Source organism: Macrosteles quadrilineatus, unplaced genomic scaffold (genome assembly GCF_028750875.1).
Source record: "Macrosteles quadrilineatus isolate MER2022 unplaced genomic scaffold, UCM_ALF_1.0 Scaffold_2__2_contigs__length_208266976, whole genome shotgun sequence".
Classification (NCBI taxonomy): domain Eukaryota; kingdom Metazoa; phylum Arthropoda; class Insecta; order Hemiptera; family Cicadellidae; genus Macrosteles; species Macrosteles quadrilineatus.
The window spans coordinates 15392078-15464166 of record NW_026542595.1 but is presented as its reverse complement, the minus strand read 5'-3'; the positions used below and the strand labels follow the sequence as shown (position 1 = coordinate 15464166).

General features: G+C 35.7%; 1 protein-coding gene and 1 long non-coding RNA gene across 2 annotated transcripts; one reads left to right on the top strand and one right to left on the bottom strand.

Annotated features, from left to right (window-relative positions):
* The first annotated feature begins 1224 nt into the window (after positions 1-1224).
* LOC128987164 (uncharacterized) lies at positions 1225-5095 on the top strand. The gene is made up of 3 exons (XR_008490198.1): positions 1225-1612; positions 3200-3337; positions 4626-5095. It is a non-coding gene; the product is annotated as an uncharacterized LOC128987164 (long non-coding RNA).
* Positions 5096-44353: 39258 nt separating this feature from the next.
* On the bottom strand, positions 44354-71473 carry LOC128985717 (kelch-like protein 38). The gene is made up of 4 exons (XM_054405526.1): positions 70911-71473; positions 68719-68840; positions 55523-55729; positions 44354-44767 (listed from the first exon to the last, which is right to left on the bottom strand). The coding sequence occupies exons 1-4, from the start codon at positions 70976-70978 to the stop codon at positions 44490-44492; spliced, it is 675 nt and encodes a 224-aa protein (XP_054261501.1). The 5' UTR covers positions 70979-71473; the 3' UTR covers positions 44354-44489.
* Positions 71474-72089: the final 616 nt, after the last annotated feature.

The following is a 72089-nucleotide window of genomic DNA, read 5'->3' as shown; positions in this document are numbered from 1 at the left end:
TCTCCACATTCCATCTTCGAGCGTCGGGCCATATATTTTCCTGAGAACCTTGTTTTCAAATGTTATAATTTTCTTTTCAATTTTTTTGCTCATTGCCCATGTTTCTGAGCCATACAGTAAAACCGGTCTTATTATTGTTTTATAAATACGTAATTTGGTGTTGTGGGATAATAATTTTGAGCTTAACAATCTATTGCATGCATGGAGGGACCTGTTAGCCGAATTTAACCTGTTTATTACTTCCAATTCTTCATTATTGTTGTCTGATAATAGGACTCCTAGATACTGAAAACTATTTACTTTCTGAAAAGAGTGGATCTCTATCTGTAAGATATCATCATCATCTTCATTATTTTCTTCTCTACCATCCCATCTTCCGCACTTCATGAATTTTGTTTTACTATCATTAATTTGTAAGCCAAATTTCCCTGTTTCTTCTACTAATATTCTAATTAATTCTCTGAGATCATCCTTCTTGTGTGCCATTATGGCTACATCATCTGCAAAAGCTAGTATATTAAATGTTTTTCCAATTTTTATGCCTATGTCTGAGGATAAAACTTTTTGTAATGCTTCTTCTAAGGCGATGTTAAACAGCATTGGTGACATCCCATCTCCTTGCCTTACGCCGGTATTGACACTAAAGTCCTTTGATAACTGTCCTTCTACTTTAACTTTACATTTTGAATCCTTTACACTTAATCTTGCGAGTCTGATTAGCTTTATTGGGTATTCCCTGTTTCTCCATTATCTCCCATAATCTATTCCTGTCAAGGCTGTCATAGGCTTTAGTGAAATCTATGAAGATGCAATAGAAAGACTGCTTGTATTCATGATATTTGGCTATTGATTCTTTTAATATGTAAATTTGATCTGTTGTTGACTTTCCCTTTGTGAAACCAGCTTGGTGTTCGCCAATTATAGTAGATGTGTATTCTTCTAATCTTGTTTGTATTATCTTCGATAGGATTTTATAAGTTGTGTTTAAAAGGGAGATGCCTCTGTAATTGGTGCAGTCGTTTTTGCTCCCCTTTTTGTGGATTGGCACCACAATGGCTTCTTTCCACTCACTTGGAGTATCTTCTTCTTCCCATACCCTATTTATTAACTTGTGAACTTGTTGCGCTATAATTTGTCCCCCCGCTTTTAACACTTCTGCTTTAATGCCATCCTCTCTAACATTTCCATTCATACTTGGCTTAAAATACGGTACCTACTTTGTATGGTCGCCAAGTAATAAGTAAGAAAGTATTAAAGAAATATATTCATTGGAATGAGTGTAGGACGTAAAATTATGTGCTGTCAAATATTCTAGAGCTGTTTGTATTTGGTGTAAGACTAGACTTGGATTATATAATTCATTGCTGATGACATCAATGTTAATTTTATAGATGATCCTGGAGCAAAGGCTGTAATTTGACCTGAACCCAAATTGGTCTCTTTTTTAAATATTGTCTTGAACCAATAAGTTAAGAGGACTAACCTTTCTGGACGACATTGCCATCGACATCACTGCAGATGAGAGAGAAAGAGAGACCAGAGTTGTGGACCCTGGAGGCAATTACCATACTGCCGTGATAATGTTACTTGGTCTAACCATAACTTAAGTGAGGTGAGTCAACATTCTTTCCCCTTTGTGATAGATTCTAGGCTATGTTTGTTAACTAAGTTATTCAATGTTCAAATCGGTACTTTGGTAAGTATTATCCGGAGGCTACAGATAGGCTATACAGCGCTTTGCGGCGGTTATGTTAGGTTATGTTATCATAAATGGAAAGAACATTTTTATGTCCTAGGCCTACTGTCCATATTTGGGTGGATTCCATATTATCGACAACCATAGAAACTGATCCAAACTGAATCATTTGCATTTAGTGTTGAACAGAGTTTGAACAACTAATTATTTATATGTTTTATGGTAACATTAGGGAAAATATAATGTGTAACACAAGTGCAAACTGCCTTTGCTGCACTCGAGAAACTTTCCACACTCGCCTACGGCTCGTGCGTAAACATTTCTCTTATGTGTAGCAAAGTGCCACTTCGCCCACTAGTTACCTACACAAATAAACTATTATTAATAGTTTTTGTGGAACATAAGGATAATTAATTATAATCTTTATGCAAATTTATAGTTTTTTTATAAAAATTTAAAACTAGGCCCCTACTTAAAATGTATTTGGATACATCTCGAAACATGTTGTTTGGAAATGTCTTAATTAGGCTAGAGCTTGCATTTTTGCAAATTGGGAAATAACAAATAATTAATGTTTAACACGTTCGCTACCAAGCGACGCACATATGCGTTGGTCCGGTCACTCCTACAGACCAAAAGGAATGATCATGACGTTGCTTACAGACCAAGTGATATAGGAATAACATTGCCAACAGACCAAAAGAGAAATATCGTTTAAATGGACGAATTGACTTCATATTAACCTTAAGTGAATTAGTAAGCAATAAATATTGTTTTTATTTATCGTTTGGAGCAACTTTTAAAACGCTGCATATATGCGTCGGTCAGTTTATTTAATGAAATCTAGATAAAAAGATTACCTACATTTTCCAATAGACCAGGCGACACACGTTTAAGCGTCGTTGTAAATTTGGTTGTTTCAAGCTTTTACACAAACAAATAAAGAAACTCCACCACTCGCCAAAACTGCAAAGGTTTACGCAAAGGATAACGTTTACATCTGTTCTTAGATGTCGCGGAATGCACAATGTAAACAACAATGTTGCCAACTGTTGTGTGTCGTAACCAATTGTCATATCCACAGACCAAGCGACGCACATTTGCGGCAGATATCCCTCTAGACCGATACGATAAAATCAGGGCTTTAAAATAGACCGTTGCTAAGAAATACGCTGATTAATAACATTGAACACCGACGCAAGTGTGCGTCGTTAGTCTATTTCAATGTGATCAGCTGACGCAAATATGCGTCGGTGGTCTATGCGAACGTAAATTCCATATAATTGTGGTAGCGAACAAGTTAAACCAATTTATTTTGTCTAAACCAAATTATTGTTACAAATTCTAATATTTGTACTAACTTGACCCAGATTTGCTCAAACATTTTCCTATTAGCTGTACCTATTTGAATATCGCAAATATAGAAAGGAGTGTACACACTTGTATTATTTGTTGGACTAAAATTATTTGTAAAACACTATTTTTTGCAATATTTCTGTACAGAACTGAAGCCTACCAGTAAAATGGGGGCATTGTATTAATATCCTCCGACATTGGAGAATACAGGGGAGAGGTGTCAGAGGAAGAGGAGATCGAGGATGGGGCGAAGTAAAGACTAAGATTGAAGAGAACTAACTAATGGTAAGTTTTGCCATTTACTTAAATTTAATACTTATAAATCCAGGGCCGTGTCCATTGCCCCCAAGCCTATGTCGCATAACCCTCCTGAACTACTAGTATTTAACCAGCATTTTAACTCGAGAGGTGCCCAAAAATTTGCTTTTGTTTTTTAGGAAATGTAGGCTATATTTTTTGACACCATAATTACAATTTTTCTGAATATGTCATAGTTTTTACATTTGGTAAGTACTGAAACAACAATAATTTTAAGACAAATGGAAAAGCCCCTGTCAACAGAAGCAGTTGAAACAAAAAATTCTCATACATCAATAAGGTATTTATTTATTACAAGCGTAGTTCAATAAGACCTTAGAAGAATATAGAATAACACAATTTGTTGTGATAAATTTGATTTATTTTGCTATAATCTCCTTTTATTCAGCTCTATACACTTATCATAAAGTTTCTCCAACCTCGTTCAAATTATGTCCAAATAAATAATACCCTACAAACTTGAAAAGCCTTCAAAATACTCTTCTGTTTCAGTGATGACCAGCTCCATGGCAACTAAAAATGTCCGCACGTAGGCCTTGAAGCGCCCCTATCCCCACCACCTTCCGCCAGTCACTCGCCCGACAGGGCAGCAAAGAAAACTGTCAGATAATTTTGCCACACTCTGTACATTATATTTTGTCCTATACAAAATGGGTTATATGGGTCGGCACTTATGTATTGATCCAAACGATTACTGCAATTGTGGCAAAATTAAACGATATTGTCCTCGGTAATGACCAAATCGTGATTGCAGGGTCATCATCTTCATCTCCCAAGGTCGCCAGTGGTTAAAATTGTGGGCATCCTCGGAGCAATCGTGAACATCTTTCGCGGTTGCGAGGCCTGATTATCGTCACCCGCGATCGCTGGTAGTCGTAAATTTCGATCACGCAATCTTTGCAGACGCTTTTGGCTATCATGAGAATACAAGACAAACTTGGATTATTGTACCCCCTAATTCTAACAGATTGTGGGAAAATTAATTTTCCAAGAGAAAAAGCATTCTTTTGAGGCCCCAAGTGAGTCCCCTTCCCAGGCCGAAGCCATTGGCAATCGCAGTGTCCACTGTTAGGGGAATACGGCCCTGATTTGGAGGCCTATTTTGGTGTGGGGCCTGGTGCAAACCATCCCCCCCCCCCTCAGTACGCCACTGAGTAGCCTACATTAAATAATGATAGAAGTATGCATAAAAAGACTCTTTGTTCAGAATACTGTTTTTAATATTAATTTTTGTTCTGTTATATCCACTATCCAGGCCTGATGACAGGGTGGATGGCGATGGAGGCATGGAGGTTGGGGGAGAGGAGGCTGAAGAAGTTGAGACAAATCAGTTTGGATCCATTATGTTGATTAGTTTAACATTTATTTTGAACATCAGTATTTACATTTTTTCTTCATTTAGATTATTAAGATAATTTTATTGTTTTTATGAAGATGTTTTCTTACATTTTTAATATTTGTTTGTACTTCTGCCTGGTAAAAAAAATACTGTTTATTATGTTTGTTAAAATGATTACTTTCACTAACTTACCTTGTCTTGGGTAACAAGAGATATCTTGATATTTAACTAGCAGGGTGCCTGTTCTATGGGCGGGGATTGTATAAGTCAGTAGAAACCTTCTTATATTTCGATACTTGGTAAATTAATCATTTCCAACTTTATATAGTATAGATCGCTATTCCTGTATTGATGTACTGAAATGAATAAAATTATATGAAATGAAATGTTGTTTTTTATATATTTTGATGACACACTATTAAAAAGGCATAACAATATTCTAGAGTTTATAACAGCTAATGTTTGTGTTTTTATTAATGATTTATTGTGACTTTTGAGTGATTGAAGGATTTGTGATTTGGTTTTAAGGAGATTGATGTACCTAATTTTTTTAAATCTATAGGTACTTATTAAATACGCAAGCAGGTTTTTTGTGACAATTACTTCTCCGAAATTACTGAACCGATTGACATGTTTTTGGTGTCATTGGAAAGAGCATAACGTGAAGTTGTGCAAGAAACTTTCTTTTTAGGGAAATAATTAGAGAGTGAGGACCTGGGGCCCTTTAAAGTTTTGTATTTCTCCATAAGATTAACATGGGAAACAAACATTGTTATGAAACCCCAGCTGTTGTCAGAAATTTAAAGTGAGAAGAAGAACATATGTTAATTGTAAAATTGTGACAGAGAGGTTATGCAGAAAATCAGGTAGTTAATGGTTATTTGGTGCTATTAAAATAAAGACTGAAATTTGTAATGTACTGGCGACAATGGGTGATACCACGCAAACTATATTATCATTGACAAAGACCAAAATGGAGAACCTATTGCGACTATAAGTGGGAAACATTTCTACAACACACTAAAAGCCCATGGTGGAAGGAAAAAACATAGGTGTGCTATTCCCGTCCTTGTATTGCAACAAAAGATCACCTGATTGTAACTGTCAAATTAGTATGTATTTGTTTTGATTTGATTGTTAATGTTTTTTTTTTATAAAAACACACATTATAAAAACAATAACAACCAAATCAAAACAAATACATATACTAATTTGACAGTTATAATCAGGTGATCTTTTGTTTGCAATCCAAGTGACGTCAGAATATGACGGGAATAGCACACCTATGTTTTTTCCTTCCACCATGCTAAAAGCCAGATCAGCTTTTGAAACATGATAAAATATTTACAAGAAATGTTGATTATGTTGAACTGGTAAGTACACTGTGAGTATTATTATTAGTTACGTAATCTTTGGGTTGACTCTTTTAAACTCATCGGAATTTATAACTTATATTTGTTCTTAAACAAGTTATTTGTTTTTAAATAACTCCTTTATGTACTTCTTTGGGATTGCTCGATTTCGAGCAACATATACCTAGTTCAATTTATGGGTCAACTTTTAGCGAATTTCCCTATAGGGAAGTAGCTATTACCGTAGGTGGCACGGTAAGACCTAGACCCTGGACCGATTTACTTTTTCATTTTGATGTCCCCAGAGGCCAAAAACACCATTCGTTCAAATTTTTATATATGTATATATATATATATATATAGACTTATATATATATATATATATATATATATATACGTCCGTGAACGCGATAACTTGAGTAATTTTTGTCCGATTTTGATGAAATTTGGTTTAAAGGTGTAAAGCGGGATAAACTTGAATGAGTTCGCGAACCAGCACGATCGGACCATGGGAATGGGGCTTTTTGGGGGGTTTTATGGGGTAAAAATTGGTTTTTCTCACTTTTGACCCTCAAAACACAAAATTTCCCGATTTCTCTTTAGACCTTTTTAAAGAGCTTAAAAAAACAAATAATTTAGTATATAAAAGTATTTTTGTTCGATTATTAGTAACGGAGAAAATTAAAAAAATTGTAAATTTAAAATTCCCATGTTATTCTTATGGAGAATATTGTCAAATGTTGTAGTTTGCTTGTTTATGGATATATTTTGATCAAACTTGGCAAATTTATTTATTTTGTACTAAGCTATCAATATTTTACTCAAAAACACACTTTATTAGTTTCCTTGTAGCAGCAAACCTAGGTACTCGTTAAACCTAATGTTATTAAAATATATCTAACAATTCAGACAAATGGAAATTCGCTTAGTCGGCAGGTTTGCTGCGGCGGGGGTATTTTTTATAAGAACCGGGTTTTGTTATTCATGTTACTATTGGAACACTTTTTATTATAGTATCCATAATACGAGTAAAAAAATTAAACATAACTAGAAAACACCACGTAGGATTCGAATCAGCTGCTTGATATTGACATTTTGTGGACATTGTGTGACTATTTTTATATATTTCAATCTACTGATGAGGGAATTAAATTAAAAACAATTTATTTAGTATAAAAAGTATAGTTGACTTCCAATTAAAAGGTTTATTATAATAAAATAACTGGATTTGTAATAAAACAACTATTATTATAATAAAAAGCTAGTGACGTCATTTTTTATGTTTATGAACCATACCGTTTCTGTTCTAATATCGGTGATAACAGTTACAGTAATTCCTTTTACCTACGACCTTTTTTAAAGTAGCCGTTTCAGTTGAGTCCTTTAATACGTCAACAGCTGATCTTGTGTCTTTGTTTTTGTGTCAAATACTGCGTCCATAAAGATTACATACAAAATTTTAGAGCCAGTGGGGGGGATTCCTTAGAGAGTTTTTTTAACGCCATATAGTTGTTAGCACTCACCGATATATGGTCTTTATCACCATGCAAAATTTGAAAATGATTACCGGTACTTCAGCCGTCTTGGAGGAGATTGCGTATTACGAAATGCATAAGAGTCGACGTATAAGAGCTTCGCTCAATGAGTTATACGATTTTAGATTTTTTTAACATAGAGTAGGTAAGGTGTTTACATATTTCCAGCACAAGGAACCATTTTGAACAATATTTTTGAAGATTTTCAGTGTTTGTTCTTGTGTCTGATTAACTTGGATATGGATGTCACTGAAATAGCCACCCTGGAAAATATACCACACAAACTGACCTTGTGAAAATAGGGTCAGGAAAGTAAAAAACTGTCATTGTTAGTGTCAGCCCGGTTTTCTGGCTTAGTCAAACAACTGAATAAGTTACACACACTTACCATGGTTGGAATATGCAGGCAACCTTGTGTTTGCATTGAACAGTATGACAGAACAAAAACCAATAACTTTGTGGTAATGCAAACATCATCTATACAGTAATGAGAATTGAGAATCAAAGATTCATAATTATAATTAATAATTCAGTAATAGAGTAAACAAACAAACAATAAATCTTCATAAATAAAATTACAGTTTTGTCTGCAAATTGCTCAGAATTATATATTAAAACGTTTTTTATTAGCTCGCTTATTTCTTGTCTGGTACAAATTTTGCAATCAATTTTATACTAAGTTCCCGATGAGCTAGAGACTTCAAACTTGAAACATAGCTCACAAATGGATGACAATGCAATATTATATCATTTAATTTTCATATTTCCCTTGTGCTACGCCCCATGGGCTTGTTTTTATTAGCTCGCTAGTCGCTTTCCTACAAATTTTGATATCAATTTTAAACAAAGTTCCCGATGAGCTAGAGACTTGAAACTTGAAACATAGCTCCCAAATGGATGACAATGCAATATTATATCATTTAATTTTCACATTTCCCTTGGCTACGCCCCATGGCCTTCCAAATTTTCCATGTTTACATTTTGAAAGAATGTAAATAGGTATATCAATTAATTTAAGTCATCTGTAATTTTTTTTTTAATACTAAATAATATAATTCACAATTTTGATATGGAAAAATAATAAAACATTTGCTATTTAAATTAATAAATAACTGGTACTCCAGCCCCATCTTCAAACTCTCTAAGAGTCCTCCACTTCTTCCTTGTCCTCCTTAGACACATGCTGCTGGCCCTTAACGTCGCACAAAAAGGTTTCTTCGATTTTTCTGTTAGGCGTTCTGCCATTGCTCTTAAGGGCACAAGACGCTCTCAAAGGTCGCATTTCCCCCATAAGAATTACATTGAAAACAAATTTTAAAACAAAAACAGCTAGCTGTACATAAAAATAAACTCACCAGCTTTTTTGGAGTAAGTATTTATGTTTGTAATATGTATGAGGTTATAAACAAATCCAAACAGTTAATTAGTTTTGTTGGAAGAACAGAAAATGTCTTGAATTTAAAGGAGAAATATTGAAGACAGGAGGAGGAGACAATTAATAGGAAATCTTATACTTATGAGAAGAGTAGAGGAGAGGCCTGGTCTCACAGTAAGGAATCCAGGTACGCAATCACTTGGGGAGATGTTGAATCATTTTTGCCAGTTATGCTAAGCAACTTGTTTTGGAAGTAAATAAAAAAACCATGAAGAATATACACATCGTGTTGTCACAGTGGTAAAGTAAACCTACCTAAAGTCAGATCAAAGAAATACATGCAAGAAATGTTTACTGGTATCAGCTTTAAGTCGGGAAACATTTGTAAAAAACACTAAAAAATAAGGCCGGGTCCTAAAAATGCTAAAATATTTTTACAAGAAACGTTTATTTATAATTTCAAAGCAGTATTAAATAGCGTGAGTCTTTCAATTAGTTACCTTAGCATTTAGTCGGGTCTTTTAAACTCATCGAAAATTATGACTGTTATTACTGTAGTTTTAAAATAACTCCTGCATAATACCGGTACTTGACAATTGCTCGATTTCGAGCAACAGGTACACTAGTTCCTGTTGAAATTACTGTTCAAAAGTTAATGAAACTTTTGAGATTTTACCTATTAAATAGGCCTACCACTATCATCGCTTACCTATGATAAAGGTTGTTGACAAGCTAATGGGAGAAAGTATGTGTCAGATTGCTGATACCGCATTTATGAAAACAGCTAATTTGAACTAAAGCAGCAAAAAAAAAACTGTGATACGCAATGAGAAATGTCAAAGTAGGATTGTGTTATCTTTACGTTTCTAATTTCATGAATAATTTGTGATATTTTGTGAATTTTTATAATTTTTTTCTCTATTGTTTAGGTGAAGTGGTAGAACATAATGGCTATGTTTATGTAAACTGTAAATTTAAAGAAGCAAATTTTATCAAACTGTGTCCTTCCCCATTGCATACACAAAGCTTGAGTATAACTCTTGAGTGTATATGTCTATACTCCTTTTATCCATGGTATAACTACAATAAGCATTTTATACTTATATGCCAACCCCATAAGAAGGACGGGTACTCTGCTAGTAGATTGGTATATTTATAGTTAGTAGGTAGGCCATACATTCAATCTAATACATAATTATATGAAAAGAAACTCAAATAAACCTTAGATTTCCTACATGCCTCTGTCTTAATCTGATATAGACGCTTGAAATAGATTTAACATCCAAACACATTAAAAACTGGAAAATAAATTATAAATATGTGGAGAGTATAAATAATTCTTAAGATTTAAAACGAAAAACGTTGGGTGCATATAATTGATAATAATACATTAGTTCAATAGGAGAAGGTAATTGAAAATTTGTGTATTTTTACATTTCATACAGAAGCCGAAACATATACCATACCATTTACATATACCAGAAGCCGAAACAACTCAAACAAGTCTTATCTCAATTGCTGTCTATCTCTCCAGCAGTATACAATGCCCGAGCGGAAATGCCATTGATATCATGAAGGCTCCTCCAACGATGTGAGCCTCCCAACGGCTACAGTTGCGGTCAACCTAGTACTGTACTTTTATGATTCAAATTGTCTAGGTAGGTCAATGCGGAACTTTGGCACGTTATTAAAATAATACTTGTACTGTAATAATCATTTCAAATATGTATAAATAACAAATCAAAAATTATTTGATAGTTTACTTTACTTCAAACAGAGGCATATATTAATAACGTAATTAATTATTGGTTTTCAACCGAAATATTAATTTAGGCCTAAACAACCTTAGGACGTTGACCCCCCCCCCATTTCCAGGGTGCGTTTTAACTGCGAGGCGCAGTTCGTATGATAAGGACCGTTTCCCGACTGTACCACAGAAAACATATACTAACTGGGGCCCATTTGATAATGAAGTACATAATATTATTAGTAAATCAGCTGATCGAAAATGCAAATCTAATGTCGGGACCACGTAAGTTTGCAGTTGGTGGCAGCCAATCACAAGACATGGCTAGTGCAACGTTGCCACACCGCACTAATAAAATATAATAAGCAATATTTTCAAATCAGCTGGTATTATTACATTTGGCAACACCGCACGGTTCTCATTGGTTCATTCAAACCCATATGGTAAATAGGCTCCTCCCTCAACTGCAAACTTAAGTGGTCCCGACAATAATGGAAATTTCAAGTTGTTGTAACTTGTAATTTGTAGTTTAATATGAAATGGGCTACGCAGGATTAAATCCTGTACGCAGGATATGAGCATGTATTGTATATGAGTGAGATTAAAAACTACATCCAAGTCCAAGTCTATATATGACTGTTATTCGCTAAATCAATAAAACAAGCCGTTAACGTAATCTTTATTGCTTTCATTGACAAAGTGTACTATTCCTCCTGTAGTTGCCCGATTGCACCTATGGCCAGGGATTAGGTCCACCCTACGATTGCACCGACAGCCCTTTATACAGTACTGTGACATTGCCTAACCACACAGGTTATAGGGGTACCCGTTAGTACTAATGTTTGCATACTTTTAATCTTTCAGTAGAGTATTAAAATGTTCTAACGCGGTAAAACTGATTTGTTTATTAAGTAACAAACATTGTATCAGGTTGATTATACATTGCACGAAATAATACGTAAAACATAAATTGCTTATCGCCGAATACACAAAGTCCATTAACAAGTCTGGAAAATCTGCGTTAGTGAACTATAGGTAGCCATAGATGAACGAATATTAAAATTAGTAGTTTTTACTATGGCTACCCGAAAATTGTCCTCATAATGGTCACTAGTACTTTTGGTTGAATAAGGCCTTCAAGAAATTTTGGATAAGTCACAGACTCCAAATTAGAGGTGTGCGTACACAGAGAGCTTCTTTCTAATTTTTATTCTGGTCCAAAAACTGTAAGTTGAATGGCCTTTGTGAAAAACGCGTAATACATTAATAAAATTTGAGTAAAACTAAAGTGTTAAATAGTCGATGGGGTTACGTTAATTCAACTTTACAAGTATCTACCATTTATTATGTATACCATATACGAGAGAGGTCATCCAGTGGCCAAAAACTCGACCAAAATAATCTGCTATAAGGTACAGAGTTCTCTATTTCCACCCCGCACTGTAAATAAAACATTATTGGAATTTCTTCCATTTGTTTTGATTTTCTGTTTATGTTTCGTTGTCATTTCGTCACCAGCATGGCAACCAAGGCCCCACTAGAAAAAACAGGCCATGCTGCAGGATCCATGACGTCACAGTAGTGGATAGATTTTCATTGATAAATTCATTGCCATCACCATTCCCATATGTTTTAGGTAAATAAAAAAGCTGGATGTTTGTAAGATTTAAATGGTAAGAGTTTAGTACAACTATCCACCACTGTGACGTATTGTTGCGCTGCCTGCGCTGCAGCATGGCCTGTTTTTCAAGTGGGGCCTTGATGGCAACCCATATATGGCCCATATGCAAATTTGTTTAAACTAGTAAACACGTTGCTCGAAATCGAGCAATTGCAAAGAAGTAAAGTAGTTATTTAAAAACAAATAAAAGTCATCATAATTTCCCATGAGTTTAAAAGACTCAACTCATAGATTACGTACCTAACAGTTCCATATAAACAACATTTCTTGTAAATATTTTATCATTTTTCAAAAGCTGATCTGGTTTTTTTATGTTTCCCACTATAGCCGTAATAGGTTGTCCGTGTTGATCATCGTCAATGATAATGTATGGCTGCATGGTACCACCCATTGTCGCCAGTACGTTTACAAATTTCAGTCAATTCTTTATAGCGATAATATTTTGTTTACATGGCTAAGAACTACCCTACTACCTGATTTTCTGCTTAACCTCTCTGTCGCAATTTTATTTGCATGAATTGGCATTCATTTGGCTAGTTACTGTTATATCGTAAATTATATTTACCTGAAAAAAATGCAGAATGAAAAAAAATGAAAGTAAAGAGCTGTTAAGTGAAACTTTTCAATTCTAAGAACTGAACTGAAATGGCTACTTTAAAAAACTGTCGTATTTAAAACAAAAACGGTAGTAGGTAAAAACATTTTGGTGAAAGTTCCATAGAGGTAATACGCTATTACTATTAGCAAAAAAATCTCTCATGGCAAAAATAATACGATCCTGATGAAATTTGTACAAACGTGTCGTGTAAACCTACGACGAATGAGTCCGCGAACCAACACAATTGGAATACGCGAAAATGAGTTTATGAGGGTAATAAGAATAAGGTAAAGATTTGTACATGGACATAATGAGTGAATTTCCAAACAAAATTTAAAATTTTAACCAATTGTAAATAGCTTATGTATAGCATGCAGAAGGAATTTTGTATATATTTTATGTATTTCTGTAATTGACGTAACCAATGCATAACTTATGTAAATCTGGTTAAATAAATCACTTATGACTTTAGAGTAAAATACCCCCGCCGCAGCAAACCTGCATACTAAGCGAATTTCCATTTGCCTAACTGGATTTACACTAAAATGTCTCCTTTAAAATATCACGTAAACTATCGTACGTAACTCGTCCAAAATGTGTGTACCGGACTCGTATGGTAATCCCGTACTCGACTTCGTCTCGCACGGGAACGACCACACTCGTCCGGTAAACACACTTATTTTCAGGACTAGTAACTTAATATAGGCTACTATTACCGTGTACTTAGTCAGCTGTTGAAATAAACAGCTAATTTAAGCGGCCTATTTTATAAAAAAAAAATCTAATTTATGTTCTGTCCTAAATAAATTGTGTCGCACGAAAATCCCGTACTCGGCTACGCCTTCGATAAAACACCTTACCGCTTACCGGGCTAGTAACGTAATACAGTAGGCATATACTATTATTTTCTTTATACCTACTGCATTTAGATAAGGTGTTTAAGTTTCTTAAGCAGCCATTACAGTTTACAGGTGGTTCTGATGTGTGTTTCTAAATACTGCAACAACTCTATGATTTATTTTAAATACCCCCCGCAGCAAACCTGCAGACTAAACGAATTTCCATTTGCTTGATTGGATTTACACTATCTCCTTAAAATATCACAAAATTATTCCCTATTTCAATATTGCATTAGTTTAACAAGTACTTAGGTATGTTGTAACAGGGAGGGTTTTAAAGTTGTTTTTTTTTTAATATTATTACATGTAGGTAGTTTAGTATGAAATAAATGCATTTTCAAATTTTGATCAAAATATGTTCAGAAACAAGCTAACTACAACAGTTTACTTATTCTCCATAAGAATAACATAGGGATTTTAAATTTAAAACTGTTTGAGTTTTCTCCGTAACCATTAGGCAACTGTTTGCGCATAATAATGCTTCAATATACTAAATAATTTGTTTTTAAGCTCTACAAAATAGTTTGGAAAGAAATTATTGCAAAATTTTATGTTGTCATTGCTTTTAATGGATCGCCATATTGGCAATGGAAAGGTTAACAAAAGAATCAAAGCATCTGCAGAGGCAAATTAACGCAGTTTTTTCATTACCTCATTTCCGGTGTAAGTTGCTGATACAAATGTACTACAACTCATTTAATATTTCAAAGTGTAACAATGAACAACGTAAAATTGTTATTTGGGTTAATCTGTTTTAACACTAAGCTAGCAAGTTAAATGAAAAAACTATCAAGTTAAATTAAAAAACTATGTAATATATAATTATAATTTCAAATAAATGTATGATTGAAAAAACTTGGATGGATACCATAATCATCCTCTATCAAAGTTTGGCCTAGGTAGCACGTTTTAACTAGCCTACCTTCTTACACGAAAAAAACAGTCAATAAATCATAATACAAGTGCGACAAATGTCAAATTATTTTAAGCCTTCAAACGGCAGAACACATATTATATACACAAGATAGTTGAGATAGCATTGACAAATTTGAAGGAGACTGCAAGCGCCGTGAATAGAAGTCGTTCGGAGTTTAAAAAAGAACGACTCTCATTATACTCAACCGATCTGTTCAGCAAGAGCTGTTCACCTTCAATTTGAATCTCCCGCTCTTTGTCGATCTGTTTTGCTTGTCGACATTCTGCGTGTCGATAAAGTGGGAAAATTTACACAACCGTCCCACATAACAGACATCCCACATAACCGACATCCCACTTTACAGACATCCCATATTACCGACACTGTCGACATTTTGAGTTGTCGACATTATGGGACTATTTCAGTGTCGATCTTTTGGGATGTCGATAAACTGGGACCCCACGTGTACGACAACCCGCCACCTCGGAAAATTGTATGGTGGTGGGTTGTCATGGTGGCCTGTTGTCGAGGTGGCGGGTTGACCTATACATACACGTCAACCCGCCACCTCGGTTTTTTTGTGGTGGCGGGTTGACGCCTCTGACCAAAACACCGAGGTGGCGGTTTGACGTGGTGGCGCATTGACAGCGACCCTTGTCGGAGCATTGAGATGTCGGAGTGGAACGTTGACTCTAGCGTGTACGACAACCCGCCACCTCGGAAAAGTGTGGTGGTGGGTTGTCGTGGTGGCACGTTGTCCTGGGGGCAGCACTGTACTTCAACGTATGAATCAGGCCGTAACTTGAAATAAACGCTTAGGCCAGTTACATTTTTACCATCCATCCAAATGTAATATTATTTCGCCAAACATTGTTGATCAATTATTAAACGGAGGAAAATGGTACCAATGGTCATTATCTTGCGAAAAAAACAAATTTTTTATCAAAACAAGAATCAGGTTAACAAAAATAAAGGACTTTGGATTTGACCTTTTTCAGGTTATAATCCTATGTCAAATTTGTATCTAATCGTATTATATAATGAAACTGCTTGATGCGTAATTAAGGTTCAAATTAATCAGTAATATTATTTTAACCTATGTAGATAAGATATACTGCACATTGTGAAAATTGTTTAGTCGAGGATACATTTACCTACCTACACATAATCATCATCATCATTATTTAAATATTTAATTTTTCAAACCAAATGTTGTGATTATTGTTTTGAAACTGCTACACATCCGATCATCAAGTTTAAGGTGTCGTTGGATGGAATGGGCACACGGGAGGGACTAAGGCTAAAGGTGTAGTGACGTCATATCTCTAGTGGCTAATGTCTTCTCTTGAGGCGACACGGGAACGCGCCACGGGCTCCCGACGACGCAGACTCCCGACGACACAGACTTCCGAACTGTGACGTCACGGCCGACCACCCCTCTCTCTATCTGAGTGGAGTGGGAGAGAGTCGCTGTGGCAACTCCCCCCGGTGCAGCCAAGGCTTACCCTCAAACGTAATTCTCTGTAGCAACCCCCCCGGTCCAGCCGACGGCTTAACCTCCACACGTAATTCCCTGCGGCAACGCCCCCGGTCCAGCCGATGGCACGTAATTACCACTGAATTAGCAATATATTTTTAATCAGTTTTGACGCATACCATGCCTTACACATATATTTCCGCTTAAAAAGATTGGAATAAATTATTAGAATTATTAAAATAGTCGCCCAAAATCTTTATGTTGTTCATTGCCAAAACTCGATTATATTGGCCATGTGATATTCAATTTAAATATGTCTTATTCCATAGGGAGCTAGTTTATACAAAAACGACGTTATTCAAATCCGTAAAATACTGTACCCATTCAATACGTGGTCGTTTCCAAATTGTGATTTTAATGTCAACTTAAGACTTTCTCTGTATTATTTGATCAGTAATCATCATTTGCATTTTTTCCTTTTGTACTGTGTTTAGGTCGTGGCTTGATTTTAACATGCTATGATTGTTATTGAATTTGGAAGATAGATAATGTTAAACGCGACAACGACCCATCGCATGCACTACTGGATATTAGAAGATAACACAGTTTTTGTGCGATATTGGACTAATTCCTTCACAGATTTTCCATAATAACTTCTTACCATGCTCACGTATTGGTACAAATTGCACAACATTCTGTTCACTACCCTGATTTGGAGGCTACTTAAAATAAATTCGAACTGCTTAACATGTGTTGGATTAACTTAACATAACTTGCACGTCACATTGTTTTTTTATATGTATATTAAGGTTGTATATTTAGTTACTGTGTTTTGCTAAACCTATGCTTAAATTAAACTAAAGAATATCATCAATCACTAAGTTGTACGTCGTTGATTTTTGTGTTCTAAAATCTGCTAATTCTAAAATGAGCTATTGATTAGATCGGACGTACCTGAAGCACGATGCAGAATCAACAATAATTCATTATAATCGTTTTAGGACTTATCTGAAATCAATGATACGTAATTCATTTTTATTTCATTAATTTGTTTGGCTTGGTCTTAAAATACTCCTGGAATTAAAGGCTTTTAAAAGGGAATTGCCAAGGGCTTTTATGTGCAAAGGAGGGGGTTTCACACAGTTTTAAGAATCTATATGCTGTAATCTCTAATGCGATGATTTATTTGCGATTTATTGTATTTTTTCAACACTGTGTTTCAACATGATAGATTTAGCAAAATTTTACAACAACAGGATATGCTTAAACTATATTATTATTCATTACAGTACATCAAATTTAGTAGGTAACGAAATAATCAACATGAAAAAACAAAATATAATATGATAATGAATGTTAATATTTTGTATTGATAACTTACTTTTTGCTATTGGGTAGTTGTTTTTGTTGAGCGCAGTCAAGCGAAATTAATTAGGGACGGCCAGGCGGACCACCCCACAATAGCAGAGGTAGGTAGGTAGCCTTTTCCTTGTTCAGATATGCCCTGTCCACGACTTAGTGACTTCCATGCATCCCGTTACCCACCACACGCCGTTCTACTTCCCGATCACTCTCCTTTAAACATTTCAACAACTAAACCTTTAAGTGGCTTTAGGGTAATGTGGGTTGTGCTTATATTGAAAAACTATCTGATTCGTTCTAAAGTAGGAGGAGGGGTGAAAATAAGTACTGTATGCGTCACTCAAATTCCAAAACATTTCGGTTCCCCGGATAGATGTTTGACCCGAGAGCATCGGATTGAATAAGGAGGGATTGAATTATTGGAAACCCCATAAACTAAATATGGAAGTTACCAATTAATTTGAGTATTATTGATAAGAGATTGCAAAATAATATAATGTTTTTTATTTAGTAATTATATATTTCGGTGGTCATGTATGGTCATCCGGAGAATAATAAAAATACACCCCGTAATAGTTCAGGTTTATTTTCAAGCAATATTAAAATTGAGGTTAAAATAATTGAGGCGTCAGAAAAAAATACTAGTCCACTAAAATTAGTTATGGGAAAATCTTAGTATCGAATCAAAATATAAACAATGCAGCTTCTTGCTGTGAAACACTGCCATATACTACTGATTTCTCGTTGCTAAATAGACACATATAGACATTTAATTGAATATTATTTGCAGAACAAATCTTTTCTTTAATCAGTTCATTTGAAAACTTTCCATATCTGTTGTATCCAAAGGTAAGGCTTTTAACACTTAATCGTTCTCATTTCCCCCTAATTTGGACACTCCGAATCTAATAAAATTATTTGTAATTTAGAAAAATGCCCCAAAAGGGCCTAATTTGGGGGGTAGGGATGCTTTTTGAGAAATTTTCAAATGTAAACATGGGTTGTGTTATACATCAATTTAAAGGTATATATACCCTGATCATTTTGGTGCAAAAAAATTAATTATCTTTAACCGTATTTACAGAGTGGGTCAAAACGTTTAAAAAAAGGACTTTGAAGATAAGTACCGTATTACCTTAACAACTGAACGGAATAGCGCCAATTCTTTTTCCTAGCTTATTCTTGAGCTACTCTTTAAAATAATTTATTAAGGACATTTTCCGTAATATTTTCCAATTTAAAAATCTCAAATTTGAAGAATAAAAGAAAGCTGAAAACTCAAAAATTTTAAATAGCAAGGTATAACAATTTCATATCACGTGGAAGGTCCTTTTCAAACAAACATTTTACGTATTTCAGTTTTCTTTATATCTCTTACAGTTTAAAAATTACAGTAGAAAAACATTATTTTCTATGGTAAAATTATAACTAGTTTTCTAATAAAACACGTTGCACTTTTGAATCTACTATGTAGTAGTTCTAAGAGAGGTTATGTTTTAGCTTATAAACTAAACACTCACTCATTGCCAAATACAGTATATAATCAGCTGGTTGGTGTCATACTGTCATACTGTAAAACTCATTACAGTAGAGTGTTCGTAATGAAACCCCATTTGATTGAGCTGACGGCAAAGAGCTGTTTTCTGGACTAAATCCTTGCGTGGGAAGTTCGTCAAAACAGTGTAGTGTGACGTAATAGTATATTACGTTATTAGTCCTGAAAATAGGTGTTTACCGGACGAGTGTGTGGTCGTTCCCGTGCGACACGAAGTCGTATGGGATTACCATACGAGTCCGGTAAACACATTTTGGACGAGTGACTTAAGATATTTTACACCATACAACTCTAAGCTAACTTAACAATAAAAAATCCTTATATATATCCACCAACTAAAGGACTAACAATCACTACTCATAACCTCTAAGAGAGGTAATGATTTTGTTTATAACCACTCATTGCCTAATGTAATCATCCAGCTGGTTGTTGTCCGGTAAAAACTCATTACAATACATTAGTACGTAATGAAACCACATTTGACTAAAGCTGGCGGCAAACAGCTGTTTTCTGGACTAGGCCTAAATCCTTGCGTGGGAAGTTCGTTAAAACATTGTAGTGTGGCGTAATAATAATTTATTAAACATAAATATCTTGAATAATACAACATTGGTCTGTTTTACCTACCATTATAGAATCCCCATGTCCTACAGTAAATAACACAGTATTATAATTTAATAAACCCACCAATTAGTTCAAACCACCCATGTAGCACAGATGGTTGGGCCAACGTTGGCCAACTGTGGGACAGTTGGTCGATGGTTGGTTGGAGCCTCCACAACCAACCAACCGTTGTCCAACTGTATATCTCGTAGTTGGGCCAACCAATATTTACAACTGTGGACCAACATTGGTTCATTGTTAATGAAATACATTAATATGCATTGCTGGATATCATACATCAAGCCAACCGTTGTCCAACCGTTTTTCACTCCGTTGGACCAACAAAAGATACTTTTGTTGGACCAACGATGGTCCATAGTTGAGTTTACACGACTTTCATTCTCTGGGTCTAGCTTTCACAACATAATTATAATAAAATATCTAGTTTTACAATACCTTTATCAGTTCCAAAAGTTTTTGGAACTGATAAAGGTATTGTAAAACCAGATATTTTATATATTACAGTTCCGGGGCTACAACAATGAATTTTAATAATTATAATAATGCAAATATTTTTTAAATTAATATTCTTTAACTTATTTGCAACAATTTAAGGGGAAAGAGTAATTAATCATATAACAGGCAATTATAATAGCATTAATAATCGAACGGTAATTAATTAATCTATATTCAAATACCAGTATCCTCTCTAACTAAAAAAAAAAAAAAAAAACGACTTTTGATGCCTTAACAGATTAACAGAATCATATTATACTGTGTAGTATCAAAAATGTTTGAAGTATTGCGACCATTGCAACTGTCGGCTACTCTTTCACCACTTGAAAACTCTCTATATCAACAATCACAGATAGCTCAGTGGTAAAGTAAGAGGCTCATAAGTCTAAGGACCCGGGTTCGAGACCCGGTCTGGGCCAAAAAATTTTGTTCTAGCTTTTTTTCAAAATTTGTTTTTATGAACTATTTAATCAATTTACTCAACTAATAATTATGCTTTTCGTACTAAATCTTTATTATTTTGTGTGAAATAAAACGGTTGGACAATGGTTGGCTGGAAAACAGTTTAAAGAGGTGACATTTCTACCGTTGGCCAACTGTGTGGCTCCACAATTTACCAACGTTGGCCCAACCATCTGTGCTACATGGGCATCGATCTCTAAGTAATAGAGATCGATGGTTTAAACAAACGAAACAATTATTCTGAATTCAATTATTGGTTTAAATCAGCTGTGTGACGTTGTATATCCCAATGTGCTGTTGAAACTTCTACAGGTTTACATTAAAAGTCAGAGTAAATTCAGCACATTGTCTTCTTATTGCTTTCATGAATACAATATACAATAATTACATTCAAAAGCCAACATTCACTTTAATCAGTTTAGTGATTTATGTGGATGTCATACTAACTCACAAACCTCAACACTTTTCCAATAATGTCCAAATTGCGTTAACAATTATGTTCAAATTTGATGAAATATATTACGAATTTAGTGGGAATGAACAATATCAAAAAAATATGTCTATGCCATGCTTTACAAATCTGATTTAAAACAATTATATCGTTAATTTAGTGGAAATCAACAACATCAAAATCGCGGACGAAAACTCACATTTCCCCACTTTACCCGGAGAGAGGGATAGACGCCGTGACGTCATAGTGTTGTAGGGGTTTTCGTGTGGAGGACAAGCCATCGGCTGGATCGGGGGCGCTGCCGCAACGACTCTCTCCCACTCCACTCAGATAGAGAGAGGGGTGGTCGGCCGTGACGTCACATTTCGGAAGTCTGTGTCGTCGGGAGTCTGCGTCGTCGGGAGCCCCTGGTATCGCACCGGCGACACGATTACCGTAACGAAACGCCGTAATTTCAGCGGCGTTCGTGGCATAGTTGGTAGCGTTTCAGATTGGTGTTCAGGAGGTCCCGGGTTCGAATCCTGCTGAATGCACTAACTTTTTGTCATCAAATTTTTCATATCAGCAAGTTTGGTTGGTTAGGTTAGGTTATGACAGTTTATTTAAATTTTAAAATTAATTTTATAATTAATTAAAAATTAGAAGTAATCATTAATTAGATTGTTATCTTATATTGTTCTTATATTATCAGCAAGTCTGGTTGGTTAGGTTATGTTATGACGGTTTAATTTTAAAAATTAAACATTTATTTTATAATTTTCAAACAATATTTTATAATTAAAAAGTTAATTTTATAACTAAAAATAATAAAAAAATTAATTTATATTTTTTTTAACATAACAGTTCTAGCGGCGAACGCTGACACTACAAGATATGTTAGCCTTAGTCCCTCCCGTGTGCCCCACCGGTCGTTGGATAGGCCGTAACATGTAAATTTGCCATAAAACAAAACATATTTGAAATTCCACCAGGGCTCTGCCCCAGTGGCCTTCAGCCAATTGAAAGCGTCAATATACGTCGTGATTCAATTTTTTTCATATCACGGATGATTACTTAATATCACACATTAGAAATGACAAACATACTTTATCAAGGGAAAGCGGTGATAGTATATAGTTAAAAATCACAAAAGCTGCAATAACTTTTGGACCATAATTATTACAGCAATGGGGTGTTGTACTATTTTTTAAACATCATTTGTTTATGTTTATATTCCATACCAGGTCTTTTCTAGTATTTGTGGTCTAATCACAGAATACCGATCATTTCACCCGAATTACCTATGGAATTCAAGTGAATACAATTTTCTTTCCATCTTGCTTTCGCAATCACCATTATATGGCACAAGACTATCCCTGGCTATTGCTGGTTTAAATTTATAAATTGCATGCTTTTCACACGTATTTTGCGTGCGCACGTGGTGGTATAGATGCGCATAAAAACTTATATATATATATTTACACGCCTAATGAAAAAAAATGGTTTATTTACTGGCAATTACTGTAAGTAAAATAAATATTCTATTTTTGTTTTTGGTATACATTATCATCTCTCATATTAATACGTGAGGGCTGTTTTTTGTTAACACTATTCCTCCCTTATTTGCATTAAGGTTTTACAATTTAATACTTCCTACCCTTAAGGGCATGAGACCCTTTCAAATATCGGGTTTTCGCCATGTTAATAATTGTATTACCTATCAATCTTTCTGCCGAAAATAAACTAAAATTTCCAGAAATGCTATTCAAGAGTTTCGTTAACTTTCTCTAAATTAACTGAACCAACGTACAATATATTTAATGCTACAGAATATAAATCCAACCGATTTACGACAAGAGTGCATGGTGGCGGGTTGTCGAGGTGGCACGTTGTCGCCTATGAGCGAGGTGGCGCGTTGACGGCACCGAACACTGAGCGTACACGTCAACCCGCCACCTCGGTTTTTTGGTGTTGGCGGGTTGACGCCTCTGACCAAAACTCCGAGGTGGCGGTTTGACGTGGGCGCATTGACAGCGACCCTTCAGGATTAAGGAGACCCACAAATAGACTCGTTCATCAACACTTCTCTGTCATATCTACTTGGACTCGTCTGGTAGACCTTTGCACGTTTTAGACATTCATAAGCATTTTTATTTATTCTAGTTTTTTTGTATCCAGAAATAATCATTACTAATAACAGTGCCGTAATTAAAGTATTTGCGGCCCTAGGTACTGGAATTCATTTGATGAGTTTTTCAGTTCCACGACTTGTGAACGTCCCGTTAGGTATTCAACCATTCTAGCGCTGTTTCTTATACCCAGTCTTTTGAGTTTCTTGCATATCAGGTCGTGGCCCAGGAAGTCAAAATCCTTACTGCAGTCAAGGAAGATGGTGGAAATGTATCGTTAGTTTTCTATCTGGTGTAGGACGAACTCAATTAGTGATATTATAGCTGAGGATGTAGATTTATTCTTCCGAAAGCCATGTTGGTTGTCAGATAAGAGTTTGTTATGATAAAGATGTGCCATTGATCTAGCCAAAACTATATTTTCTATGATTTTAGAGAAACTGGAGATGGGGCTGTAGTTTTGAGCATTTTCAGTTGGTCCTTTTTTGTGTTTGGGATATTTTTCACTGACTTTTATGGCGGATGGGAATTTGTCTTCTTTAAATGATTTATTTATAAGATTAACCAGAGGAGATGAGTTCTTGAGAGCAGTGTTTTATCATCTTATAGGACAACTCATCTATTCCACTTGATGTTTTGGCTTTAAGGGAGTTTTATCGTTTAAACATCTTTATAGGATGTCCGGCATGTCGTCCACTATACAGGGTGGCTGGTCATCAGTGTGACAAAATTTTTTTGGCGTAAGTACAAAGGAATTGCAGTGTAATGATGCATATAAAAGGTTCCAAGTCCAAAAATTAGCTTCCCAAAGAATTATTTTGTTTTTAAAAAATAACTGTTTTCAAACTTCAAATACAGCTATTTCTCAATTAGCTGTAAATTGATTTGAGTAGACAATGTCATTTTCGTTTTCTACATTAAATTTTGAATAAGAATAATAGAAAATGACGGAGGATCAGTTGTAAAAACTCCATTGTAAATAGATTCAAAGATAAAAATGAAGATGTTTGATAAAAATTAAAAAAAAAATATTGGTCTATTGTATTTGTTCACACCCTGTATACATGAAAGTGTCCGAATATGTTAAAACAAGAGGTTCTACCCGCGAATTCACGGGTGTACAAAAGCCACCATTAAATTAATTTAATCAACTTTGACTTTATATTTCATTTAAAGGGCCCAAGTTCGAGAAATTGACATCTGAAAGGATGTTAAAAGCAGTGGAACATTTATACCTTACGTCCTAGGTGGCCGAGGTGGGAACGGTTGTACCTGAACTCGTCGCTCTCTTCCACGGCTTCTTTAATGCTTTACTTTAATACTTTTCAATGAAATGGTGACCTGTTGAAGATCGGTGACAACCTCTTGGAACGAACAATATACATGGTTTGTTAATCTCATATTCATCGTGTTTCGAACACCTTTTATCACTCACTTGTATCAAACAGCTAGAAATAGCTTCACTGTCCATCACCGCACATCTTTTAAAAACATAAAAGTAAATAGTAAAATAAGTAAACAAAAATGTAAACAAACAAACTATATTGTCAATTGCATTGGCCAGCTGTTGTTCACTAAATTAATCGAATAACGTTAACTTCCAAAACATGCAAGGCGTAGCCCTTTGGAAATCAGCCTGTGGGGCATAGCCCTTAGGGAGTTCGTCCATATCAATACTTTTCGGCAAATCTACACACTCTACGCTTCATTTTGATATGCCATATGCCTATATTTTTATTTGGTAAATGGCCTTAACCGTTTACATAAAATTTGATTGTATCACTTTAATAATATAATAGATCTGCGCCATTTTATTAGCTTTCCAACCATATGCTACACTATTGAGGTTTAGATATTCTGTTGTTTGTTTTAGTGGTTTGAATACCAGAAAACAGGGTGTTTTTAACATTTAAAACATAGAAAGCCGGCATGTATTAAGCAAGTTGTATTTTTGTTTCAGCTTGAACAGTAAAAAATATCCCTGTTTTCTGGTATACAAACCACTAAAATACCCCCACCACAGCAAACCTGCCGTCTAAGCGAATTTCCATTTGTCTGAATTGATTTTCAAATGATCTATTTAAAATAACACATTAGGTTTAACGAGTAGCCTACCTAGGTTTGCTGCTACTAGGGAACTAATAAAGTGTGTGTTTTAAGTAAAAATAGTTGTTACCCACGGGCTTCACCCCGTTTGACTTCATAAGTATTAATAAAACTATTGTTGGTTAGGTTAAGCTGAAATAAACAAAACAGAATACAGTAATACAAACAAATAATCTCACCTGATTTTAATAAGGTAATAAATTGAAAGAATAACATACAAATTAATACAGCTGAGGTATTTTTAACATTAGTCATATGGAAAGTTCCATTTGGAAAGCAATTACGACCTTATAGGGCAATTTAAGAAATAATGGATAGTTTTGCGCAAGGTTTCTCGTAATGACGAACATTTTAAGTATATATGGTTTATGGGGGGTGTGACTTGTAGTTTTCTCAAAAGTTCATGGGTACTTTTGGCTTTATATATAGATAATTATTGCTTAGTATAAAATGAATATATTTGCCAAGTTTGATCAAAAGATATCCATAAACAAGCAAACTACAACATTGTACAATATTCTCCATAAGAATAACAAGGGAATTTTAAATTTACCATTTTTTTTAGTTTTCTCCGTAACCAATAACCGTACAAAAACACTTTGATATACTGAATTGTTTGTTTTTTTAAGCTCTTTAAGAAGGTTTAGAGAAAAATTGGGAAATTTTGTGTTTTGAGGGTCAAGAGTGAGAAAAACTTATTTTTACCCCATAAAACCCTGTTCCCATGGTCCGATCATGCTGGATCGCGAACTCATTCAAGTTTATCACGCCTTACACCTTCAAACCAAATTTCATCAAAATCGGATAAAAATTACTCAAGTTATCGTGTTCACGGACACACACATATATATATATATATATATATATATATATATATATATATAAATATTAATAAATGAAATAAATAATTAAACATTTAGTACTTTTTTTTATGTTATTAATTTATTGAATAAACTTACATGTTTTGGCTCTTAGGCCATGATCACAGTTATGAACAAATAGTAAATAAATAGAAATGTAAATAATAAATAAGTAAATTATCATTATGATTTTGGAATTTTGTCTAGTATATAGGTTGGCTTAGATGTTGTTTTCTTTTAATTTATTATAAAAGATTTTTTCATATATTATGTTTTCTTTTTGAATTTGCATTGTATTAAGTATGTTTTCAGGATCTTTTTTATGGTTTCTATATATGTGGAATTCTTCTTTAATGAATAATTTCACTTTGTTTGGTTCAAATTCAATTATGGATAAATTATTTTCTATATTTTGATATTTATGATTATAGCCCAGTCAATGAATGCAAAAAAACACCCTTTTTCGCAACTAAATGGTGGAAAGCTGGATTTTGTATATGTGATAGAACCACATGAGAGGTGTATTTTCCCAAAAGTCCCCACTTCTACCCCTTGAGCTTTCCCCCCCACCCCCCTCCAAACACAGAAATTGCAGTGTTTTACTTAATTGATCATAACTCGAATGCTATGTAAGCTATCGAGCTGCAATTTGTTTTGTTTTATTTCCGGTTAGTTTTCCTACAACTTTTGTATTTACAACATTTTTCTAAAACCAATACTTAGGGAGATATAAAATTTAAACTTCGTTAATAGCTTTGTTTCAGAGTGCAAAATTTTGTTTTTCTCTATGTATACTTTTAAATAGAAATAATACGCAAATATGGTTCAAACAAAAGTTTTAGTACGTTTTTCAAGGTTTACAAATATATTATTGGTTAGTCATCTAGGTGACCGGGTGAAGAGCTGGGCGTCGGCAAAGAGAGCGCGTGCGGGCTAGTTGAACACCTCTGCGCTGCGTCATCGCATCTAGCCCAGCCAATAAACGCACAAACTGCCTTTTTTCGTAGCTAAATAGTGGAAAGCTGAGTTTGTTATATGTGATGGAACCACTTAAGACGTGTATTTTCAAAAAGTTCCCGATTCTCCCCCTTGAGCTTTCACCCCCAACCCCTTCCAAACCTGGAAATTACAGTCGTTCATTTTACTGTATATAATTCAAGTTCTATGCATGCCATCGTAGTGAAATTTGATTTGTATTATTTATAATTAGTTTATCTACAACTTTTGTACTAAAGGTTTTCGTATAAAACTATGTCCAAAGCGATATAACATTTTAACTTTTTTTGATAATGTTTATGTTTTTGAGTACACAATTTTGTTTTACCCTCTATATATTTTTCCAAATAAAATACGCAAAATGTGACAATACAAAATTTTAGTATGTTCTTTAAGGTTTATAAATATATATTTGGTTAGTCATCTGAAAAAAAAACTAATGTAGTGTGGCCGTCGGCAAAGACAGCGCATGCAGGCTTCTAAAGCATCTGCGCAGCCCTGCCCGTCGATGCATAATAACAAGGACCGGCACCGCTAAGTTCTCGCCTTTTTTATACAAATCCTAAGACTTCCTCACTTGTAGCCTACTTTACTACCAAAACAATCTGTTTCCAAGCCAAACCGTGACTAACTGAAGCACCTCGCGTTCAGTAAAAAGTTTTCGTCGACCCACCAATCCTTGATACAAACTGCGTCCTATCATTGATATGTCCCTCTCTTCACGCTTCCCGCTAGCAAGGGTTAGCTTTCTGCTCTGCCATGAGTTGTAAGCCTGTGTTAAAATATTATCACGAACAACGTAGAAAACTGTCGGTAATATTTATAAGCCATTTTTAATCATCGTAAGGAATACAAATTAAAACCAGTCAATGTCAACTATTTTTTTATTAAGTCTAAATAGAGGAGATTTTAAAACACTTAATAAGCGCCTTCATCTTTATTAGCGATGTTAAACGTTTGCATAATGTCTACCACAAACCAATAAAGAACTATTAAGCTGACTCATTTTTGAGATAACATGAAAACAATCAAATATTAGAGAACTGAACGTCACCAAGATTCACAGTATAGAGTCTCTAAAAATGATTGATATCGACTACATATTAGTGCCGTAAAGCAGATTCGTAATACATTGCTGCCAATTTTTACGAAAAAAACACAATTTGATTGACACATCTACACAATATGTTAAGAAAGGAAATTTGAGTAATCTGCCTGTATGTATCCCGTAAATAGTCTTGCCTGCATGTATGGGGACACAAATAGAGTTTTTGACTTACTTATTTATAACTTTTGGATATATGCCTTATTACATTAATTAATTGGAAAGTAAATAAAATAAAATACGTCTAATAGCCTAACACTTAAAACATTAATTTACACTTACTTACAATACTGTAAATATACATAAAAGATGGTAAGTGGTGGTAGATTTCGATTCGACACTCCAATCATCCTCAGACCCATAGGCGAATTGGGTCATCTCATCATTGGGTTCAGTATGTTTCTTACCTAGCTTTATGTAATGTAATATATGTATCCATGTATATTTTTGTCAATAGGTATAGCCGTTGACAGAAATAATTAAATTAATTATTAATTCAAATGAGAAACGATTTAAAACTATCAATAAATTTAAGAAATGTATAAATGATTAGGTTTCATCTAATAAGTATTTTTTGCAGTTTACTGTTTAGATCTTTACTGACTGCGAGGCGCAGTGCAGTTAGTATAAATCTTGTAGAACAAAGCGAGTCCCATTAGTGGTAGATAACAGAAAGCACATTTTTACGTAAGGAAGAGCAAAGAGTATGTTTATAGTAAATTGTAAAGTGTTTATAAGGCCTAGTGTTCTATACCTCAATCTATCAAACTTCCATTGGTCAAAGATGAAGGAATCAAGTCTTACAAGTATTTCAAGTATAACAAGTAAGTAGGTAGAGATTAATTTACCTGAACCAAAACTAGTTATAAAAAATTAAATGATTGGGTTCCATCTAAATAATAATTGTTTTTGCAGTTCACGGTTAAGCTTGGATACAGATTGTTTTTTGTAGTAAAGTACAAAGTACAAAGCCTTAGCATTTAAATACAACCTTTGAGAACTTAGCGATGTCGGTGCCAACGACGCGACGCATCGACGGGCGGGGCTGCGCAGATGCTTTAGAAGCCTGCATGCTCTGTCTTTGCCGACGCCCACACTACATTAGTTTTTTTTCAGATGACTAACCAAATATATATTTATAAACCTTGAAAAACGTACTAAAATTTTGTATTGTCACATTTTGCGTATTTTATTTGGAAAAATATATAGAGGGTAAAACAAAATTGTGTACTCAAAAACATAAACATTATCAAAAAAAGTTAAAATGTTATATCGCTTTGGACATAGTTTTATAAGAAAACCTTTAGTACAAAAGTTGTAGATAAACTAATTATAAATAATACAAATCAAATTTCACTACGATGGCATGCATAGAACTTGAATTATATCCAGTAAAGTGAACGACTGTAATTTCCAGGTTTGGAAGGGGTTGGGGGTGAAAGCTCAAGGGGGAGAATCGGGAACTTTTTGAAAATACACGTCTTAAGTGGTTCCATCACATATAACAAACTCAGCTTTCCACTATTTAGCTACGAAAAAAGGCAGTTTGTGCGTTTATTGGCTGGGCTAGATGCGATGACGCAGCGCAGAGGTGTTCAACTAGCCCGCACACGCTCTCTTTGCCGACGACCAGCTCTTCACCCGGTCACCTAGATGACTAACCAATAATATATTTGTAAACCTTGAAAAACGTACTAAGACTTTTGTTTGAACCATATTTGCGTATTATTTCTATTTAAAAGTATACATAGAGAAAAACAAAATTTTGCACTCTGAAACAAAGCTATTAACGAAGTTTAAATTTTATATCTCCCTAAGTATTGGTTTTAGAAAAATGTTGTTAATACAAAAGTTGTAGGAAAACTAACCGGAAATAAAACAAAACAAATTGCAGCTCTATAGCTTACATAGCATTCGAGTTATGATCAATTAAGTAAAACACTGCAATGTCTGTGTTTGGAGGGGGTGGGGGGGAAAGCTCAAGGGGTAGAAGTGGGGACTTTTGGGAAAATACACCTCTCATGTGGTTCTATCACATATACAAAATCCAGCTTTCCACCATTTAGTTGCGGTAAAAAACATTTATTGACTGGGCTATTAGTTTTTATTAGGTTTTCTGAGTAGTTTGATTTCATACTTGTTGAATTTTTAGATTTAAATGCCTGTATATGTTCTTGGAATCTACATTTGAAGCTTCTACTAGTTTGGCCAATATAATACTTGTTACAGTCTGTACAGGAAATTTTGTAAATACCGCTTTTGTTAAATTTTGATGATTCTTCAGTTATTTGTTGATGTTTGGACACTTTTGAATTTATAATCTTAAAGACGTTGTTTTTTGTTCTATATCTTTGTAATTTGTTTTGGATAAGGTTTTCCTTATTGCTTTATTTAATTTAGAGTTATGAGGAAGACATATGTATTCTTTTTTCAATTTCTCTTCTTTTTTCTTTTGTTTCTTAATTTTGTTTTTTATCATATTATTATCAATAAGATTGTCCTTATATCCATTTTCGGCTGCAATATATTTTATTATCTTCTTTTCTTTTCAAAATTTGTTTTGTTTAGGGGCAATGTTATTAGTCTGTAAATCACGGAGTGAAATGCTGCCATTTTTTGCTGCCAAGGATGGTTTGATGATTTAGGTATTATTAATTTAGAAGTGGTTGTTTTTCTAAAAATATCAAATGAGTGTTTTTTGTCAATTTTTGAGATTGTTAAGTCCAGATAATTGATTTTTTCTTTTTGAGCATCTTTGGTAAACTTGATATTCTTAGATATAGAATTTATGTACCTATGTTAGAAGTGTGTCACTCTCAGTTTCGGATCCTTAAAATAAGCAAATAACATCGTCAACGTACCTGAACCAATATATTACCTTATTTTTCATGGGGTTTGAATTGTTTATAATTTTGTTTGTTTCTAAATAATTCATATATAAATCTGCTAATAAGCCAGAAAGAGGGCTACCCATTGCAAGACCATCATTTTGTTTGTAATATTTGTTATTGTATTCAAAATAATTTTGTTCCAAAGTAACTTTTTTGAGATTGATGATGTCTTTTATTTCATTTTGTTTTAGAGATTTGTTTCTTAGTAACTCTTCTTGTATGATATTAATGGTTTCTTTGATTGGGATATTTGAATACATGTTTACAATATCAAAGGAAATAAATGTTGAATTTTGTGCAATTTGTATGTTTTTTATGTTGTTTACCAATTCATATGAGTTTTTGATTCCATAGTTATGTTTTAAATTTAAGGTATTTTTTATTTTATCATTAAGAAATTTACATTGTATGTTGGTGCCTTTCTGAAGTGGACAACTGGTCTTATAGGAATGTTTGTTTTGTGGGTTTTCGGTCGACCTTGGAGTGTAGGATATATATATATACATATATAAAAATTTGAACGAATGGTGTTTTTGGCATCTGGGGACATCAAAATGAAAAAGTAAATCGGTCTCGGGCCTAAGTCTTACCATGAGACCTATAGGGAAATTCGCTAACAAACATCAGAATATCTAAACCTCAATAGTGTAGCATATGGTTAGAAAGCTTATAAAATGGCGCAGTTTTTAACATATTCGGATACTTTCTTGCATACAGGGTGTGAACAAATAAAATAGACCAATGTTTTTTTAATTTTTTTCAAGTATCTTAATTTTTATCTTTGAATCTATTTACAATGGGGTTTTTACAACTGATCCTCTGTCATTTTGTATATTATTCTTATTCAAAATTTAATGTAGAACACGAAAATGACATTTTCTACTCAAATCCATTTACAGGTAATTGAGAAATAGCTATATTAAGTTTGAAAACATAGTTACTTTTGAAAAACAAAATAATTCTTTGGGAAGCTAATTTTTGGACTTGGAATCTTTTATATGCATCATTACACTGCATTTACTTTGTACTTACGCCAAAAAAAATTTGTCACACTGATGACCAGCCACCCTGTATATAAAAATATAGTGCGTTGTTTAGTGGTTAATGTAAGGTGTATAGGTATATTGGACAGACTGGTTCCTTTCCATTCAGCACTGTTTCAGGATCTGCTCTGTTTTGGTCAAGGGTATTTTCTTTTCTGCTATATTTGAGAAGAATGTGTTGGAAGTGTTCGTCCATTTCTTTTGTGTCATTTGTGAGTTTGCAATTTATTTCTAATTCTTTAAGAGTTTTCTCTTCACATTTTCCTTTCTTTCCTTGTTTATTACTTGCCATAGTGCTTTTGGTTTGTTGTCAGCTTGTTTTATGAAGCTAGCTGTTTAGGACATTTTTAGGTTTCTTTGTTTCATGTCATATATCCTTCTTCTATTAATCATTTCTACTTTCTCTTCATTTCTGTTTGTTAACTCAAACTTTTGCAGAGCTTTCAAAAAGATTTCTTTGAGGTATTTTGCTTCAGGGTCGTAGTACTTCATATGTTTTTTGTTTGTACTAATTTTAGTTTTCTTTAATGGGCATGTATAATCCAGTGTTGTTTGGAGAATATTATGTAATTTGTTGTAGGAGGTTTCAAGATTGGGTGAAGAGTAAACATGTTCTCAATTTTGTAGATGGAGGTGAGCCTTCAGTTTGTTTAGGTTTGTGTTGTTTAGGCTTCTTTTCATTACAAATCTTTGGGAAGTGTCTTCTTGGTGTGTTTTCAGCAGGCCCAGCTGCGCAGTGTGGTCAAATAGACCAGTATGCACAACTTGTCCAGTAATATACGAATATGGTATGTTTAAGCAAATACAGTCTATGGAAGTGACTGTGTTATGGGTTGTTCTGGAGGCCTCTAGAGGAAATCTCCAGATGTTTTGGGTGGTTAACTCTTGTTCCAGCATGATGTTTTTGGAATCTTGGGTGAGCCTATGTCGATACGATGAGTATGAGGTTTTTCTTGTGTACTTCTTGTAGTTCTAGCGTGTCTGATAGGAGATCAAGGGCAATTCTTGCATTTTCGCTTGGTGGTCTATAGATTCCCAAAATGTAGATATCCTTTTTCTTGGTTGACTGCATGCGAATCATTGCTGCCTCGAAAATTAGCTCCTGGCATGTGTTTGATATGTCAATAGCTGATACTGTATCAGCAAGAGTTTCCTTGGAATATATTGCTACACCTCCAAGTTTATGTTCTTCTCTACTAAAGTGGGTAATTAAAGAGTAGCCGGAAATTTTTGTAGCAAAAGCTTCAAAAATTCAACAACCCCCCCCCCCCCTACTACTACCACCAACCCACTACCTCATCCTTAACCAATGAACTTGAGGTACAACTTTATAAGCTTGAGGTACAATTGGAGGGAACATTAGCACAGAACATGCGATTGTTTTACTGAAGCTAGTGGGAGCACAGGTGTTAGAGCCAGTGGTACCACACGCGCAATGAAATAATGACGAAATAATAATGAAATAATAATAATAAATGCGAATGAATAATCGCATCCACAGGATGCGTCACCGTGTGAAAGAATCATTGCCACTGCCATGCCTATTCATGTATTTAACGTGCGCTGCGATTGTGGTACCACAGATAGAAAATAGTCGCTCCCACATACGACATGCGATTGTGGTCCGTGTGAAACCGCCCTAATACCTATATGTTAACGAGATAACGGACATGTTCAAAACACGAGGGAAAGTGGGTCTATAAATGTTTTTGACCATTTTAAGTGCTCAATAAATCTCGCACTTCAAACATGGTCTCAAATATGTAATGACTCACTTTCCACTCTTGTTATGAAATATACTATTGTAAACAAATCAGAAAAGGTGTAGTGATAACAATCACATTTTGCTAGTGTCAGAGGTTTCCTTGTCTATTGTCAAACTTTGTGTGAAATGTGAACAAACAACCTGTCTTGTGTTGGGGCTGACCTGCTTTCTGCTCCAAAGGTCAGCTCTTACACGTTCAGTGTTTCCACACGACCAACAAAATAATCCCGCTTACTGGGTCGAGAAATCCCGTTTTATCCCGCTTTTAAATTGGTGAAAAATCCCGTTTTATCCCGCATGATTTTTTTTTTTGTACAATTCCTTGTATTAAACTTTACGTTTCATTTTTATAAGTTGTTTAAACATCACTATTATATTTTGCTACAGTATTTGAACAATTTGAGTTAGTTTTTCTCTAAAATTGAGTAGAATAAATTATAAATAGTCATCACAGCCAAAAATCCCGTTTCATCCCGCATCCCGTTTTAATCCCGCTCAAGGTCTAAAAATCCCGTTTTCGGGATAATAATCCCGCGAATGGAAACACTGTAGTGCACAGCCACTAGCTGCTGTCTTATCTCTGGCCAAATCTTATCTCTAATATTCGCTGAAACTTGAATTTATTAGTAAAATTCTTTTATATTTTACAACCGGTTTATTAGAACAAATAAACCAGTTTCCAAATTTTACACAGAAATTGAAACTGGATATTTAGATACAAAAAACAACTTATAAAGCAAAAAATGTCTAGGTAAATTTTTCAAAATACTGAGTCTGAACACAAATTAACATGTCAAGTAACACCAGGAGCTCCCCCACCACATTTATTTCTTCTACTTAGTCCATAGCTCACCTATTATATGGGAGGCTCACTTTAAATCGGTCCGTTAAAATAATCGATCAATCTAATGAATTAGATTAATTTGAATCAAATCAAATCAAATAATATTTATTCACTTTATCCTACTAATATTATAAATGAGAAAGTTTGGATGTATGTTTGTGACAAGTGAACGCGAAAAATACTGGTCGGATTGGGCTGAAATTTGGCATGATGATAGCTCACATTCCCGATTAACATATAGGCATATTCTTATTTCAAAAATCCTTTCGGGCTCCGCCCCAGTGGCTCTGGAGTTTCCCATGTTAACCTTATGAGAAATAGAATTATTGAATCTTAACAGCTGTTTCAATTAAACAAGTTGGTTCTGTTCTATGATGTTCAATAGCATTAAAGTTACAAGGATCACCAACAGGGTGCAGCACTATTATTTCTTTTACATTTATGACAACAGCTAATTTGCAACCAAAAGGTGAGTGAGCGTAGCGAACGAACTTCAACCTGGAGGCGAGTTAGCGTAGCGAACGAGCTAACCTGAAGGCAAGTGAGCGCAGCGAACGAGCTCCAACCTAAAGGTGAGTGAGCGTAGCGAACGAGCTCCAACCTAAAGGTGAGTGAGCGTAGCGAACAAACTTCAACCAGGACGTGATTGAGCCATGGGAACGAGATAATCTTGAAAATTAAGAAGTTAAACGGGGCAAAGCCCGCGGGTTACAGCTAGTACATTTTATATATATGAATAGTGTCAAAGCATACAACATTAGTTATACAACTTAATCTAAATGACTTAACCATAAATTTCACAATTATTTTAGAATGGACAGCTAATTCATTTTTGATTTATAAACTCATCTATACTATAGGGAGTATTTGTATTAAATAAAAGGTGATTCACAACATATCTAGGTTCATACATGTTGTAAGAATCACACTCTTATGCATTTCGTAATACGCAACTTCCTCCTAGACGGCTGAATCAATCGTTTTCAAATTTTCCATGGTAGACCATATCGGTGAGTGCCAACATCTATATGGCGTTAAAAAAGTCTCTCAGGAATCCGCCCCACTGGGTCTCAAAGTTTCAATGTAATCCTTATGGAAGCAGTATTTGACACATAAACAAATGATCAAATGTTGACTTTTGATTGTAGTAGATAAAGAAATAGCTGATAGCATTATTCCACAGATATTAGAACAGAAACGGTATGGATCATAAATATAATCAAATGACACTAGCTTGAGGTCCGCGACGTAGGAAGTGGTGAAGGAAGTAGTAAAGGTGAGCAGTCTGGAGTGTGGAAACTGTTTATGACGATTAGATTAAGGTATCTGCATTCCTAAAATTCGATGGGAAGGGAGGAAAACAGGTCCACGACGTAGGAAGTGGTAAAGGAAGTAGTCGAGGTGAGCTGTCCGGAGTGTTGGAACTGTTTATGACGATTAGATTAAGGTACCTGCAATCCTAAAATGCTATTGGAAGGGAAGGAAACAGGTCCGCGACGTAGGAAGTGGTGAAGGAAGTAGTCAAGGCCAGAGGTGCCCATCCCCCCAAACCCAGAGGCGCAACCCCCCCCCCTCCCAAAGCCAAAGGAGTAGCCCCCCCCAATTTATGCTGCCGTCTATTTAAACCTACCTTCCACCTGCCAACAGGCCCACTTTTATAAACGGGCAGACTGGGCATATGCCCAGGGGCGCTGGTGGGAGCCCCCAAACCACCACCTGCCAGCACTAGGAAAAAAGGGGGGCGCTGCTCTTGGGTTTGCCCAGGGCTCCACTGACCCTTAACGCAGCCCTGCCTGCCAATGTATCTGGCAATTTCCCCTTTACCTCATAAAACGAGCATTTCAAGTATTTAGTAAACTTGAGGTAAAGAAAAACAAGACTGCTGATAATCAATATTAAATGTTTAATAGGAAACATCATTTAACAATACATAATTATATCTAACTAACGGACAAATTAGAAGTTTTTCAATTTACAATTCAGAAACTGTATTGTCAGCCAACATGTGCTCAACATACTCGGTGAATTACTCTACTCCAACACAGTATTGTAACTGTACAATATATTAGGTGGCATTAATTTTTACAGGGCTTAAGAATTCAAACAGCTTTAAGAGCATTAATAATATTTTGACAAAAAGTATCTGGTTTCAAAATTATAGGCAGAGAGTCACAAAATAGGGCAGACTTGTTGCTCGCCACTCCCAGGCTGCCTTCTACAAAAATCGCCGGGCAAAATACACAAAATACCTTAATTGCCACTAGCACAAAAGGTTTTTGTGACGAAGTAATCTTATAATTCATTTGGATAGCCCCAGGATTGCCTTTTATGACTAATAGTGGTGGAAACGCATCTTGTCAGACAATCCCTAATAATATATGTACGGTAGTGTCGTATTTTACTTGCTACATATGTTTTGGTGGTTCTTTAACATATGTAGACTTACATATGTAACATCCACCATCGTCAGACTTACAAAAGGATCGACTTCTGGAGGTGTCGTCAGAATATGTTACAAACATTTAACACAAAACACAAAACGATTACAGATATTCCTATCAATTCATGCGAGGACATTGCTGCGGGCAGGACTGGAAGTAAACTGAATCAGGTTATGACAGACCGACGTGGTCTCTGGATTGTCGTCTGCGTTTTCAACAGATGTTAGGACTAATTGTAGTGACAGAGGAGAGTGTTGAAAATATAATGGAATTCATAATTGAGTTTTCCATTCAAAACTATTGACAATAATAACCAATTTTTATGCTGGATATAATAATGATGGTCTCAAAATTCTACATTACTGCGTGAAAAGAAATTTATTAAATACTTTGGAAGAGAAATAAACCTATACATTGGAATACCGGTATATAAATAAATAAAACTAGGGACAGCACACAATTTTTGAGTGAAAACACTCAATTAGTTATGAATCCCATTATATTTTCAACACTCTTCTCAGTCACTACAACCATAGTCCAATATCAGCTGTTGAAAACGCACAAAACAGACGACAATCCAGAGACCACGTCGGACTGATTCAGTTTACTTCCAGTCCTGCCCGTGCCAATGTACTCTTGTGCATTGATAGGCATATCTGTAATCGTTTTGTGTTAAATGTTTGTAACGTATTCTGACGACACCTCCAGAAGTGGATCTTTTTAAAGGCCTAAGACTGACGATGGTGGAGTTAAAGAACCACCAAAACATATGTAGCAAGTAAAAGTCAGCGAACACAGAATAAAAAAAGTCGACACTAGTACATATTAAGGATTGTCTGATAAGGTGCGTTTTACCATTCTTAGAAGCAATCTTAATTACGAATGGCAGAATGTTGTTGGTGTTGATTGTTGAGCTACTTAGACAAAGTTTTTCAGTCTGATTATACAAAATTCTACATTCATTATGACAGCTAACAAAAAAATATGCAAACGCGCCACGGTCCCCCCCCTCTGGGCACCCCTGGTCAAGGCGAGCTGTCTGGAGTGTGGAAACTGTTTATGACGATTAGATTAAGGTATCTACAATCCTAAAATGTTATGGGAAAGGAGGAAAACAGGTCCACGATGTAGGAAGTGGTGAAGGAAGTAGTCAAGGTGAGCTGACCGGACTGTGGTAACTGTTTGTGACGATTAGATTAAGGTTTCTGCAATCCAATAATGCTAAGGGAAGGGAAGGAAACAGGTCCGTGACGTAGGAATTGGTGAAGGAAGTTGAAGTAGTTAAGGCGAGCTGTCCGGAGTGTGGGAACTGTTTATGACGATTAGATTAAGGTATCTACAATCTTAAAATGCTATGGGAAGAGAGGGAAACAGGTCCTTGACGTATGAAGAGGTGAAGGAAGTAGTAAGGTGAGCAGTGTGGAGTGTGGGAACTGGAAACCGTTTGTAGCAGTTAGATTAATGTATCGGCAATGCTGAAATTCTATGAGAAGGGATGGAAGTATGCCCACGACATAGGAAATGGTGAAATAAATAGTAAAGGCTAGCAGTGCGGAGTGAGGGAAATGTTTGTGGCAATTAGATTAACGTATCTAAATTACTAAAATCCTATGGGAAGTGATGAAAACAGGTCCACGACGTAGGAAGTGGCGTATGAGCATAGTGTGAGAACCGTATGTGGCAGTTAGATTAATGTATCTTCAATCCTAAAATGCTATGAGAAGGGAAGGAAACAGGCCCCACGACGTAGGAAGTGGTGAAGGAAGTAGTAAAGGCTGGCAGTGCAGAGTGGGGGAACCGTTTGGGCAGTTAGATAAATGTATCTGTAATACTTAAATGCTGTGAGAAGGGAAGGAAACAGGTCTATGACGTAGGAAATTGTGAAGGAAGTAGTAAGGCTAGCAGTGCAGATTGTGGGAACTGTCTTTGGTAATTACATTAATAATGTATCTGCAATGCTGAAATGCTATGGGAAGAGACTGTAGACTGTAGGTTAAAATGATTACGAAGCACGAATCGATTAATCGATACATATTTTCGATACATGCAATCGTTTACAATTGAAATTTACAACTGAGTTGACAACAGCAGATTTTTACTCCATAGAGGCTAAAAACGATTTTTACTGCCTAAAGAGTAAAAATGCTACTTTAGACCCGCAACGCATGCATTAAAAACGATTGTTATTACTGCAGTATGACAAAAACAATATAATATGAACCCTTGATGACTCCGCTCAATTTTGTGGATGCCTCTGCGAACGCCACCTAGTAACTTTAGCACCCTTTGTATGTATTATGGAGTGAATAACTTAATTGAACATCAAAATGCCATTTTTAGCCCCATGCTTTTATTGTGTAACATTGGAAGTGTCAGTTATTCTAGATACTCATCAGGTGTTGCATTCTAACAGTTACAGTAGTTACGACCTTTATAATTCGAATTATACTCTATAAACCTTTACAACTAGAGCTCAAGCATTTTCTACATATTGAAGGGTAACTATAGAAGTATGATAAACAAATTATTGTGCATACAGTAGGCTACAATATTTATTATGTATCAATTGCAATTTAAAGAAGGCTATACTGTTGAGTTAAAAATCAGTTTCAAAATGGTCTTATGGCCTGTTAAATATTTTTTATAGTGCTTATCAAGTATCAACTACAATTTTAACAGATTAAATATATACTATAAAACAAGTAGATCAATTAAATTGACCAAAGACTGCCCTTAGAGGATATTAATCATTTGACCAAAGCTCGGTCCCCAGGTACTCAATAATAAAATATGTAAGGCAGGGTTTCTCAAACTTCACCAACTCAAGGACCCCCGTAATTAATTATGTATTTAATACGGACCCCCTACCAGTAGCGGCTGGTGTTCATATGTGGTGGGAGGGCTCTGTATATTTTTATATATAAACAAAAGCCTAACATCATTCACGTTTGTCAAATAATTTTATATATTTAATTCTTAAATTTGTAATACAAACACACATAGGCCTAGCCTATGATATATATATATTCAAACTTGTTTCCAAGTCCAAGGCTCCTATTGTTTTTAACTTAACTAGTGAACCTGTGCGGCTCAATGCCCCGCAAAAACATATGAATTTAGAAAACAAATTCATCGTGTTATATATTGACTCGACGTTGAAAATTAAATACAGTAATAATAAAGCCTTAGAAGGGAAGCAATCCAGCCATTTTCTAGCTGTATGCATATTATATTTATTTATTTAATAAGTGTTCAAGTTCAAGTATGTTACAGGGTAGTTATTTTTTTAAAGGGTCTGTCCTGAAAATAACGTTACCAAAATAATGATAATCTATCTATTATTATTATTATTATTACTATTATAAAGAAGAGGTGGTGTCTGTGTGTGTGTTTGTATGAGATAATCTCAAAAACTACTGAACCGACTGGGCTCAAATTGCACAAAAATGAAGCTACAGCTCTGAGGATACATATAGAACTATTCCCGCTTCGATATTGTCCAAGGGCTCTGCCCCGTGGGCTTTCAAAATTTGAGGTGAGAGATTTAAAAGTAAATATTGATTGATGGTATCCATGGTAACAAGGAACAATCCTGCAAAGTATAAAAATGTAAACAAGCAGAACTAACTGTCAAATGAATTTTGATTTCACAATTCCACACAGCTGGTTCAAACATTTATTTAAATACTGCACGAATATTAGAACAGAGAGGCTAAGGACCATATTTCAAATAATGATGTCACTAGCCTGAATGTAAACATTATTTAACATTACTTAAATGGAGCTGTCAAACTATATGTTAGTGTCATTTCATTATAATAGGACTCTTTCAGTTTCATCATTTGTTTATGTTTATAATCAATTATACTGAGCTTGTTCTAATATTTGTGATATGCTGTAATAATATTTTACTGTGAATATTTCATTGTAAAAAGAAATTATTCATAGATATAGGAAATAATTAATATTCTACAATCATTGCCGTATCAACCTATGCCCTTATCCTGAGTTGTATGAGAATTATGTTTTAGATTTATTTTTGTGTAAACAGTAATTGAATATCCCTGCTGCAGCAAACCTATAGACTAAGCGAATTTCCATTTGCCTGATTGCCATTTCCCTAAAGTATGTTAGAAAACTACACTGTTGACAGGTTTGGAACTATTGTTATAGCTTTTCGTTTACAGTCCAAACCATTAACACGTTCGCTGCGGCACGTCAAATAGCGGGCGTATCCCCAGTGCGGCGCAGCCCTCAGCGTCGAGTAAACCCGATTGCCGCGTGTGATTGGCCTTTTCAATTTTGGTCTGACGAATAGCAAATAACGTGAGGGGATGTCCTGCTTTACAACGAGAGTCGATGTAGTTCGCTAAACACCCACAGATAGCAGCACTGCTTGGAACGTAGCCGGTCCCATTGGAATTGTATTGCCAAATGGAGGGAAAAAGACGGGACAAAAAGAAGACTTTTGAGATTGCCAGACGGGGATTTTACGGGGAAATTTACTACCAACCTACACCACAACAAAATGCAAGTCACATACTACACGCTAACGTTGTATAGGTCCGCTTTCGGCCGACGCTAGAGCAAAAACGAAGATATACAAAAGGCATTACCGAGCGTTCCCAATGGGGTACGGACGCACCGTACGGGGGCCAAGCGCCGTACCCGATCGGGAACGGCCGCACTCTACGTGTTAAACAGGTTCTTTTTATTATACCGGTACCTTAAAATATATCATTGGCTTTGTATCCTAGGTAGCCTAAATAAGTATTCACAGTATGAGTTAGCAAAAAAGTACTAGACCTATTACTATTATCAAGTTAAGTAGGCTTATACAGTTCAATTTCGTTTCTAAAATAAATGGTAGGGGGTGAAACCATTTGGCATTTTCAAAGAACCAGCAATAACTCTTTTGCATACTGACCCCGTTGCAAGGCACGGGTATAGCAGCTAGCGAATACGAATAGTAGCGCCAGTCAAATTTTTAAGCGACATACGCTACTAATTGGGACCCCAAATACTAATTGGGACTAATTGGGGATGGATTTTTTTAGTATCTTATATAACTTAGAGTTAATCATGTACTACCACAAAGTCTTCTTTCTACATAAATTACAATTCCATGTTACCCCCGCCGCAGCACACCTGCAGCCTATTTTCAATTATATCCAATACAATAACATTAGGTTTAACGAGTATCTAGGTTATGCTGCTACAGAGAGGGTTACGAAGTGTGATTTTAGGAAAATACTATTAGCTTAGTATAGAATAAATAAATTTGCCAAGTTTGATAAAAATATATCCGGAAAGTAAATGAAAGATACGTCTTATAACACTTAAACATATATTTACACTTATACTGTTACTCACAAGACGGTAAATATATTGGGTCCGCCTATTGGGTCTGATGATGATTGGAGTGTCTAATCGAAATTGATCACCACTTACCATCTTTCTTGTATATTTACCGTATTGTGAGTAACAGTATAAGTATAAATATATGTGGTAAGTGTTATAAGAGGTATCTTTCATTTACTTTCCGTAAATTTAATAACACGTACGATGCTGATCAAGAAGTTATTTAAAAATACATCCAAAGGGAATTAAAGAATTTCACCCTGCACAAGTTAGTTCTATGATATTAAATAGCACTAACAGGTTTTAAGGTTTACCTACAGGGTGCAGCACAATTATTTTTTTGCATTTATGACAACAGCTAATTTGAACCAAATACCAACAAAAAGCTGTGGTACATAATGAGACCTTTACTTTTTTCTATGGTTCAGGGGCAGTGGTAGAACAAAAGAACCAACCTTTCTTAAACCATGTCCTCACCCATAACTGCAATAAGCATTTTGTACTTATATGCCTACCCCGTACGAAGGACGGGTACTCTGCTAGTATTCTATAAAATATCTTAGGTATTAAGGAATAGAAAGCCAAAAAAGTAAAACCGCTTACGAAAACAAATTACATTTAAACCATAAACTTATACCGGTACCTAACAAATTGTACTTCAATAATATTAATTAACCAGAAATGCATGGCCTACCTTTAACTAAACTGGATGTGAAATCAATTTAATAGGGTATACAATGTTAGTATTTTGCTTAAATACACGCACAAACAGTACTTCTACATCACTATTCATTAATCACTAAACATCAACACCAAACCAAAATAACATTTGGAGGCTAGCACAGTTGTTTTCTAATTTCTAGTTTTAGAAATTAGATGGTTTGAGTTATGACAAACAGGTGTGCCAACATCAGTTCTACCCTTCATAACTGTAGCTTACCATACAGAATATCCAGATTGTGGTGGCTGCCCTGATTTAAGAGTGTGCGCGCAACTTTGGACTCTGCCCCAAAGCGCCTATACTAAAGCAATGGAATGGCGTCATGGCACCCTCAGAGCGGTTTGGTTGTTCTGCCATAAGACTACATGTATTGGGATTGGGACGGTCTGGCCGCCGTCCGCGCCGTCCTTACTAAGCAAGCGACGATCAAAATTTAGTCTTTACTGAATTAAATTATCCAATTATTTGATACATTTATGTTGTATATAGTTTGAAATACTCGTTAAAGTAAATTTAATTACATTTAACTGAATTATATTAATATTAAAATGTAATTTATTTATGTATTGTTGGGAGGGCGGCGTCCGAGAGTCCTTATGAGCTAGCCGCCACTGCCCCCTACAACTACCCCCACCCCCTAACACCATTAACCCAATATTTACCTGCTCATAGGCACTTGTAGAGCTTGCTACGAATGCATTTTGTAATGCAAACGGAAACTGTTATTTTCAGAAATAGGCGCTTTTGGTGTGAAAAATAAATTCGATTAAAATGTTTTTGGCGACCCCCCTAAAACCTGCCCGCAGACCCCTAGGGGCCTCGGACAACACTTTGAGAAACTCTGATGTAAGGTATATTGTTTATATAAGGCAAATACAGTTTTAAAATAAAATTATATTTATAAACTGCTTTAATTCTAAGCATGAAGGGTTTTCCTCATTTGTGTCAGTGTTTGGTTCATTGATTTGTGTCAGTGATAATAATTGTTAGTGTTTTTGTTTCATACAAATTTAGTAATATTTAGGAAAGGAAAAGCAGCCAGCCGCTTGGTTGAGACAGAAGACAGAAGGCTCGTCCTCATCTGCCCGCTTGTGATGCCAAAGTGTTGTGAAAGTTCTTTTTTTGATACTGTACTCTTCTACGGATTGCACACCATCCTCCTCTCCAAAACTGTATATCGTCTTGTTGACCAGGCAAGCATTGTTCCCGGGAGTTTTAAACTCGCCTAGGAATTTCACTTTTACATCTTCAGTTTGAGGATCAAAACAATACAGTTTTGCTGTTATTCCTAAAAAAGAGAAAAGCTAATTTTAATTCAAACAATATCCAAAAAGTGTACAAAGAAATTAATTTAAGAGAGGTATAACAGAACCTCACTAGTTAAACATGTTCCAACGTTGTTAGCATTTTGTCGCTTCACTTCTCTGTTATTTTTTTCAATTAATATTTACTTCTTAATTAGTTCTCAAAGTACTCATGGCGGATAGTATTAAATACAGGTAACATGTCAATATGAATTTTATTCAATAAGTATGAGCAAAAAAAGTCAAAAGAATTATTAACAACTAGCCGACCCGTGCGAAGCATTCGTACTGTACCCTCCTCAAATCCCACAATTTAAGTACACAACATACAATACTGCGTAGTAAGTGCATCATTGATTTAGGTATGAGTCCTTACGTCAGGAATAGATGTGGGTGTACATTTTAGATTATTAACTTTTTCAAAACATAATTTTTAGTTATTTAAATATTTACATGTTAACAGGACATCTTTGAACACTATGTTTGAAGTGATGTTATGGTCAAATACGATTTTTTTAGTGTTGATCGCTTTTTTGCACATAGTTTTGAAAAAAAACATACACTTGACAACGCCACAAACAACTAACTGTATGAGTGAAAAAACCGGGGTCTGGCATGAACAATCCTTCCTTCGCTAGCGTCTGTCCATGTGCTTTGTTTATAGTTATGGCAAAGGTAACTTTGACATGAACTTCCTTCTTAGTCAGTTTGAAAGGATTGAGAACTATTGCGTGGTATGTGACAACAGTTTGACCGGAGTCAGCCAACTTCACCATGATGACTTAGTGTGGTTGCCCAAGTGAGCTACAACCAATCTTGGGGCCTGCTTAACGTTCAGGTTTCTGATCAAATCAAATCAAATAAAAAATTCTTTATTTATTTCATGCACATAGGTACACATAGTGTCAAACAATTACATTAAAAATACATCAGTCTCCGAACCTTAACTATTAAGATAATTTGTCCTGAAATATACTTTTAGTTCTTTTGTGAAAAAAGGTGGAAAAACTCATCCAAAGAATAAATTGGTTTGTTTATTATGAATTCTTTGAGTTTCTTCTTAAATTTTTCAATATTCTTTTCAGACTTTATATTTTTTGGTGAATACGTAAAGAATTTCTTTCCCGAATATGTTGGTTTTTCCTCGTAAAGTTTTAATCTATGATGATTTGGGATTATTTCATTTTTATGTCTTGTATTGTATTTGTGGCATATAGAAGACTTAGAACTTACTGCCTCATTTTTAGAAATTAGTATGCAGTCATAAATTTATTGTCCATAAACTGTGGGGATTTTAAAATTTACAAAGTGTTCCTCTTTGGCTGATTGATCATAATTTAGTTTAAGAATAATTTTTATGGCTCTTTTTTGTTCTTTTAAGATACTGTCCATATTTATTTTTCGTGTTGCTCCAAAAAGACACAATCCAAAACTTATGTGTGAGTGAATATATGAAAAATAGATATGACGTAGTGTCTCCGATCCACAGTATAACGACATTTTCCTAAGAGCATATATACCAGAGTTAACTTTTGTTAACACCCTACCTACATGATCATTCCAATCTAAATTTGCATCCACTGTTAAACCAAGGAAGCATGTACTTGTCTTCTCCTCAATCATCTGTGAATCTGACATAATAGTTAAATTCTCATTTTTACTTTCTCCGCCTATACCATAGTATATGGAGAAAGTATTGTTTTCGTCAAAATTTTCGAGTTTAAGTTTTGAGTGGATATATTCGTTTTGGGTCCCCCTGGACCCAATAAAAATGGTTTTCGAAGTGATGTCTGTGTGTGTGTGTGTGTGTGTGTGTGTCTGGATGTGTAGCCTACAGAGCTAGGGACTACACCTGTGGTCCGATTTCGATGAAATTTGGTATGTAGGTTCTAATCCATGGTATCTCCAGGCGTTTTTTTCATTTTTTTGAAATTTAGATTTTTAATGGGGATTTTCTCATAAAAACCCATAAAAAACCGGAAAAATTGAATATTTAAAAAAAATGGCCCGAACGATTTTGATAAAAATTTAGTATGTTGTAGCCCTTTAAATTCTGAACAAAATGGTAAAAAATCCCATTTCTGTAAAAATTACGGTTCAAAAGTTATTGTAAATTACGTTATTTTCCCATAAAAACCCCCATAAAATAACAAAAAATAGGATTTTAGAAAAAAATCCGGTTTTGATTTAACATAGTATGTTATGGTCCTTACAACTTTGATAGTTCTTTCATTTTTTGGAAATTTTGATTTTTAATGGGGATTTTCCCATAAAACCCCATAAAATAACGGAAAAATAGGATTTTCACTAAAATGGCCCTAACGATTTTGATAAAAATTTAGTATGTTATTGTCCTTTATAATCTGAACAAAATGGTACAAATCCCATTTTTGTAAAAATTACGGGTCAAAAGTTATTGTAAATTATGTTATTTTCCCATAAAATAACAGAAAAATCGGATTTTCCCAAAAATAGCCCGAATGATTTTGATAACATTTTTGTATGTTATAGTCTTTAAATTCTGAACAAAATTGTACAAATCCCATTTCCGTACATTTACTCTTACACATGATAAAGGCTGTTGGCAAGCTTATGGGAGAAAGTATGTGTCAGAATGCTGATACCGTTTGTTTTTATTTTGGGTAGTTTTAAATTGCATGAAGTTAGTTTTTAGTGCGTTTAGACACTACACAACACAACAAAACAAAACAAATTATGTTTTTTTAAGTAATCATTTAAATTTTCTAGCTCTACAAAAAATTTTATTTCCATTTGCTATATTACATAATATTGGTCCCTGTGGGACACCATATTTTACTAGTTCCAGGTCTGAAGCTATATTCGTTAATTTGTTATTCGGTGACAAATGTTTTACTTCTACATACTGATACCTATTTACCAGAAATGTATTATACCAATTTAGAGATATTTTTGAAATGCCAATATTCTTTAATTTTTCTATTAAAATTAGATGATTAACACTGTCAAATGCTCTTGAGAGGTCCATAAATATACCCGTTGTATGTTTGCCCTCGTCAACTGACTCTATTACTGATTCTATGAAGGATACTGCAGCACTAATAACAGATCTTCCTGACCTGAAACCGTGCTGTAAGTCATCAAATAAGTTATGTTGCTCTAGATATGATGTTAATTGTACAGAAACTATTTTCTCAAATATTTTGGAAACAGAAGGAAGCAGAGCTACGGGCCTATAATTAGAAACATTTTTAGGATAATCTTTTTTATGAATTGGAATTATTTTTGCTATTTTAAGTTGTGCCGGAAACAAGCCAGAAATGAAAGAAGAATTAATCAGGTGACATAAAACTTTGGTTAAGTATTGGCTTGCTCCCTTAAATACTGTAGTAGGAACTTCATCATAGCCACTTGAAAGCTTATTTTTCAAACTGCTAATGACTTTTTCCACCTCATGTTTATTTACAGGATTGAGTCTAAAACTTGGACTTAAGAATAAGCTCTTTTCTATTTCTTTCCTATATTCTGCTAGTAGTTATATTCTTAACAACATTTGTAAAATAGGTACCTATTAAACATATTTGAAACGTCCTTAGGATTAGTTATATCATTTAAGCCATCATTTAACACAAACTTTCTTATTGATCTATTATTCTTTCCAACTTCTGAATATGTTCCAAACAGTTTTTTTGACATTTGATGATTTATATTATTTGATCTTCATAAAAAGTTGTTTTAGCCTTTTTTTTTTAGAAAAAATTGTCTATGGCTGTTTTGGAATTTTCAGTTATTCTTGTTGGAAATGTGATAAAATATTTCATATTATGGCTTTTTAGAACATATTTTAATAAAGTTAACGAACCTGAAGGGCTTAATGAGTTTTAAAAGTCTAATGGATGCACAACAGAGAGTTTTACGTCACTTGGTAAAGAACCGAATCAGAACTGAGATTGAGATTATAATTTTTTATTTCGAACTGAATAGTATAGCCTATATAATCTGTAATGGCTTTCTGCTCCTCAACTATATATATCCATAACCTATTCTTCCATTGGCCTGTCCTTCTTGGATGTGGCAGTAGAGGTGTGTTGTGATTTGTTCCTAAAAAAACAACTGGCTATGGCAGACGAAAAGCTTTGTATTGTCTAACATGCTCACAAAAATTGCTTCTGGTAGCTGCAGCATGTGAGGCAGGCCTGTTTGGGTGTGTTTTGTCTAAGGAACTCTTGGCTAAGTGTGTCATTGAAGGTTTCCCACAGTTACGGTATTTTAGCGGGGGAGTAGAATATGCAGATGATTGCCAAAAGCCAGATGCCAGCTTAGTTGTGTTGGCATCTGGTGCCCGGCAGGCTTGAGCAGACCATTTTGGGTCTTTGACCACCAGTTGGATTTTCTTAAGCTTCCTGAAAGGAGTAGCAAAGTGTCCTATCTAATGTCTGAATGTCCTATAAAGACTTGGGGATCTAACGTGCAGAGTACTATTGTATTTCCCACAGATAATATCATTTGATATCGGTGATATTGAGGGTGAAATTTCGTTCAATGCATTTGGGGTTATTCTTGCGGGCGTCCCATTGATCGTTAGACTACAGGAAGTGTTCAGAGATTTTGCTACATTTCAAAACGTGATTTGCGTTGTGCTATAGTGGGTTCTAGTGAAGTTCCTGGAGTATACAGGTAATTCACCACTATCCCCGATAATGTTTACTATTGTTCAGTGATTTGATTTAGCGAATAACCCTCACTTTATTGTAAAAATCGTTCTTGACTGTAAAAATCTTTTATTGGGTCAAATCCATAGTTTGCAAATTAGCTCTTTTAATGATTGCGCAAGAAATTCAGCACAGTGTTAATTCAGTTTTCTTTTTAGCATATCAAATTTTCCAGGCTTTCTCGCTTTTTTCCATTGTAATATTTACGCTAACCCAAAATCAAATAGTGAGTATTTTATTTCAACCAAGTCATTAAATTTTTGTAGCACACGTTTACTTAAATTGCAAATAAAGTATTAACAGCAATTAAATTATCCAGCTGATCATAATGTAAACAAATATGTTCTTCATGAGGATAGCATGGGAACTTTAAAAGGCACTGGGACAGAGCCCAAGGGTCTTTTTCAAAAAGGTAAGGTCAGTTTGCAAATCTACACACCTAGATGAACATTTTGGTATATAACATGTGGGGTTAGATCTTAAAACAAAAAAGCCTTATTGTTTACAAAGTTTCATGTAGCGTATTAAGGCCTCGCTCCCCTCGTCGGCCATATTGAATTGATCCTCCATAAGCCCAATGCTAACGAATACCGGTACACCCTAATTTTATCGTTATTTTTCAACGGAAAATTACAAATGTGATATCGTTTGAAAGGTAATATAATCCTAAATGCAACTCGTGGACCAAATTGTAAAAATAGCAATTTATGTTTTTAAAAATAAACTAATATTTTTGGTCATGTTTAAGGCAAGTATGTATAGTAAAAAAAAAAAACATTACGAGTTTCATTGTGCTATTCATGCTATTCACATTAATTGTATTATTATTTTGTGTAATTAATAACTAAATGACGGCCAAATCGGCTCTATAACAAACAATGCATTGAAGCCCGTTTATAAACTTTAAAAAATTATATTAAAACAAAATTATTCTTTTGGTTAAGTTTTACTTTGCTCAAACAACAACAAATCATTTATAAATGACAATAACTAAATTACACATTACAAAAACACGTAATTTTGCACGGTACATTGTCAAATTAATGTATAGCCTACTTGTTTGAAAATTTGAAACAATCACGCCCCACAGTTTGGTTGTTCTTTTAGTAATTTGATACTTACAAGGCAAATAACACGTGGACTACGTTCCGGTTTTATGTTTGTGTGCAACATGTGTGGTTTTAAAGAAACTGTGTGGTCTGACCTTAATAACTAATCGTCATTGGACATCAACGCAGCAACGGTGACTGGTTCCAGGACGGGTGGAGGCTTTGCAAATTTAACAAAGTTTTAGGGGCCATGAACGTCCGGTGTATGGGGTTCAATACTTACGAAAAGTACAAACATGTTATCTCCAAAGTTTGGGAAAATTCTGCCCTTGCAAAATGAAGATTGTAGCAGAAGAAGAAGCAGTCCTCGCGTGACAGCGTAACGACGTGGACAAGGCGTGCCCTTGCTTACCGTGATGGCAGACGGGAGGTGGTCGAAGAGATGATACAGAACCAACTTCAACTCTGTATCTGGCGTGGTAAGTGTATTATTAGGTGGTGTTTGCGAATGCAATGATAACTTCTCGCCTGCGCTCGTTCGCCTCATTCTCCCGATATAAGACAGATTTAGATGTGTGGGCTTGTGACGGCTACCAAAAAGTAAATGTGTGACTGGCAAAATGTAATAAACAACAAATAATCAGTTCTCTACAAAATACCTTCCTCGATTATTATTATTGGTTAATATGGTATCTTTAAAATACCCCCATCGTATCAAACCTGCCGACTAAGCATATTTCCATTTGTCATAATTGATTTTCAATTAAATCTATTTAAATTTAAATAACATTAGATGTAACGAGTACCTAAGGAAAACTGCAATAAAACATAATATAGAGGGTGATTGGTACTCAGTGTGACAAATTTTTTGTGTGTAAGTAAATGAAGTGTGATGATACATATAACAGGTTCCAAGTCTAAAAATTAGCTTCCCAAAAAATTATTTTATGTTTTTTAAACTTAATACAGCAATTTATCAATTACCTGTATATGAATTTGAGTAGTTATTTATATAGATTTTCATTTTTAATGTACTGATGTAGTATTTACAGTAAAAAATGGAAATTTTTAGATGCCCCTTTTCAGTTTTTTATGTTAGCTGGATATTTTGTAATGCTTAATGATATCAGTTTGGTGGGTAATGTATCTTAAAGAAAATATCCCACCATTCTTCTTAACACTATTCTTCTTATACAGGGTGACTGCCGGGAACCGGACGAATTTGCAACAGCTGTTACATTGTTGCTACACATGCTAGGGAGATTGAGGTTATGTCATTGTTTTGAGTGAGCTTTACCATTTTGGTCACGATGGATCAGTGGTCAGTTCAGCATCGTGTTTTTGCATATGACATTTATTAAAATGACGAATCCGTTATCAAAACACAGCGTATCTTCTGACGCCACTTTAATATTGCGCGAAATGACACGGTTCCAAGCCGAAATACATTGCTAAGATGGGTGCTCAAGTTCAGAACAACAGGAACAGTATCAAAGAAAAAGCCACCCAGTCCAGCAAGAACAGTGAGAACACCAGACAACATCGCCACAGTGAGAACTGCTTTGATGAGGAGCCCGGGTCGCTCTGCACGAAGACACGCACAAGAGCTACGCATGGAGCGCGATTCTGTCAGAATAATTTTAAAATCAGATTTGAAATTTCATCCCTACAAAATACAGGTGGTACAGCAACTGAAAGAGACGGACAATGGACAAAGAGAAGATTTCGCAGTACGTATGCAGGTGTTGTTTACTGATAATCCTGAAGTAATGATGTTAATGAGCGACAAAGCTCACTTCCACTTAAACAGTTCAGTGAACAAACAAAACTTACGATATTGGGCTCCTGAAAATTCATGTAACTTTCATGAAAAACCAATCCACTCTCCAAAAATAACGGTTTGGTGTGCTGTAGGCCACTTTGGGATAATTGGTCCGTATTTTTTTGAGGAAAATGGAGTCACAGTGACAGTGAATTCTGCACGCTATGTTCACATGTTGGAAACATATCTCAAGCCACAACTTCGGAGGCAAAGAATAAACGTGAAAAATGTTTACTTCCAACAAGATGGGGCCACAGCGCATACTGCCGCTGCATCGATGCGAGTTGTAAAGAAGATGTTCCCTGGCAAGTTGATTTCACGTTTTGATGACGTGCCGTTGCCACCGAGGTCACCAGATTTGTCGCCCTGTGACTATTTCTTATGGGGGTATTTGAAAGCTCGTGTCATGTTCACAAACCACGAACATTATTGCAGCTAAAAGATGCAATCACCGAAGAGGTGAATTTGATTGGACAAGACATGTTGATGAGAGTGCGTAATGATTTTCTCCAGAGGTTGGAAACCTGTATCCAGGTTAACGGCCATCACATGCATGATATCATCTTTTAGAAATAAACCCAAACTAGGATAAAAGGTTCCATAAAACATATGTTTTTTGAAATGCTATGTTTTCACCAATATATATTCAACAATTAAATAATTTTACTATATAAAATAAGGTTGTACTATTCATTTAAAAAACGTCTGGTTCCCGGCAGTCACCCTGTATACATTTAAGAAGAAATGTGTGATTACACATTTTTAATAGTGTATGTGTTGTACTGTTTTATTCTGACAGTTATATCCTCCTGGAATTATGGAAATATTAAATTTACTTAAAGTGAAATTTCAGTAAAATATACATGCAGGCGATTTTTTAATTGTTAAACATGAAATTTTATTTTAAAAAGATTTTTTTCTTACACCTAGATAATAAAGACTATACAAATTAAATTTATGTCTTTGATTATTAGTAATGTTTTTAAAGTTTTAATTAGTGTTTGCATTATTCCTTACCGTACCTAAAAGTAAAAAAATTTATACTTTACTGTCAACGTAACTTTCAATCAGGTTCCCTTTTTAATATATGTGTACATGATTTTATCTATATAAATAAAATTAGAGTTTTGTCTGTACATTGCTCAGAATCATAAACTTTTAGGTTATTTTTACGTTTTAAACAAACCGAAACAAGTCTCATCTAAATTTCTGTCTGTCTTCGTGTCTGTTACGGCCTAAGAGCCATTTTACGCGGCCTTCTCCTGAAAAACTAGAGTACCTATCAAGATCCAAATAATTTTAATGTATTCACTGGATTGGCGAGATTGTCTTTAGCCATTAAAATATGGCGTCACTACTTTGTATATAAAACGACGGACGTTTAAAAACCCGACTTCGTGCAATTTTTGTCAAGTTTTCTCCCAATGTCCAATGTTCATCACTGAATCATCAATGAAATAACGAACAGCTGTACAGATCAATATTATTTTTTCTAGCTGTCACTGATATGTTTACATTAAAGGTTGTTTACAAATACCGCAAACATTTCCGATCACATTTTGAAAGCAAAATCCAAAACCAAGTGAGATTAAAAACTATTTTCCTTACATAAAGGATTTTATTAATCGCAAGTTCAATAATGTGTAAAATGAAATAGAGATTCTATGTGTATAAAATTGCTCTGAAGCTTCGATAACCGGGAAAAAGACCTTGAAACAGTGATGTATAGGGCTGGGAAACTTACGTTTATTAAATTGACGGCGTTTCAATGGCGGTTGTGTAAAGCGTAAAGTGAAAAATCATAACTGCAGAGGGTGATTGTAACAGAGGTTTACGGATGATGCTAAACTCGCTTTTCCAATGTGCCACTTTCGGTTTCTACTGACCCCGGTTGCTACAATCGCTAGACCATACAGCCAATAGGCCAATAAGACTGTATCTTGGGTACATAGCCTACCCAATTATTCATAACAACCTATTCGACGACGATCCTTGATACCGGTACTTTTCCCTAGAATACATGGCCTAGGTACCTACTTAGGAAATCAAATTAAAAACTTAAAAAAAAAACACAACATTGTGTGATTTTGTTCACATTTCCTTCTACAGTAATATTAGCTACATATACCAAACATCGTTAAGAGAATATGTCATATTCTAAATAACAAAAAGCTGTTTGGATGAGATTGTTTGGTTCAAACTGTCACCAAAGTTTTTATATATGTTTTGCTTTTTCTTTATATGTCATAATATTAGGTTTAGATATAATAGTTTTGCCAGCACGTCTGAAAATATGCAAACCAACTGCTGTTCTTTATATAATAAGGTTTCTACTTACTACTCCTATAAGATCCCCGTGCGTAGAACGGGCACACAGCTAGTATGTATATACAATTTGTTGCATTAAAATAACAATTTGAATTAGGTATAGATTGAGTTTAACAAATGATTTTCCCACACACATATAACAAAAACGTACAGTATGTTAGGAAATTCCTGAGTAGTTTGTTTATACTGTGAGTTAATGAATAACACTTGCACCTTACAGAAATTGTCAAAAATAATCGTATAATATAGGTCCTTGGACATTCTACATGCCTCTTGAGTACTGGCATGTTACAGGTTCAAATTAAATTGATTGTAAGTGGATCTAGTAATGGTATATTTCACTACTAGTCACGAAATAGGACTTTTAATCACACTAAAGCTGTTAAAAATATAGACTATATTTCATAGTCTGGTATTTTTTATAATATAAGTAAACACAGCCCTGTAGTCAAGTTGATTTGCGCCATTCCTTTACTAGTAGTGGAATTTACGAGTAAAATTTGGTAAAATATTAAAGCTATAGGAGAATTGAGAATCAGTGATGCAGAATGCATACACAACACGGACCAAGGCGACCTCTGTCGCTTTGTCTCTCAGTTCAGTGGGTTCCCGCCACCCTCCCTTGCGGAGCGAACTATTTTTGTTGTGACTCAACTTTGTGGAGGATTCTAGTTCAATCCGATACTGTCGCTGTGGAGCGCGCTGGCGTCGCCTACAAACTTGCCGTTAGGGGGAGCGTGCCCTTAATAATATAGATTAGTCTGATATCCTGGCCTCTAGGGTTTAAATGGCAAAGAAATTCAAGGATTGAAATTTAGTAAATTTAGTAACAAAACATTACTAGACTACCTATGATGTAGATAAGTGTGTTGTCACTCATGGCTGTTGCCACTGCCATGTTGTCAGGCAGACTAATCCTGGCCACCGACTCCCAACTGCAGATAGCCTGGCGGTAGCAGTAGATCTGAGGTCCAAACAGGTATATATCCTCTCTATAGACACAACAGGGAGCTGAATAGAGGGTTGTGGGCAGTGGTGCACATGTCTCCCAGCATTCTGTATCAGAGATAACCAATATTCCAAAGACGCACAATGTTATAGGTTACACTCATTAGTACACTTTAGTGGGAATAAAATATCATTACCACCCATCTCCCACAGGGTCCATACTGGGTGGCTGAAAAGTAACTTGCACCTCTCCTTAATTTTTTAACTATTTGAGATATTTGAAATTGGTTTGCGGCAACCGATATAAGAAGCTACAATAATGATGATTATTTTGAAAATGTTGTCCTTTAGTGGGGTAAATGGCACCCTAAAACTGATAGAGATTGCTGATAACAACAATTATGGGAAGTTGGGTATTTTCCAAAAATTTTTACTAGCCACTTTTTTTACGCCCTCATCCCCACAATGCTTTTACGAATACAATGCTTTTTAAGGCTTATTAAACGAAATTTTGCGTTGCCATTTTGTTATTAGTGGTCCCATTTTTATTTCCTTTATGCAATTGTTTGGTTTTATCAAGACCTGTAAAATGATACCAATCTCAAATACACTTTCCATTTGAAATTTTTAGCTAACGCGTACCCCAGTGGCCGATTCAGCTTTAGATTGGAGGGGGGACGAGATTAGAGCTGAAGACCCCCCCCCTCCACATCGTCATTGTCTCCCGCGGTCACGGCAAAACCCTAAATAACCCCCACATCATCATTGTCTTCCGCTCCACGATCGCGGCTAAATCATGAAACACTCCCGTGGTCCTGTAGATATTATCGTCGTTGTCCGCGTTTGCGGCTAAATTCTGATCATCTCCCACTCCCACAGTCACGGTAACGTCATCATCATTTTTGCCGATCGTGACCAAATTTTGTCCATTTCCCGCAGTCGTATGAACACCATCATTGTCTCCGGTGGTCACGGCTAAACCCTGAATAATTACCGCAGTAACTAACACCATCATCGTCTTCCGTGACTGCGGCAAAATTATGAACATCTCCCTCGATCTTGTAGACATTGACATTATTATCGATTATCGTCGTCTTCCACGTTTGCGGCTAAATTCTAATAATCTCCTGCGGCCATGAAGACATCATCCTTGTTTACCACGGTAACGGAAACGTCATCAACATCTTCCACAATCGCGTTACAATTCTGATCATTTGCAGCGGCAGTGTAGGCTATGTCTTTGTCTCCCGCAGTAGCCAAATACTGAATAACCCGCGCAATGAAACATCAGCATCGTCTATCTCGATCGTGGCAAAATATTGTTCATTTCAGTCTGGACATTAGAGGACTTGCTACAAAAGAAGAACAGACTACACCATATTCTCAATGACACAAAACCAAGCATTCTAGTTTTGACTGAACACGTACTGAAAAAACAGAACTACAAGCTACAAAAATTCCCAGCTACTCTTTAATCACCAACTTTAGTAGGGAAGAACATAAACTTGGAGGTGTAGCAATATATTCCAAGGAAACCCTTGCTGATACAGTATCAGCTATTGACATATCGAACACATGCCAGGAGCTAATTTTTGAAGCAGCAATGATTCGCATGCAGACAAATCTGTGCCTGCTGAAATCACACCAAGAAGACACCTCCCAAAGATTTGTAATGAAAAGAAGCCTAAACAACACGGGTCACCTCCATCTACAAAATTGGGAACATGTTTACTCTTCACCCAATCTTGAAACCTCCTACAACAAATTTCATAATATTCTTCAAACAGCACTGGATTATACATGCCCATTAAAGAAAACTAAAATTAGTACAAACAAAAAACATATTAAGTACTACGATCCTGAAGCAAAATACCTTAAAGCCTTAAAGAGAACTTTTTGAAAGCTCTGCAAAAGTTTGAGTTAACAAACAGAAATGAAGACAAAGTAGAAATGATTAATAGAAAAAGGATATACAACATGAAGATGAAACTAAGAAACCTAAAAATGTCCTCAACAGCTAGCTTCATGGAACAAGCTGACCAACAAACCAAAAGCGCTATGGCAAGTAATAAACAAGGAAAGGAAAGGAAAATGTGAAGAGAAAACCCTTACAGAATCTATATATATAAAATCCAATGTATGTTTGTTTGTTTGTTTGTCCTTTATGGACTCCGAAACCGCCAGACAGATTGTAGTGAAACTTTCAGGCATTATTAAGCATTATTCAAGGATGGTTTGTGTAAAGTTTCGTGCAGATCTGTCAAAAGGGCTCCGCCCCAGTGGCTCTGGAGTTTCGCATGTTAACCTTATGAGTACTCATATTTAAATGGAATTAAAGAATCTTAACAGCTTGTTCAACTAAACAATTTGATTCAGTGATGTTCAATAGCATTAAAAAGTGAATAGGTTTACCAACAGGGTGCAGCACTATTATTTTTTTAAATTTATGACAACTGCTAATTTGCAACCAAAAGGTGAGTGAGCGTAGCGAACGAACTTCAACCAGGACGTGATTGAGCCATGCAAACGAGCTCATCTTGAAAATGAACGAGCATTTGACATAAAACCACATTAGGACAGGACAACGTCTGTCGGGCCAGCTAGTTAGAAATAAATGGCAAACTCACAAATGACACAAAAGAAATGGCCAAACACTTCAACACATTCTTCTCAAATATAGCAGAAAATACCCTTAACCAAAACAGAGCAATCGTTATAGACCCTGAAACAGTGCTGAATGGAGAGGAACCAGTCTGTACAATACACCTTACCTTAACTTCAACATCCTATGAAGAAGTTAAAACGATAATAAACTCCCTAAAAACCAAAACATTAAGTGGAATAGATGAGTTTTCCTCTATGATGATAAGCACTGCTCTCAAGAACTCATCTCTCCTCTGGTTAATCTTACAAATAAATCATTTAAAGAAGGCAAATTCCCATCTGCCATAAAAGTCAGTAAAATATACCCCCGACGTAGCAAACCTGCCGACTAAGAGAATTTCCATTTGACCGAAGTGATATTCTATTAAATCTATTTATATAACATTATGTTTAACAAGTACCTAGGTTTGCTGCTACAATGAAACTAATAAAGTGTGTTTTGTAGTAAAATATTAATAGCTTAGTATAAAATAAATAAAATTGCCAATTTTAATCAAAATATATATTAACAAGCAAAATACAAAATTTTTCTCCACAAGAATAACATGGGAAATTTTAATTTACAATTTTTTTGGATTTTCTCCGTTACCAATTACGGTAACGGCTGCCACTAATAAGCTGCAAACTGAGGAACCATTAACCTTTTTAATACTTTAATACTTTTTCTTTGAAATGGCGACCATACAAAGTAGGTATTTTAAGCCAAGTATGAATGGAGTTATGTATGGAGTATGATGAGTGACGCGATCTTGTAGTCTTGTTAGTGACTAAGGCCGACATATTCCTTAGACACAGCTGTTAATTAATAGCCCATACAGCTAATGGCGACTAAGGGACCTACAGTTTATAGTGGAATCCGAACCACATTTCTTCCTTGGTATATATACGAATTGGTCTAATTATCAGGATAGTACTGCGGATAGTCGTAGTACTCACCCGTGCGGACGTTGATCCACACAAGGGAGTATCACATCCACAGTGCATGCCTATAAATATCCACAATTTATAAAATTTGTTATAAGATACCTGACCACCTGAGAGACCTGACTGGCAACAAGCTACGCCAGGAGTTAAAGAAGTGGCTAATCGCAAGACCATCCTACTAAATAAAGGATTTTTATGAAAATTATGGAAATTAACACGTACAATTCACTATTGTATTGACATTGACACTATTGTAATTCTTAACAAATGAACAATTTTTTTTTTTTTAGGGTGAGGAAGGAAAATGCTTTTACGCACACAGGTAGCCAGCCTGTAGTGTGAGACTCCTGAATTTATCAGACTACTCACTAAAAAACCCCCTCTGCTATGTTGGACACAGACCTGGAATTGTTTGTCACATTACTTCAAGTCAGGCCAACATGTGACCTAAGCCCACAGGGCTCGCACCGTTTTCTGGCATTATTTATTTATTTAATTTTTTTTTTTGACCTACACCGCATCCCGGTCGAGGTCGAGCTTCTTGGCGCGGAGAACACCCTGGATGTAAAGTGACACACAGGTCCAATTGTCCTCACCCACCATCATCTTCGGTATGACCGTGTCCACCGACAGCAGTCCTACGAACTGTTGAGCCTCCAGGCGGGGCCTTTCCCAATGCTGGCAGTGGATGAAACGAAGAAAGTGTGTTCCACGTCATCGGGAATGCCTGGGCGGTATATGCAATCGGGTGACACGGCTTTGCCCATCCTGAACAAGTACAACACTTTTTCCGGTGTTGTACGACCGGAAAAAGCCGTAACCCGTCAGAAATTGGGTGAGGTAGAAGTTCACCTCTCCGCACTGCCGATTAACCCAAGGTTGGACCTGTTGTATCAGTCGCCTGGTTCAGAGCCCCCTTGTCTCCTGTTCCCAGCTCTCCTGCCACAGCTGGAAGGTCCGGGTGCGTTCTTCAATTCTTGCCTGGTCCTCACCACGGCGCTGATAAATTGCCTTCCTCTCCGCCGCCAAAAGTTTGACGGGGATGACTCCAGCAACCAACAGGACGGCGGGTTCGGACACTGTTCGATAGGCAGATGCTACCCTTAGTGCTGCCTGACGCTGCACTCGGGCGAGCCGCATCCTATATATCTCCTTATTGAGAGCGTCTGCCCAGACTTCCGCACCGTACAGGAGCACGGACTGGACCGCAGACATCAACAGCCTTCTGCGACTGGACCGCGGACCTCCGTCATTGGCCATTAACCGACTAAGGGAAGAAACCATTTTAGCGGCCTTGTCCGCCGTACGGGTGATCTGGTCTCGCCAGCTGAGCTTCCTGTCCACCATGACCCCAAGGTACTTTGCGGCATGAGTGGTTTGGACTTCAACGTTCCCCACCATCAACAATAGGATGGTGTCAATCCTCTTTTTAGTCAGAATCACAATCTCAGTTTTGCTCAGAGCGAGTGAGAGACCATGTTATGCCATCCATGCGTTAATGGTGCGCATGACTCGATTTAGTTTCAGCTGGGCAAGCTCAATGCTACGTGCAGCTATTAAAGCCGCAACGTCATCTGCATACCCAACTAGGACAGTTTCCTCAGGCATCTCGGATCTCAAGAGGCTGTCGTAGGCGACGTTCCAGAGGTCCGGGCCCAGTATGGATCCTTGAGCAGCACCAGAAGTTACATCCATCGTCCTGGAGCCTTCTGTAGTGTCATAAATGTTGAGGCGGTACCGGAGGTAGTCCTCTATCATGCGCATGAGGTATGCCGGGACGTGGAAAGTGTTCTCCAGAGCGTCCAGCATATCGCACCATCTTGCAGAATTAAATGCGTTTTGCACATCAAGTGTTACAAGCAGCACAACCCGACGAGAATAGTTGTTAAACTCCTCAGCTCTCATTACGGCTCGCTTTACTTCCTCAATAGCGTCAACATATATATAAGTCTATATATATATATATATATATACATATATAAAAATTTGAACGAATGGTGTTTTTGGCCTCTGGGGATATCAAAATGAAAAAGTAAATCGGTCCCGAGTCTAGGTCTTACCGTGCCACCTACGGTAATAGCTACTTCCCTATAGGGAAATTCGCTAATAGCTACTTCCCTATAGGGAAATTCACTAAAAATAATAGTGCTGCACCCTGTCGGTAAACCTATTCACTTTTAAATGCTATTGAACATCACAGAATCAAATTGTTTAGTTGAACCAGCTGTTAAGATTCTTTAATTCCATTTAAATATGAGTACTCATAAGGTTAACATGCGAAACTCCAGAGCCACTGGGGCAGAGCCCTTTTGACGGATCTGCACCAAACTTCACACAAACCATCCTTGAATAATGCTTAATAATGCCTGAAAGTTTCATTACAATCTGTCAAGTGGTTTCGGAGTCCATAAAGGACAAACATACATACAAACAAACATACAAACAAACATACATACAAACATACATACAAACAAACATACATACAAACATACATACAAACAAACATACATTGGAATTTATATACAGTGTTTTTAAAATTGTCTCCCCCCCCTATTTATTTTTTTTATTTTTTAAAATAATGAAATATCGTTTGGGGAGTGATAGTAACATAACGTGAAGTTTCTTTTGACATAGTTAAAATTTTTGAATTCCCCCCCTAAATGGGGGGTAAGGGGGTAACTCAAAATTTTTAAATGTAAACCCCTAGCTTGTGACACCTCATTTGAAAGAGCATTAAAAAACTAGGTAAATGGTGAAAACTAGAAATTTCTATCTAATTTCTAACCGGAATTACAGCCAAAAACGCTCAAAATACGATATTTTTGGGAAACTCAAAAATGTAATTATTGCATACACCCTTTGAGTGATCCCTCATTTGAAAGATAAATAAAAATCAGGCCAATGATAAGGATTAATAATTTCTAACAGGTAATTAGATGGTTTTTTATGATTTTTACAAACAAACTAACCTTAAGTGCGAAATAACAGTAGCGATGTTGTGTTCACCAAATAAATTCACAGCAAATGTTCAAACTGAAGTCCTCCTACTTCCTGACAGTAAAATAAACGAGACGTGAACTCTTCCCTCACGTTATGGAATGTTTCCTCAGTGATTTTTCTGCAGGCTTCAACAATCCTGTGTCTCAAGTCTTCAATATTCTGTAAGGGAGTTTTATAAATTGTCGATTTAATAAACCCCCATAGAAAAAAATCCAAAGGTGTTAGATCGGGGGACCGTGCTGGCCATTCTATCCGGCCACGCCTGCCAATCCACTGACCATTCAGTTGTGTATTTAGAAATGCTCGGACCTGTCGATGAAAATGAGGGGGAGCGCCATCCTGCTGGAAGTGAACAATATCTTCATCAAACTCATGTGGATGTTGTGCAATAACTTCCACTATGGCTGGAAAAACCGACTCTTGAAGCATTTGCAAATAATGTTCTCCATTGAGGTTGCCATCGATGAAAAATGGTCCTAGGATATGATTACCCAACATCCCAGCCCATACATTTAATTTTTCTGGGTACTGCGTTGAGGATTCTCGGTAAACATGGGGGTTTGCAGTATCCCAGTATCTGCAGTTATGTTTATTGACAGTTCCATTAACAAAAAAAGTGCATTCGTCTGAAAAAGCTACATTATACACGAAATGTGGATTAGCTTTGATTAGTTCTTCCATTTCTTCGCAAAATTGAAGTCGACGGTCTGGATCATCGCCGTTTAATGCATGGACAAGTTTAAATTTATAAGCGTGAAATTTATTTTTCTTTAAAATATTTCGAACTGTTTGATGGGATAAGTCACACAGTGTAGCAACTGATCGAGTCGACTGCTGAGGATCCTCTACAAATTCTGCCACAACTTCAAATTGTGTTTCTTCGTCTAAAGATGTTCGGCCTGATTTTGGAGCATTAGCTACGGATCCAGTTCGTCTGAACTTGCCAATTAGTTCCCTCAAATATTTTCGACACACTGGTCGATCAGGATGTGCTTCGTTGAATCTCCTTTCTGTCTCGTGGTAGTTTTCATTCGAGGCACCAAAAGTTAAAACCATTTCCACCTTATCGTCTTTGCTTCGAGCCATTATTAAAAATTTCTAATAAACTTTTAACAAAAAACTAACTATTGAATAAAGAAACTAAATTAAAAAACCTGACTAACTAAATAGCAACAAACTAACAATTAATTATTAACCTTAGAGAATTTTAATGAACAAAAAAGTCTTTACAGTTATCAAATAGTTACATAATTGTTATTATTAAATAGAAATTGAATTTATGCTGCAGTACTGACCTAGACCTGTCTGTAACAGCTCATTGACAGAATGAGTTGAGGAAACCCATGCCAGGGCAAACAGGGAAAACCGGCTGAGCAAAGGTCATCTAATGAAACAAACTCATGTTCACGAAAATTTCTTATTGTAATAACCTTAATTTTTTAGTTTGTACTTGCTCTGTTGTGGATAACCAATACATTTCATTTTCACTTTTTTTCAAAAGATGTTATTTTGCACTTTTGCAATAATAAAGAAATAAAAGATTTTATTAAAATAATAATTTATTAGCTGTAGAAATTTTTGGCTGTAGGAAGTAACAGTTTTTTAATTTAATAACATAAGCCTGATTTTTATTGCTCTTTCAAATGAGGGGTCACTCAAAGGGTGTATGCAATAATTACAATTTTGAGTTTCCCAAAAATATTGTAATTTTGAGCGTTTTTGGCTGTAATTCCGGTTAGAAATTAGATAGAAATTTCTAGTTTTCACCATTTACCTAGTTTTTTAATGCTCTTTCAAATGAGGTGTCACAAGCTAGGGGTTTACATTTAAAAATTTTGAGTTACCCCCCTTACCCCCCATTTAGGGGGGGAATTCAAAAATTTTAACTATGTCAAAAGAAACTTCACGTTATGTTACTATCACTCCCCAAACGATATTTCATTATTTTAAAAAATAAAAAAAATAAATAGGGGGGAGGAGACATTTTTTACACACTGTATATAGATTACTCTAGCAATAAATTATGAAAATGTAAACAAACATCTGATAAACCTTTTATGTGCTCCTAACCAACTACGACTTTTATGCCCTACTTAAAATGGCCCATAAAACTATTTAAGGACATAGTCTGACATTTAACACGTTCGCTACTGAGCGTCGCATATATGCGACGCCGCAGTCATTGCCACAGACCGAGGTATACGTTTGAATCTTACACATAGACCGGCTGTCACTTCGATAACAGTACACACAGACCACGGGCGAAAACCTGTAAAACAGTGATCATTTACATTGTAATACGCTACAATCGTGTTTGTAAATAAATTATTCTTGTTTATTTGTATTTTTTATAACCTTTTGTAATGTCGCATATTTGCGACGCCCGGTCTACAGCGAAGACAATAATGAAAATTATCATAGTTTTCTTGAAATAGACTAAACGTCGCATATATGCGACAGTTCATTTTTTTGTGTTTTAAGGTGAAAGTAAGTAAATAAATAAACAGATTATTCAAGGACAGTTTATAACTGAACAAATATAAAAGCTACATAGGATAATGCAGCATACATACTGCATACATACATACAGTGATGCAGAAAAGTAAAGACCAGTTTTTCCAACTATTATATGACGTCACCAATCATCATACCCACAGACCAAGCGACACAGTTGTGCGTCACACATCTCTGTAGACCACTGCAGGGAATTCAATGCCTTCAAATAGACCACTACAAAGATATAAGCATTTTAATAACATTAGAACCCCGACGCAAATATGCGTCGGCAGTCTATTTTAATGTGACTAGCCGACGCATATATGAGACGGCAGTCTATGGGTGGAAACCGGTCGTCGCATATGTGCGTCGCTGGTCTATGTGAATGGAAAATTTCGTACTATTGCAGTAGCGAACGTGTTAAGGACAATTCCTGTACATTTCATGGCCAGTAAAAAATTAAGTACAATGGTTGGTAGACACCCTGAATAGAATATATAATACTAGGTGAAACCCGTCAAAATCAACGGTTACTTTCGAGGCCTACGCTAGTTCATCTAACTGCGATAAATTGAGTGCAATTATACATATTTTGAGCATTTAGCATTGTTAAGAGATTAATAAGTGTAAAAACAATAATGATATTAATTGCGTTAGTTACCAAATATGGTTGATCATCCATTGAATAAAATATTTCCCATACCGTACGTCATTGGGGTTGTTAGTATACTATCTGGTATCTCTCTATATCTGGTATCCGCCTTTATGATTTTATTTGAAAAAAATCTGTTTGTTGGGAAGACACGTTCTAACTTCAAAGGGAGATATATCCGTTACTGTGTAAGTTTGATTTTTTCTTCGTCAAGTCGGGCGACGTGTCAGTTTCATATCGTACTTCTGTGCCCATGAATAACCCTATTGCACAGTTTTGAGAAATTGGTTGTGGGGTTACTGTTAAAGCTGGAATTCCTTGACATGGGGGATGTCTGTTAGTTGTCTCAGCCTTATCAGTTACATAAAGTTGTTAATATAAACTCTCTACAAAATGTTAGGTGTAGTGGAATATACTTGAAGTGAAGTTGGCTTTTATTCTTAAACTGTTAGGGGCATTCACATTTATATGGTCGTGCAGCTTCATTGGCAAAAAATAATGTGAATGACATAGTAATGTGGCATTTTCAAAAAGCAAAAAATAATGTAAGTTCGCTGTTACGTAAATATTGAAGTTTACATGCATTGTCAATCAACATATCTTATAAAGGATGATGTGATCTAGTTTTAAAGGAATATGACCTTTCTGTCACGATAGTAGCTGCTGCTTAAATAGTATTTACTCATTGGCCCATTTTTACAGCTAAAATGTTTTGTCTTATTTTCAATAATTTTTACCAACCCAGTGGGCCACGGTCCGTAATATAGGCCACTGCAAATAATTTGTCAAGGTAGGTACCATTTTAGGTATGGTTTCTGTGTTTGGATGTTATTAGAAACGGTAAGAGCACAATAAAATTCTTCTGCAGATGAATTTTCTGTTGGAGAAATATAAGCCGAATCATCATAAATGTCACAATGCGAGTTTGAGCATTTTGTAACCATATTATAATGGGTAAGTTACATAGATTTTTTAGGCTGCTGCTCAGTGCACTTTAAGAATATATATTTTAGAGATAAATAAATGGTTTATGTTGCTGAGTAGCGCTTGTAAATATGCACAACCCTTTTCGTTAGTCTAATAACATTCAAAGGCTCTCTAAGTGTTCTTATTTGTATACATATCTACTGTCCGCGAGAGTAAAGAAGTACCCTGAGCTTCGGCCTATTCGTAGTTTGAAGGCGTTACGCTTGAACGTTTTGCGCGACAATCACTGTAGAGCCGTCTTCACGCTGCTCTGCTAGTTTTAAGGCTTAATTTTTGTATTTAATATCTGTATGATTTTATAAATCTATGTCATAATATTTTTTTGCATAGTCATACAATTGAAGGAAACCCATTTTCTAGTGTTACTAAGGCAAATTAATAACCTTTCTACTTTATGATTTTTGTTTAGTTAAATGTAACAATACCAACTAAATACAATACAATAAAATCCTTTTTAAATCCGAGTTTGAAAGCATTAATCCCAAATAATTAGTTGATCCATGAATATACTTATGGTGAATGCATATTACCGGTACATATAAGTACACGAGTTCAGCAGTTTCAATAACATTCATCGCAAACAACTTATTATTAAAGTTATTAATCCTATTACCATAAACCTAAGCAAAAAATCAAGAAAACAAGCAAAATCCCTTCCTTTGACCCAATGTCTACGACAATCACGCGGTTTGACGTGTTCATATCAGGTAACACGCCATTGACGTCTATACTTTGCCAAAATTTCTGGAACGTTAAATTACTGTCCATCCAAGTTTCGTCCAGATAGAAAATTTTCCTTTTTTTTGTCCCCTTAGCTTTCTCATCCCTCGCAAATACTGAAACCTCCAATTAACGATGTCAGGCCTTTCAATCAAACATTTTCTTTTAGGACAAAATTTCTTCCTCTTGAACCCCATATATTTTAAGAGACACCGAAGTGCCCATTCGCTCCATTTAAAATGAATTCTTTCTCTCAAAACAGGTAATAGTTTTTTACATGTATGGACAATTTTTTTGTTCTTGTAAAAATCGCGTATTACATCTACAATTACACGCCTATCAAAGATATATATTTGTACTTAATATTGGTCAGCCTACTTGCGTTTTTCCTTGGTGTACAGAGTTTTTCATCCGGAGTTTGTTTGCCGGCTTTTCTAATTCGTTTATTAGTTTTTTCTGGCACTTAACAATAGTTTGCGGCACGTTCTGTTGCCTTTTCTATCGGCATTGATAAGTTTTTGTCTTTACATTCGTTGTCACAACACTCGATCACCCGTCTAATTAAATCTCTCTCTCCACTATGTACTAGTATAGTAGCACCACGTTTTCTTAAATCCATAGCTACAAGGACCGTCCAAAACAAAACAGAACTCACTACGCGAACACACGAGACTGCAATGAATCAAATGACGTGACCACATGATGATAATCCACTTACCAAAAACAAAGATATGAGTAATTATGTTTACAACAGTTGTTTACAGACAGACATCGAGGTGAGGCGCCCAGATGCTTAGCGCCTGTAAATAGTGTGCGATACCCTCCAAACATAGCTGCGTATCGCTCTGGCTCAAGGGACTTCTTTACTCTCGCGGACAGTATATTATGTTTTCACTAAGCTGAATGAATACATCGAAGTAACCTCTCTCATCATCATGATCATATTTCTACATAAATATTGTAAAATGTTTTATCCAGTTGCTGAAAACTACTATAAATTTAACAAAATATGGACACGGCTCAAATGGGCACCGTGCCCTTCTGCACTTGTATTATTTTGCATTACATTGCAAATACTTCTTTTGGACAATTCAGTAACTCCCAATAAATGTGTGTTGTTTAAAACACAATTTTAAAATTAACAGCTGTTTTATTAAAAAGTATTATCCACATCGCCAAAATGTAAACAAATCTGTGGAGGGATCTTTAAAGGCTTCTGGGGCAGAGCCCTAAGCGAATTTACTTTGTTTTTCTTTTGATATCTCATCTACAGACCAAGACCTTTCTTTGGACACCTCTATCAAGTTTCTACGCCCAGCCGTTCTCTCAAATTAGTGGAGATAAAGTTTTCAATTTAATATTTAGATTCCCCCATGTTAATCTTATGGGAGAAAACCCAACTTTGATGGAAGATCCTGCCCAAACTAATAAAGATATGAAAAAACTAAAAAAAACTTTGCAAAACTGCAGACCAGGGCCATTGTTTTGACATTTTAACCATCAAAATCGGTCAAAAAATGAGGGAGGAGTTCTGTTTACAAAAATCGGCTTAGCGTAATTTATATATAGATAATCCAGCTTATAATACTAGATGGACCTCAATATCTCGAAACTGAAAGGGAAAGGGTAAAAATTCAAGACACAAGGTACTCACTGGATACCAAGTTGTACTTTGCAACTGAATCTAACATGACTCTATGTCGACCGACTCCTCCAATCACAAACAGATCGTTGTTGACAAACACAGCTGAGTGGTGGCGGCGAGGAGAAGGCAAACTGCAACAGATAATGCGTGACAACTAACTGAAGCTAATTATTGTAACAATATTGCAGCCATTCACAGATCTCTTTTAACTAAATTATATTAACTCACCATGGTAATGCTAATGTAATATTAGGTTGCATCAAAAATAAAAGATTTTCTAGAAAAAAAGCTTTTTTATTTGTTTGTTTTTGGTCATAAAACTGGACCTATTTGCAAATGAATATTCCATTCACCCATTTCTTGTGTCCCAAAAATATTTACGCACGTAGGCGAGTGGAAGGAGACAGCGAAATGCACGATGTTAGGAATCTTAGGCAACATCTAGCTAAAATGCCTGCTTTGCTCTCAATTTTAGACAAATCATGTTAAGCCTAATTTAAATAAACAGCACAGTTTTTACAGAAGAACAAACTAGCTAAGGTATCTGTTCTTCAAAGGGTAATTCACACATAGATGAAGATGTTAAAACTTAAATTATCACCAGAGGAACAATCTTAACCGATCATTCCTATTAGCCCAGTCAATGAAAACAATAAAGCAGATCTATGGAATAATAATTTTTCTCTTAAGCATTCTCTTCCCGTTGCGAAGCACGGGTATGGTGGCTAGTCAGTATTTTTTTTTTTTTTTTTGTCCTAGGACGCTAAGCATGAGCCTGGGATTGTTTTTCACATTACTTCAGGCTAGACCTAGGGGTTGCGGCATTATCACTACTGGCATTGTAATAGGCATGAGTTTGAATTAAGTTAGTCCTTTTATAGAGAATCTGCCATATTATATATATCATAGGGAATACGCTATTACCGCAGGTCTCGCAATAACTCGAGCAAACATCATCCTATTTCGATTATCTTACGGATTTAATCATTACCGTAAATTTATTTACACATATAAAGAAATATGCTTATTTTATAAACATATCCTATACTCTAATACGAGCTATATGTCTATTTGTCTTTTTGTCTGTAGGCCTAATATATAGCGGAAGGAATTTGACAAAATTTTAAAATTAGGGACATAAAGCTCTAAATTGTGATTGGTGCCACTACCTCAGGAAAATTGGTATTTCGCTACACAACTCATTTGATAATTTAGAAATTTAACATTGGCCTTAGGCCTGCCATACACGTTCCGTCCCGGCCTCAAGGCCTGGCCTTGAGGCCGGAACTGCACAGTTTGGCCGGAGTCGTGACCTCCCCACACACGCTCAGTCCGGAACTGCACAGTTTGGAGTTTTTCAACTCTTTTAAACGCACTTCTTAAATCATTTATTTGTTTAACCACAGTGTCCTTTGTGGCTTTTGGGTCCGCCTTCTTCACAAAATCCAATAATTGTTGATAGGCTGCTTCCCCCATTTCCCTGTTATGGTACTCTTTACTTTTAATTTTCCAGATGCATTCGTGACCTCGGTATTTCTCAATGAATTCCAGTGTGAAGTCTCTTGACCAGGTAGACATGATTAATGTGGAGTACTAACGAAATCACTACACAACACTACAGCGCCAAAATCCAAAAACTATACCAACAAAACAACAAACAACACAACTCCGATTATGTTTTCACCAGTAGTTGACTCACAATGAAGAAAGGATGCGAATGCGATACTGTAATGCTTAAAATTTATAGGGGGAGGGGGAAGCGCAGCACTGTCTTGGACTGCGGGATTCGCCATACACGTTCAAATCGGACTCAAGGCCGGGCCTGGACGGACGTGTTTCACATCCGGCCGTCCGGCCAACGATCTGCCTGAAGGAATCGACATACAGGTTCAGTTTTTCCTTCAGTCCAGGACTGTACAGTCCGGGACTGAAGGAAAACCGGAACGTGTATGGTAGGCCTAATTTATAGGGGGCCTAATCCATTAAAAATTGGGCCTAAATCCATTGGCGACTTAGCGGGGATCGAACCCGGGACCTCACGGACTTAAGTCCCGCGTTCTAACCACTACGCCAGCTCGCTCCCCCAGGCTCGTCAGTAATAAAATAAAACAAATTGCAACACGATAGTATACATAGTATTCTACTTATGATCAATTAGGCCTAAGTTAAACACTGCAATTTTTAGGTTTGGAGGGAGGTACCTTTTACCTCTTCTTTCTTCGCCACAATCCTCAGATCGGGGAGTCGTCAAAAATTTTTCCTTCTTCATCCTCTTGACAGCCTTTCAGCTAGCCCAATGTAAATGTGTATAAGTGTGCTCTTGTATGTATTCCTTTGTTGAGTAATATGGTTTGTTTATAAGGCAATTTTTTAGTGGTTTTACAAAAATGTGGTATGATGTGAAATATTTTAAATTTTTTCTGGCAGAAGATTTATGTATTTAGATCCTGTGTATGTTGGGGTGTTACTGAACATGTTTAGTCTGTGTTGTGGCAGGTTAATATTGTTTTTGTGTCTGGTGTTGTAATTATGATATTGTGACCGGAGTGTTAGATTGGATTTTTTAGCTAGGATAATGGTTTCTAGGATGATATATTGTGAGAAATCAGTGGGGATTTTGAGCTGGATGAATAGGGGTCTACAATGTTCCAGATAGTGTGTCCTGCATATTGATTGTAGTACTTTCTTTTGTAGTATAAGTAGTTTGTCCATATTGTTTGCAGATGATGATCCCCATGTTGCAATTCTATAACTCAGACGAGAAGCAAAAAGTGAGAAGTAGGCTATTCTGGAGGTTTCTTCACCGGTTATGGTTTGATGCCAGTGTGCAGAGGCCAGTTTTTACACAGGTGTTCAATGTGTTGCTGCCAGGACAAATTTTTATCAACAATTATTCCCAGGAATTTAGTGGTTTCCTGCGTTGCGATATTGAGGTTGGTCCAGTCGCTTTCATCTTTTAGGTTATTGCTTGGTTTAAAATTAATATGTGTAGTTTTACTGGTATTAAGTTTTAGATTTAGGTTGTTGCATATTGTTGTTGCTTGTTCTACTGCTGCGGTTATGAGTTGCTGGTTGTTTTTATCCCTATCTGTAGGTATTATTGTGAAAGTAGTATCATCCATAGTAGTAGTATCATCTGCAAATAAAATTACATTTGAATTCTATTGATAATTTTCCCGGTACATCATTTATGTATATGAAGAAAAAAAGTGGGCCAAGTATAGAGCGTTGAGGAATGCCTTTTGTATTCTGTTTAAGTGATGATTTGGTTGTTATTATTGTGTTGTTCACTTGCTGATCGGTTTCAACATATTGGTACCTATGGTCAAGATAGTTTTTTATTAGTGCCAGTGCTTCTCCTTCAATATGTACTTTTTTGG

Excerpts from the sequence above, each read along its gene's own strand:
- LOC128985717 (XM_054405526.1), bottom strand. The coding sequence starts at position 70,978 with ATGAAGAAGGAAAAATTTTTGACGACTCCCCGATCTGAGGATTGTGGC. Across the intron at positions 55,730-68,718 it reads AAAGTACAACTTGGTATCCA|AATGCTGGGAGACATGTGCA; the intron begins GTGAGTACCTTG and ends TCTCTGATACAG. Across the intron at positions 44,768-55,522 it reads CACACTTATCTACATCATAG|GAATAACAGCAAAACTGTAT; the intron begins GTAGTCTAGTAA and ends TCTCTTTTTTAG.